At 35.0% G+C, this 60,948-nt stretch overlaps 1 protein-coding gene across 1 annotated transcript; it reads right to left on the bottom strand.

The window, feature by feature from the left end:
* Positions 1–867: 867 nt before the first annotated feature.
* LOC126777450 (titin homolog) lies at positions 868–27,231 on the bottom strand. Its single transcript, XM_050500459.1, has 7 exons — positions 27,174–27,231; positions 22,726–22,812; positions 21,337–21,548; positions 19,149–19,362; positions 10,159–10,336; positions 1,820–1,956; positions 868–950 (listed from the first exon to the last, which is right to left on the bottom strand). The coding sequence occupies exons 1-7, from the start codon at positions 27,229–27,231 to the stop codon at positions 868–870; spliced, it is 969 nt and encodes a 322-aa protein (XP_050356416.1).
* Positions 27,232–60,948: the final 33,717 nt, after the last annotated feature.

The following is a 60,948-nucleotide window of genomic DNA, read 5'->3' as shown; positions in this document are numbered from 1 at the left end:
TCTCACGAAGTTTAATTTCTCTGCACTGGAGTGTACACACTTCCAGATTCCGCGCTGCTACTGATATTTTCGCCAGAAATACCAAATAACTTTTTATTGGCCCGACCTGGGATTTAAGCCCAGAACCTCGGGGTCTGCGGCAGATCCATACAAAATATATAAAATAAAAATATAAATTTAACGATATCTCCGATATTAAATTTTGTTTTTGCGTTTTAAACACATACATAGGCGAAACGTACACTGGCCGCAAAAACATCTGTTTGGCTTTAGCAATTATTTGTCACGAGCACCAACCATACCTTATCACTGAAGACAAATTGAAACGACTATAACGTGAGAATTATATTTTTATTTTTGAATTTCGAATGCAATTATAATTATACAGCAAATCATACAAATTTTACAATTATGTGATAAAAGGTGTTCCATGACGTTACATGTTATTTTAGGAATAGTTATCATGGACAACCGTTACTTCTCGGTGTTTACGTTTGAAAATTTTTTTAGAGGAATTTCCGCTATAAAACCTGCTTACCTAAATTGTAAAAAAATATATAAAAACAGGGTCGATTTGTTGTGCTGCAATAAATACGAATAATTTCTATAAAATTTATAAAATTTTTGCTCTAAATTTCTTTCAAATTAAATATTTAAGATAAAGAGGTGCTTACTTGGATACTCAGAATAATGTTTTATATTCTTAATGTCATTTAAAAATAATTAAAAATTGGGACCAAAAGGTGAGACATTTTAACTTAATTTTAATAGACACAAAATTTCCACAAAAAAATTGTCCTTAAACTATGACTACAAATAGTCTAATTTTTACAAAATGTTGCGCGTAAATAACGCGCAGGCTATATGTCAGCTGATGTAACTGCCCAACAAAATCAGCGATGGATGTAATATGGACGCCTCTCCTCTTTGCATTGCTAGCGGATTTTCACCTGTAACGATTTAAATAATTTCACAATTCTAAAAATCATTTTATGTACATTTTATGTATATATTATATATACAAATAATTTATCAAATCAAAATAGTTTTCGCATTAGTATTAAAATTAAAAAAGTGGATTCATATTTTTTTTGTGACATCAATATTTTATGATTTATGAAATGAAAACTATTCAAAGCTTAAGAACCGTATTTGTATTCAATTACTTAGAATGTTTTTCAATTATATTTCATTGTGTCAGGTAGTAAGTAAAGCTCACAATTTTACTCAAAGGTCAATGACATTACACTTAGATAGCTGAAATAATGTTTCTTGTACTCGTAATTACAAAGGATTACCCACAACCGTCAAACCTGAACACAAAACGTTTCTGTTTGGCTTGGGAATAATTTCTTTTAAAAAGTTATATGAGCATAACACATACATAACGAATATTTGGCGCACGCTTAAATCAATTTACTGCTTTGGAAAGAAATACGAAGTCGTTGATTTGATCCTTGGCCTTGGTTATTATTTTAGGCTATTTCATATTGTCTTCTGGGAATTTTTATATTTTGAAACAAGGTGGGCAAATGCGCCACCTTATGGTAAGTTATTCCTACCGCCCATAGACATTAGGGCCGTAAGAAATATTAACAGCTCCTTAGATCGCCATTGCGCCTCCAGCCTGGGAACTAAGATGTATGCCCCTTGTGCCTGAAGTTTTACTAGCTCACTCACCCTTGCAACCAAAATATAACAATATTAATTACTGCTGTTTGGCATTATAATATATGATGATTGGATGGTACCTACCCAGTGGGGCTTACTCAAACGCTACCACCAAATTTTAAATGAAATACTTACTCTAAATACTTACCCCTGAGCACGTGCACAGATACTGCTGAAGCAGCGACATCCGCTAATGAGCACGTGTAGTTACCGGAGTCATTTCTATTCGCATTTGCTATGTAGAGTCTTGATAAGGCGCCGTTAGATGTGGCTTCTGTCTTGACACTGTTGACATGAGATCCTTTATCATTAATTTTATAAATTCCATTAAAGTTATCGGCATAATTTTTGGTAAATTGACGCCTATTTTTTTATAGAATAGGAAGGCGGACGAGCATATGGGCCATCTGATGGTAAGTTGTCCCCAACGCCCATAGACATTGGCACTGTAAAAAATGTTAAAAATCGCTTACATCACCAATGCGCCACCAACTTTGGGAACTAAGATGTTATCTCTTGTGCCTATAATTACACTGGCTCACTCACCCTTCAAATCAAATGTTTTGCGATAGAATATCTGATGAGTGGGTGGTACCTACCCAGACGAGCTTGCACAAAGCTCTACCACCAGCAATATATATACTTATAATGTATTCTCTATCACTCCCGTAATTCGATGAAATGGGTTAAAGAATGATGGGAAAAAGACAAATATTTTTTTTTTTTAAATTCATATTCCATTAAAAACTTACTATTGTTCCGTTTCTAAAAATAAATTTTATAAAATACTGCTAAAACTAGCTCTGTTACAAGTTCGTGACATTTTTAATAATATATAGAAGTCGGTCCATTTCGAACTGTTGAGATCATAACTTTCCAAACGTGCCAAGTCACATAGAATGACACTTACAATCCGGAATCGTCCAAGAACTTAGAATCAGTGTTTTAATTAAACTTATTCAGTCGTGAAAATTTCCTAACAAAAGGCGAGAGAATTAACAGCACGAAATTTCTTTCAAATAAATCTTGTCCCGAAAATTTCACATACGTTAACAAAGGATCGCAAACAATTTTCTTTGTACAAGTTCCTTGGATGCAAATTGGCGGTAAAATTAATGATTAGATCGGCTATCCTTTTCGTTATGTTTCGTGGAATTTCGTGATAGGGCTCAGTTCAATTACAGATACCATTGTTTCTCTTTATTGGTCCTTCGAGTCGTATAAAGGAAAGTTGATCGCAAAACAATATACTTCTATAAGTCCGTTTGATTGCGTCTGGGATTTCATGTTTCTATTTTTATATGATTGTTTGTTGTTAAAATTAGGTGGATTTAAAACGAAACATTTTCGTGTTAGATATAGGCAACACTTATTTAAGACCAACTTTCCGCCAAAATGGTGATTTTTTTATATCATAGGTAGGCGGACGAGCCAGAAATGGGCCACCTGGTGGTAAGTGGGCACCAACGCCCATTGGCATTGGCAATGGCAACATTGGCAATGTAAGAAATGGTAACCATCGCTTACATCGGCAATGTGCCACCAACTGTACTGTACTGCTATGTGTCTATATGGCTTTTCGATTTATTTAGAAACTCAAATGTCTTATTCAATAAAACACACGTTTGTTTATACGATTGATTTAAGCATCATAATTATACCACTTATAATCCAGTGGTGAGGTGTTGTGTAGCCCGTCTTCATAAATACTCCAAAAAATCATTACCGTATTTTGTTTTGGTTTGAAAGTTGAGTATAAGTAAGCCAGTGTAATTACAGGCACATGGGATATGATATCTTAGGTTCCGTTATTAGAGGCGACTTGGTATAGAAACTGGTTATAACGAAGTCCCAACTAAATTTAACAATATAAAATAAATATACCTCGTAATACATTAATTTTATTACTATTCAGTAAAGGGTAAAGGAAGAAATCTCAAGAGTGACGTTTTTCACAAAAACTAACGACGGTGGCCGAAGGTTCGCCTCGTTTAAGATTTAATAAGATAACAATTTTAACAAAAGAACGAGTAACCTTGCTCTATATAAGCCACGTTTTAGATTTTTATCACAATTTGGCAACAACATTTATTACTATATTTATAAGGTGGTTCTGAATATTGCGGCATTTTATTACAATTCTGTAAAAATATTTGTTTTTGGTAATAACTGGATTTGGTGGATACTGTTTTCTGTTAGTGTAAAAAAACCTAGAACCTTTCCAAAAAAATCTGATCCACCTAATATTAACTTTCAAACCGGGGTCTCATAGACACTATTTATGTAACAAAATTATTCTTTCTAGTGCGTATCTACCTTTTTCTCACCCTGCAATGCTTTCGTTTCTTTTCGTTTTCTCGTCAAAGTTAAAACGTGCTCATTTAAACGTGCTTACGTAGAAATAAAAAAAAATGGTACTAGAGCTGAACTAAAAAACTAACTTAAAAAAAATATCTTAAAAAGTATTCCAAAATTGATAGAAGAGAAGAATCTGTTTTTACAAAATATTTTACGGAAGACAATTATTGGCCTATTAGCAGCCTTACACTACTCAATCTACGTATGATAACAATAGCAATGGTTGATTTACAAAGTCAAATATGCTCCAATTAAATTATTCAACGGGCAAACCCTGGCCATCTGCCATATTGGACATAATAAAAAAAGGAAGTCTAGTAACCTATCACCTATCTCTTTTTTATTTATAATAGGTAGGCGGTCTGGCAATTGGATCTTTTAAGTCACCATCTTTTACGCATCATTGAACTTGTAGTTCAACTTGTATTCCACAGCTATCAGAAATGCTTAAAGTTACACCATTACAGACAAGTACGGACTATTAAAACATACGTTTTGACATTTTCAATGATTTAATGTTTGTTTCTAAGCTGTTATATCATACACGAAGCTCTTGATAAGTTCCTTACATCCTCTTTTGTTTTAATCATGACAATATAGTCATAGACATCATGACACAATTAAAAGATAATAATAATAATGATACTTTATTGTTATGCACTACATACATATTATAAAAAGTAGCCCTGACTCCTGAACTGATGTTACGTGCGACAGAAGTCAGTTCCTTCCCATTAAATTATTACAATGTATTTCAAAGGGTCTTATTACTAATTATTGTAAGTTAATCCGAACCGTGTGTGCATGTTTGTGTAAATGTGTGTGCGTTTGTGTGTATGTAAATGTGTGTATGCTATATTTGAGGGTGTGATGTGAATGTTCATTTATCAGGACGTTAGAAGTTTCCCAACGTCTTCATAATTAAGTTGTTTAAACCATGTTTTAGTTTTGTCTTTTAATTGGTAGTTATTAATGTCCTTTATTCTTGAAAATTTAAATTCTTAGATTATGTGATTAAATTTGAAATTCATCCTTTTGTTCTTATTTATTTAAGTTATGTGAAAATCGCTAAGGATAGCATGGTTCATATTCACTTCCATAAATATTGAGGGTTGTATCGTGTTATGTCTAAGCCTAAAAGACTAATATGAAATATCAACAGCTGAAGCATCTGTGCAACAAATTTTATCAGTATTTCCTATAAGATGCTGCAATTAACAGCAACAGTTACTCGATTCGACTACACAACATTCTGAAATTAGGACATCGCCAGCTGACCAATTAATGTTCTTAACCCGTACAATATTAAGGTTAATATTTATACAAATTATATACCTTTTTTATAAAAATGTATTGCATTTTATTTTATAGAATCGTGCGCAAAAATATTATATTTTTTTTAAATGATTCGTGCACTTTATATAAAATGCTCCTAAAGCGAAAAATGAATTAAAAACATATTTGTAGGACAATATGAGAATACGTTATTTAAAAATAAAAGATATTAATATTCATAACATTAATAAAAATGTTTTCTGTATAATATTCAATATTAAATGGACAACTGTTTTCTGTTTTCTGAGTGTGTGTTAAACATCGATGGATTATTTCTGGTATTAGTAATAGCCTGTTAATTTCCCATTGCTGGGCTAAAGCCTGCTCTCAATTTTGAGGAGAATGTTTGGAGCTTATTCCACCACGCTGCTCCAATACGGGTTGGTAGAATACACGTGCGGCAGAATTTCAATGAAATTAGGCACATGCAGGTTTCCACACGATGTTTTCCTTCACCGTCAAGCACGAGATGAATTATAAACACAAATTAAGCACATGAATATTCAGTGGTGCTTGCCCGGGGTGAACCCACTATCATCGGTTAAGATTCACGCATTCTAACCACTAGGGCATCTCGGCTTTTTTCTGATGTTTAATATACAATATTTAGCTAATGTGAAAATATTATATAATGTGTACGTATGTGTACAAGTAAATCGGATTGCAGACATTATTGGGTTTGTAGTAGGGTAAAACATATAGTGACTATAACCGAAATAAACCAGTTTTCACCACTACCACGCACTTACAGCTACCACATGCCATGTACTCTCACATAAGTAGCGTTAGAAGTGTCAATCCATCTTATTTATATTTTTTTTTTTCTTACAAATCCATTCATTACTGTTATTTGTTTTTAAAATTGTTAATTTGAATTTTACCAACCTGAATTTAATCATATTGAAAATATAGGAGTCACAATAAGGTCACAATTATTAAAATGTGAATGCATTAATGACATTAGTTGAAGAAAAAAATTAATGCCAAAACTGTAAAGGAATGGACAAATGTTAGAGTATATGCTATTGTAGAGGAAAATAAAATTCAGGATAGAGTTGAGGCTTTAGATGTAATATAATTAATGAGGCTGTCTGTGAAATATCTGGGATTTAAAATAATAATACATTATTCTATTATATATATTATTATGTACCTACTTAAAAAGATAAAATAATATATTGACTAAAATTATTTATCTATTTTTCTGCTGATTGTACGCTACTACAGACGCAGAAACGTCTCCAAGCTGATTTGGTTGTATGTATTATATATAAAGTATAATACTATCGCCCTCTTTCCATCCTACGCCATAAAACATTAATACAATTCATTAATACATTTAGTTTTTTTTTTGTGAGGCAATACGTGTGTGTATTATTAAATTATTATTATTATTACTTTTAAAATAATTTATTTTTAAGCTTTTCAACATATATACCTATATACTTAGTATCTTTTTCAATTATAACAGGAAGGCTAATAACAATACAATAAACCTTCAAGTCCAAATGACGTCACTCTAAATACAATAGCACTTTATCTTCAACTACAATTCTCCAAATATATACAAAACACTTTATTTCCCAGCAAATTACCTAAATTAAGGCTGCCCTTATTTATTTAAACAGCCCTAAAGATTTATGGGCGATTGTATTAATTAAGTCTAAATAGAAAACGGAATTATAATTGCGTAGAACTTTAATTACTCTGTACTTTTTATTATTTTTTTTAATTAATTATTCGAAGGCTGACAACCATAATGTCATCTGATGGTTAGTGGTAATCTTAACCTATAGACAATGGCACTGTAAGAAATAATTACCACTTCTTATGACGTCAATAGGATCTGAGATATGATTTCCGTATTGTCTATTAATTGTTTCACCATTATTCAAACAGTAACATATACCCAGTAACGCTGTGTCGTGGTAATATGTCTGGTGCGTGGGTGTTACCTTCGTAATAATTACCACTTCTTATGACGTCAATAGGATCTGAGATATGATTTCCGTATTGTCTATTAATTGTTTCACCATTATTCAAAGAGTAACATAAACCAAGTAACGCTGTGTCGTGGTAATATGTCTGGTGCGTAGGTGTTCAAAAACCTACCACATATTTTTTAATTCACTGAAATTAAATACTTTTGCATCTATCAAATGAAGCATTAGTAAATCTGATTGAAAAGTAATATTTACTTAAGGGCGGGGATTAGGTGTTAGGTACAGGATTTTTTCCTGAAAACGTGTATGCAAAATTTAATCATAATCGGTTGATAAGTTACGACTTTAGATTTCATGCCCGACAGCAAATTTTTGACATAAATAACGTTTATATATCTAAGCACTCAGAATCAAAATAATAATTTATATAAATAGAGCAAACTAAAAGTACTTTTTAACGGGCATTCGACGTAGATTATATTATCTAGAATCGATAAGAAACTCCGGTCATCATCAGCTGACCTACTTGCCCGACACTTTTCTCAATTTCCTACATCGTGAATTGAAATTGGCTTGACCGAATTATGTTATACGGTACATGCCTTCGGGCGTCGCTTAAGGTATTTAAAATAAATACAACGTGTATTTTTCACATTAAATAGTAAAGCGCTACAAACGCGCTTTTTTATTAACATAAAAGGAGCGAGCCGTGAATGCGTGACCGCATTCTATGAATTCTTCCTCGCGGAATCCAAAAGCGAAACTCAAAAAGCGCGTCGAATCGAGGTAGAAAATACCTTACATCGCTTCGGGAGTTATAAAAATAGAATAATAATACCTTCGGAATACACAAATATATTTCGTACAAAAGCCTTTGATGTTGACAAAATGATAAAATTCAATTAAATTCTAAATTAATCTTAATCAAAATGTAAATATATGAGCGTATTAATATATTATGGGAACCGAAACTAAATATTTTCGACAATATATATTTTCTTTTTTTTTTCAAAATTTATTATAATATTGTATCTAGCAACTACAAAAAAGTTTTTATTTTTTTAACGCCTCAAAAAATGTGAGTCAGTAAGATTTAGCATTTTATTTAAATCAACTCAAATTCTCTCAAGTTTTTCCGCTCGTAGATCAAAAGATAATCATTTTGAATTATTAATGAATTCAATGAATAATTAACGATAACAGTAACAGTCGATGCTCGCCGCATAATGTAGAATTCATTTTTTTTGTTTAGAACTTCGAAAAAATCCTTATCAATATTATCTTATACAGCCATTGTAGAGTAGAAAGTATTAATAAGGTTCAGTGGTCCAGGATTTAAATGCCTTGTAGTTTAAAACAACCTTGCACATATAATTTATTATTTGGTCTTCTTATTTTTTATTATTTCCGTAACATCCGTAACAGCCTGTGAATGTCCCACTGCTGGGCTAAAGGCCTCCTCTCCTCTTTTTGAGGAGAAGGTTTATTATTTATTACATATCATATATGTATAACTAAAATTTAAATTCACTGATAAAATCTGTCAGAGCATTTCATTCATATTCATATACGACTTTACTTATAAACGTTGTCAAGCAGGTGTTTAGCTTAACATAGATTTTTCTGTTTCAGCCATCATTGATTTGACATAAAGGCATTCTCTAGAAAATTATGTTGAATATATTATAAATTTAATATAATATTTACTTATACTTTAAACCATTCAATTTATTGTCATGTATATGAACATATTTCTTTTATATGGTTATTATTTCTTACATCACCAATATCTTTGGTCGGTGGTGACCACTTACCATCAGGTGTCTCATTTGATCGTCCGCCTGCTTTACATTTATATAAACAAAAAAAACTAAGACAAACCAAGAATGCAGATTGCATTTACGATTATTGTTCCTATAAAGTAACATTTTGTTTGATCAAAACAATTTTACACCAATTGTTTTTCTACCTAGTTTACTATTACCATAGTAATGAAAAAACATTACTTGAAGTAGTGAAACGAAAATATGACTAAAATATTTATATTGATGTCATATTTAGAATATTAAATAAAAAAAGTAAAAAACACGACTGCCATTGTTTGCCAACATATTGTTTCGTTTTCATAACTACTGAGAATCAGTGTCACTTGGGACGATGGAAGGATTCCAACGATACTCCATACATCTTAATCTGTTCACTCACTTAAAAGTTATGGTGGAATATAGAAACCCACGTTCATACATGAACTCTGAAACACTTACTATTTAAGCATTCGCGTAAAAACAATTCACTTAAAAAATTATCGTCTAAAATATTTATTAAAAACCTTTTAATCATATATTGTATTAAAATTGATACAACTATAATTTTACTAAACTTGAAAATAATTTACTTGAAAATAACAATATTTTAAATTATTATACATGAACTCTGAAACACTTACTATTTAAGCATTCGCGTAAAAACAATTCACTTAAATAATTATCGTCCAAAATATTTATTAAAAACCTTTTAATCATATATTGTATTAAAATTGATACAACTATAATTTTACTAAACTTGAAAATAATTTACTTGAAAATAACAATATTTTAAATTATTATACATGAACTCTGAAACACTTACTATTTAAGCATTCGCGTAAAAACAATTCACTTAAATAATTATCGTCCAAAATATTTATTAAAAACCTTTTAATCATATATTGTATTAAAATTGATACAACTATAATTTTACTAAACTTGAAAATAATTTACTTGAAAATAACAATATTTTAAATTATTATACGTTACTACAAATAATTCATGAAATAAAATAGCAACGTTGAATGCGATAAATGTCTACATACCTGACGCCTCCCCTTTTCGTGTCATAGTTGAGCAATCTCCCTCCGTGTTTCCAACTGACTTGCCGCGCTGGTTGTGGAACTTCGCTGACCACGCATCTCAGCTCTATGATGGACCCTTCTTTATAGAATTTGTCTTGAAGCGGTCGACCACGTTCGTCCACTATTTCGACTTTTGGCACTGCGAGGATAAGTAAATAGAGTTATTTTTCACTCAAAAAATATTGGCACTAATACAAAATCAGTTTACAAAAAATAATTTAGTTTTAAGCACAAAAAAATCTAAATCATTATTAGTTTTACTTTTAGGTGATAAATGAATTAAATCTAAAAAAGTATAATAATTGAGCTAGCATTATTGATAGTAACCTCAACATAAACAAAACATAATACTACAGAATTTTATAAGTAGCTTTCGATTAATAATTTATCTAAGAGACATACACAATTTTATTGATGATAAAAAATTAACAACTAAGTTTCTTGCTGGTTCTTGTTCTTAAATTATGATTTAAAATTGTTTTTAAATTTATTTAGATTTCGAGTGCCAAAATGTGGTATACTCATAACAAAATAAACCTAAAAGTGTTAGTCTATTACCTGACAACATTGAGTCTGGTATGAAACAACAAAATTAATTCATAAAAGCGGTTAAAACTAGTTTATCCCACTTTGTCCTCCCAGTGTAAATAAACTTTGTATATTAATATAGAACTGTCCGTTTTATGACGATTAGGAACGGAGTTACTTGTGAAGAGTTTGTACTATAAATTATTAGTCAAGGCCTAACATTTAGTAATCACTTTTCGTCCTTTTATCCACACGATATATTTAGTAGCTGAGAACCGAGATGGCCTAGTGGCTAGAACACGTGAATCTGAACCGAAAATTGCAGGTTCAAGACTACTGAATTTTTATGTGCTTAATTTTTTTTGTTATAAATCATCTCATGCTCGGCTTTGAACACACATCATGGGAAGACCTGCATGTGTTGGATAAAAACCTACCACATGTGTCCAATCACCAACCCGTATCGGAGAAGCGTGGTGGAATGAACTACAAACCTTCTCCTCAAAATGCTTTTCGCATTAGTCCAAAAGGCTATTTTTTAATCTACAATAGTAAATGTGCAAATATTTCACCTGAGCCTTCACAAGCAATAATCCGATAACTAACAGGTAAAACAATATGATTTACGTAAGCTCCAATAAATTCCAAAATGTGACACTATACCAGAATTAACAAACACGAAAAGCAAATGTACAATATTGTTCTTCTGGCAATTGTATCGCTTTATAAATACAAGTCCATTCAAATTTACACGATTTACCACTCTCATAACCATTTTGTTTTAAATTGTAATCGGATTTATACATTACAAAGCGCCTTATTCAAAAAAACAGTGTTATTTTGTTTAATAAAAGTTGATACAATTTCATTTTACTTATAATTATTTGAGAACAAAACGAACAAACGTTCCAATTCATAATTTTATTTGATGAAATTTTGTGTTGTTTTGTTTTTATTTAAGTTTTTCAAAGCTACAATTTGACGAAAAAGATTTCAAGAATTCAAAGAATAAGCGAAGCGGCCATAAAGGAAGAATATACATCAAATTTATTTCAATCTTTATTAAAATAGAGTTTCATTAAAATTGCTAGATGATGGACAATAAATCTAACGCTAAGGCCTCATTTCATGGTTTTATAAATGATCTCAGAATATTTGACTTACAAAAAAATGGTAATTATTTCGGCTGTTAAAATGTCGATCAATGTTTTTTTTTTACACTTTTACGCTATTTTTACGACAGCATAACAAATTCTCTTATAACAAAAAAAATAATAATGATAATAATACCTTTTTAATGTTTTTTATTTTTAATGGTTTTTAGATAATGGCTGATTTTGGATCAAATGGAATTTATCTTAAACTTGATAACGATTACCTGAACTTCACGCTAATATTACTAAATGTTACCGTGAAGGAAGTATTCACATAAATTATAAATATATACACATAAGTATGACCAAGTATGTTGATTTTCTCCCAGACTAACGATGAATTGTAACAAGAAACTTCATTTGTAAAAAAAACACTAAACTATTTGGAGAGATTTTTCTTAAATCACATTTAATTTCAAGTCAGATAATTGGAAAACACCGAATATTTTTTTCGGCCCTTCCCGTGTGAACACAAAACATTTTTCAAATACCGTCTCATTAAGATATTATATTATATTATATTCATACGTGTAACCCTAAACGTTGTGTTTTATTTTACTTCCCATTCGATTCCATTCATTTTTTATCAGATCATTTACTATTCTGCCTCCCAGTTATAAATGAATAAAAAACCATTCGGTTCGATTTTCAAATTCGTAATTTAGCTAATCACATTTAGTGCACTCAGAATTAAAAGCAAATACAAGCCCGCAGTTAATCACAGTAAATAAATTACAAATACCAATAAAATTATACTTTTGATAACTAACTAAATTTATATATAAAATGTTTATAAACATATGCTTTAAATTTGTATTGAGGATAACAAAATTGAAGCAAAATGTTTTTATGCTCGCAATAAGGTTTTCGTGAAACCTTATATTCCAATTGAAGATGTTGTAATAGAGTTTTTATTGCTCTTAATGTGTGTTTTCTTTCGAAGGTCATGTCAATGGTGACAAAAAAAGACTCATAAATTTTCAACTAAACATCTTTTGAAGAGAGTTTATAAGTCAGGCCATTAATTAGTAAGAACACGCGAATCTTAAGAAATGATTGCTGGGTCAAACCCAGGCAAGCATTACTGAATTTACATGTACTTAGTAAGAATTTAAAATTAATATCAAGTTCAGCGGTGACAAAATTCGTGAGGAAACATTCATATCTCGGATGAAACTCTGTCAGTTATGTATCCAAAACCAAGCAACATTAGAGAATCGTTCTATAATAAACTCCAAACCTCTTTCTAAACCGGAGAGGAAGCCTTAGCCCAGCAGTCAGATATTTACATAATGTAACTAGCATTAATTTATTATAAGCGTGGTTTTATACTAGGGACAATAATTTGTCAAAATTATAGAAAACTTCTTTCCCACAGACTATTTCATCCCCTATTTAACCCTAACAAACTTTACGTAACTAAGCTATTATGTTCGTAGGTAAAGTCAGATAACCACATTTAAAAGCGAATAATTTTACTTGTATTTTTTAGTAGAATTATCATTCAATCGACATTTTTTGTTTATAAAAACATTAGTATCTTTCATATTCATACATGCTACTATCAGTTATAACTGTATAATAAATAATACTAAAATCCTATTTAATCAGCGCAAAGTTTACAATTTCATAAAACTGTAATAATGGGCTAACCATTTGTCAGTCCGCCTAATTATTATAAATATTTAAAAATGATATATAAGCCATAAATGCAATGAGTTAACGTGAAAAATAAAAGAGTGACAATTATTATTGCGTTTATAACATTAGCACGGATTATCGGCTTGTTTATATCTAGATAAAGAATATAGTCGTGTAATTGAAGACTCAGATCGGATTATATTCGGTATAAGAGTGACCATAATTTAAAACTCTAATCCCAGACGCGGGTATTCCCACAAAGTTTAATCTCATTATCTTTTTCAAACTTCGAGCATTTCTTTCTGAACTGTTTACTTAACCTTTTTAAATTACAAGGTGAAAGTAATATTTTATGCCTTATCTATATTACTTATGTGATTTGGTTTTTCGATTTAAAGATTTTCGAATTAATTTTACAAACGGTATAATATAAAATAAGTTGAATATGTATAATATAAAATAAAATGTTTTTGGAACAAGGAAATAACCAAGTCGGAATAGATAACAAAAAAATTAAATGACATTTCCTTTTGGTAAATTTTCGTTCATTTACATATCTCGTACTTTCCAGACGCAAATGGCGTACCTACGTAATCTCAATGCGTAAATTATGCCTTAAAGGTTCAAGTGAGCTACCATAATCGACGACCAATAACAATGTAATAAAAGATCTCCCATCACATACTTAGTCGACTTTACGATCAAGCCATCCAACATCTGAAGATAATAACTATTACCTTTTTGATTAGAGGGTAGTCTTCAAAGGTATTGTTTTTACGACTGTTGAACATCACAAAGTTTTTGAAAGCATCATTAGTAAATTTATTACTAAACTCCATGTCGTTTACGTAATTCGCAGACCCCGAGGTCTTACCGATTATCATACCAAGAGCAATTCTTAATTTGAAATTTATTATTCTATACTAAATAAGAAATTTCATTCCGAATGTGTGAAATTAGGATTCGTATTCAAGCAAATTCATGACTCAATATTTTTTTTTAATGTATGTATGTGCTGTTATCAATATAATATTAAAGCTTGCATATGAAACCATAGCTGATAGTATTCAGTCATGTGAATATAAATTATGTAATTGCGATAATGTATTTTACATATCAGATTTATGAAAATAATATTCGATTTCACACACATGTACTTTGACATAAAATTGAACCGCAAGACGTACCGTCGCTGTCTGGAATGTCGGCATCGTGACCTCTAATATGAATGAAAAAAAAGCGGGAACGTTTGGAATGCATTTATTATGAAAACTCAGAGTCATGAGATGAATACGAAACATTTTTCATTGAACATAATTATATCAGAACATAAAAATCGTAATATATATTTAAATGCTAAATACCTGTTAATAATTTTTTTTTAATTGTTGATGTTATTTGGTTTCGAAATGTTTTCATTCGTAGAAAGAAAAAATTTGTTAGAAATTTTGTCATACGTTCTTAAATATGCGATCTGAAAATTAACACAATATTTATGGGTTTTAATTTTATAACGTACATAATACCACCATATAACCACACGCTCAATCATTATTTTAGTTACACAAGTAAGTGCTTATAAATAGATAGATTAATCAAAATTGAATATAAATATATTTTGTATTTCAAATAGTAGATAGTATTATTTTGTTATATACAGGTTTATACTAATAAATTCACGTTTACATTAAAACCCTTACTACTTTTAGAAACTATTTCAACTTGTTCTCTTTGACCTCACGTCATTCACATGGCCGGTTAACCTTTAATTCACGACCCAAATCAGCTCTTTCATAGCTACCCTACTAAATGTCATTACACATATCACATTACTAGACATATAAGATAATTCGCGACACAACAAAAAAGTCTTTTGTCGCTTTTAGCAAACAAAATCTTTTGAAATATTATATTTACGTAACATTTTCTATTTAAGATATTTTTGTTATTTATTCTCTAGCATTCGACGTGGGATTAACTTTCTGTTATCTAGACGAGAATTGTGCTTGGAATTTTATCGCCCTCATTGTTTGATCTAAGAACAAAGACCACCTTAGAAATGATCTTACATAGCTGGTGTAGAATACTGCATTTCACGAATATAATTAAATTTGTCCTAATATAGAAGAAGAGTAAGAAAATTATAAAATTACCACTTCTTACCTTAACGCATGAGCGTTAAAAAATGAATATAATTATGACTATGAGTATCGTTATTAAAAACACTTAAAATATATTAAAAACAATTAGAAGTATCAAAAATAAATAAGTGAAATTTTAGTAGTTATTAAGATTTTTTTCCGGAAGTATCTATTACAAGATATTTTTTATTGACATAACCTTTATTAATTATTCAATTTCAATCTTCAGCTTATTTTTCCAAATTATGATTCTTAAAATTTTAAATTCGAATCAATGCAGCACGAAACGTTATCCTGAACATATTTGTGATATTTCTCTTCACAAAAGACACATCTTACTTGATGGTACGGCTTTTTGTAAGCCCTAACAACAAGTAAAATGTGTGTGTGGAAATTGGTCCGGCGTCGGATAGGTTGAAAAAAGGGCTTAACATATATTCTAACCACAATATTCAGGATGTTTGAGTCCCTATTTAAAGGGCGACGAGCCAGTAAAACTACAGACACGAGGGAAATAACATCTTAGTTCCCAAGGTGGCGCATTGTTGATCTAAGAAATAGTTAATATTTCTTACAGCGCCAATGTCTATAGGCGGTGGTGATGACTTCCTATCAAATAGCTCATTTGCGAATTTTCCAATATTTTCAGTAGCAGTCTAAAGTATGGAGGAAGCTTATAACTTCTGTGCCTGGCCTCTCTCCTGTACTTTCGAATTGCTGTTCCATCGGAGTATGAGAGGAAATAGTAAGTGCATGTCTTATGTTTGACTCTTGACCACTATAATTGGCTATTCTCTGTGAAGCATGGTTGCTGTGACCATCAATCAGAAAGTTTAATTAAAGTTGTGTTATGTTATATATGTGTTATTATTAATGTACACATAATTTTATTAATACAACAGTTTTATTTATTACTCAATTAATAGCGCCAATTAATAGCAACAAGTCTAATTGCTAATTTACAATTTAAATAAATATTTACAATTTTGTTGAAATTAGTAGTATAAAGTCCTATTTATATTTATTAGCAATTAGCAATATCAAATTGAAATACGATATAATTTGCCATGTTTGCCGGTAAGCCTCATGCCGCTTCTACCTTACTAGCTCCTCTTAAACTACGACCAAGTATCCTTCGCATAGTCTAAAGTCTTTGCATGCTATTTGAATTCATACTTCCATGAATTTATAAGGTTAAACTATTTCAAAGGAATACATTAACACCTAGTCAAAGACGTTATCCTCGAAGATAATATTTACAAAGGAACAAATATAGAAACACCTGGACCATTAAAATGCTAGGTCACATTTCATCCGACCTCGTTTTACTGACAAAGAATATATGCTCTTTCTATATAAAGATTCAACCAATTCAAAAATATAACAAGTAAAATAACACTTCAAGACGTTTTGAAGAAATATCATTGTACACCTCGGTTATAAATGTTGTTCGAGAAATATCATCGTTTCAAACGCTTTAACCGCGAATGCTGACAAAACTATAACGAAAAACTTTGTATGGAATATTTGTACAACTCAGAAATGTCTGCACAAATATTTACAATGAAAAATCTGTTGATATAAAAAACCACCTTAATGCTTAAGGACTGAAAATACAGAAAATTATTTTATTTACACTAACAGCTTGTGAATGTCCCACTGCTGGGCTAAAGCCTCCTCTCCCTTTTTTTGAGGAGAAGGTTTGGAACTTATTCCATCACGCTGCTCCAATGCGGGTTGGTGGAAATTTTATTTAACATATTTAATTAAAAAAATAAAATTGATGACATTAATGTAAATGTTTCTGAATAAATTTTACTATTTAAATTTTAAAAATATGGATCATAAATGCTTTTGAAATAATATAAGAATATATATAAAAGTCTAAGGAGTTCAATTAAAGGTATTAGATAATCTGACAGCGTAAAATTATTGTCACGATACCTTATCTATTAAATGAATATAACTTTTTTATATGTATCAATAGCTCGATGGCTTATGGGCTGGTTCACTGGTTATCGATCCTGACCCATTTTTGTATTATGGTGCACACTCCTAGCACAAATTGTTTACGCTTATATAGGAAAACAGGAATATTAGTAATTACTAGTATTCGAACATTTTCAGTAGCATATGAGAGTTGAGATGGTTCAGTGGTTAGAAAGTGTGAATCTTCAAAAAAAACTGTAGATTTAAAACCGAAAGAATGTATCGTTTAAATATCTGCAAGCCTCTTCAAAAAAAGAGCTAGCTGACTTGAGATATAAAAAAAATCATTATTTATTTGTCTGTCCCGAATGCATTTCTATATATATCATTTATATCATTGCAACACAAACAACTTCAAATAAAATCAACGTACAATTTATAAGAGGCGATTTATGAGAGGCAAGTCGTATCGGAATTCAAATTCAAAATCCTTTATTCATTATAAAAGTTACAGTTAAATATTGGTTGTTAAATTAATAAAATCCCCCTGGATCCGAAAAGGAAATACCCCGACCTGAGAACTTTTTTTAGATAAGTTATACAAAAGTTTTCATATACATCTATGTCTGCACAAACAGAGCACAAGATAGATTATTAATAAAATAGCCATAATATTAATAAAAGGCTCTCTGAAACTTATAAAGCATAACATAATATTATTTCTACCAAAGAGCGCATTAGTCTTCCTTCCAAGCAGAGTTTTCGTCAAATCTCATAATTCAATGCGCTACAACCCTTACGTTAAGAGGTTAATTTCTGTAATTACACAGTAGAGGATTATTCACTCTTCATACAAGAACATAATTGTCTGTGCTTACCGCTTTAGTAAATCAACATATCGCTCAATTTTTGTTATCGAGGGACTTAGAGAATTATTAATACATCAAAGTAAGATCTTCACAAATTTGAATATTTATGGAATAATTATAATTGGAATAATTATTTATATAGTTCTCTTACTTCTCGTTATTATTATTAAGATGATGTCACTATATACATCTCTTGCTTTGTTTTATGATTAAATAAGCGTAATGAAATTATAAAACGAAAAAGTTCAGAGATCGCAACCAAACATTAAAAAAATCTTTAACAATAAATGTTTTACGGATTAAATTACACACGATTAGTTTCTTTATAGCCATAGTCCTTACATTTCAAACTCGAATTATTTATTAATTATAGAAGCATTATATATATTTATTGACACTTCAAACTGTGTATACCTTCGACGTGTAGTGCCTGATACCCATTTATCATCATAATATAGTTGACTTCGTCACATTTATTTGGGATTGACACAGTATATAACCCGTATGGAAAAATATTTAAAGAGTTTTTAAGGTCAGTCACTTGCATCTTAATCCTCCTTGGGAATAATATTTGTTCATTGTATAATATAAGAAAACACCTCCTCAATCGGAACAACCAATCAAGGTACATACATAAACAAATAAGCACTAAATAAGACTAAATAATAATAAAATAAATAAAATCTTACCAACAACAGTGAGATGAACTCTTCTTACGAGAGGAGGATGCGTTGACATCTGACACTCATAATATCCTTCGTCTCTTTCACTCACGTACTGAATGAGCAAGCGCCAATCATTAGGATGTTCGAACGCTAAGGAATATCTTGAGTCCGCTGAATAAGTATGACGTCCAAATGAAAGTAGATGCAGGTCATCTCCTCGCCTTCTCACCCAGGATATCTATGGGATTAAGTCAAATACAAATATTAGTATATATTATATATGCCACTACTATTTATTGTAGTTTTATTATCATCATTTACCCAATAGCAGTCAGCAGTGGGATATAAAACACACGTAAAGTGTATCAAGGTCCGGTTTTACGCCTTGGATCCCGGTTTTAAGTATAAATTTTGGAAAAACTATATTGTCTTCTGAAAATACCTAATAATGTCCTCCAGACCGATTTCGGCCACGGCGGCTAATCTCAAGAGAGATAAGCCAACTACGCAGGAGATATTATAGTGCACAAGTGTGTGCACAAACACAGGTGCACTCACTATTCCCTAACTCTCATAATCCGATGGGACGTCAATCCGACACGACCGGAAAGAGTTCAGGCCAACGGTTTTACGTGCTTATCGAGGCACAGGAGTGTACACACTTCCAACTTCTAGACTCCGGGTTGCTACTGAGAATTTTCTGACAGAAAAACCCAATAACTTTTTATTGACCTGATCTAGGAATTGAATCCAGGACCTCCGCGTCTGCGGCCTTACATCAAGCCACTAGACCAACGAGCCAGTCAAATACCTAATAATAGGTGTGTGTCTGTATGTCACTGTGTTATCTCCATGTTGGTTATTCATATTCGAAGTCTACACGACTATCAACATCAGATTAGCTATAATTTTACTCATTAAAATCCTATTACTTCAAAAAGCTAAAATTAATATGCGATCAACGCGAATTTAATATTGTGACTTAAATCGATTTCAGTGCCAGTCTGTCACACAATTGATAGTTAAGTTTTAGTTAAATAAGAATAATAACATATATAATTTCACCTGTAATGTTTACCTTCTTAAATATGTAAAAACTCAAAATTAGACTAGCTACTAACAATTTATGACTTTATAAAAAGATGGCAAGAATTTCTACTACCGGCATTTCTACTTTGAAGGGCAATCCCGCTGCTCTGGACGAAAAATGAACCCCGCTAAAGGTGAATACAATAAGACAACTATTCTATATTTTAGAAATGTTTTTGAACTATTACTTTTACTCCAAGGTCCAAGTTAATTTGAGTCAATATAAAACTTTAGCTGTGTCTAAAATATTATAAAACTAGTCATAAAAATTAAGTAGTACAAGAAGTACATGGTATTATTCTTCTTTCTAAAAAATAGAATTTTGTGCGAACTAAATCTTGCTTATTTATTAATTATTCTATCGACATATAAACACACAAGTCTTTTTTTTTATATAGAATAGGAAAGCGGACGAGCCACGAGAGTATATGGGCTACCTGATGGTAAGTGGTCACCAACGCCTGTAGAAATTGGTACGTAAGAAATGTTAACCATAGCTTATATCACCAATGCGCCACCAACCTTGGGAACTAAGATGTTATGACCCTTGTGCCTGTAATTACACTGGCTCACTCACCCTTCAAACCGGAACACAACAATACCAAGTACTGCTGTTTTGCGGTAAAATATCTGATGAGTGGATTCCTACCCAGACGAGCTTGCACAAAACTCTACCAGCAGTGTAAGTCTGTATTACTGTTGTTTAATTTTTATATTAAGTAGTAGCTCGCATGAAAAGCACTAACAGTACACATTTATGTAAATGTTGAGTATCATGAAGAGGAAATGCGTAGCGTATTGATGACAGCTCAAGATAATAAGCGGTCCATATTTGTTTATTTAAACTTTATTGACTACAAATCAACGATTCACATAATACAAATTTGTGAATGGTTGCAATAAAATTCAGGTAAAAAATAATTTAATTAATGCCTTAATCAAATATTGTTCTATGCTAGTCAACGTTGAGGCTGATATATTTCTCATATTTACCAAAAAGTACGAATAGTTATGTAATAATAAATAATAGTATATATAAATTTATGCTTGATTTATAAAAGAAATGTCACCTTAAATTTAAGGAGAAGCCTCCAGTTATTTATATATTTGAAAATAAGCTTACGGTTTTTTCGCCTAAGTCATGCACACGACAATGCAAGTGGACTCGGCTTCCCAGCTGTGCAGTCACATTGTTTGTGGATGCGTCATCTTCAAAGAAAGGCAATGGCTCCGATGTGGTAGTGGATATGTCTTCATCCTGGTCTTCGTACACCTCCGTGAAGACCTCGTTCCAAAACGGCACCTTTATCACATTCTTATCACCGGTTTTGAAATCTGAATGAAAAGTAAGACTCATAATTATTAAGTACAATAGAAGACAAAACTACAAATTGCCGTTGGAGCTGCCGGTTATTCAATTTGTACATTACGGAAAATACGAACGACAAAATTATATGTTTATTTATTATTGTAAAGGAAAATATCATAAATTTTTATAATGTAAACGCTCGAAACTAACTCGGTGGAAAATTTTCTAAGCATGACATTATTTTTCAACTTTGCCATTTGAAGACTCCTAGAAAGCAGAAATAAGCGAGAATGCTCGTACAAAATTGCAAAAGGCGAGACAAACGAATATTAAACAGAAATAAAATGGACAATTTAAAATTTGTTAAGAAAAGCGTACGAAATCTAAAGAAAATTTAAAGCTTTAGAGTTTAAGTGAAGATGTTTCATGTACAGAGAAACATTATTTTGTTTTGTATTTGTTTCTAGTCACAATTTCGATAGTAATAGTTTTTCACTAAAATATTAATTAATCCAATTATAATGAATTATACTTTCATGAAATTTCATTTTCATTTGTTTATAATTTAACTATGAAAATGAAATTCATTGTCATAATAAAATTATAAACAAATGAATAATATTAATTTTAGTGCTTCGTAGTTTTTGAAAACATATTATCGAATCCTTAAGTACTAACACTTTCTTAAAATATATAATTCTAATTTTTTTACGTTGTTTGTGCAATATAACTGTAAATAATGTTTGCTAAGTATTCTCATATAATTATTCTCTTTAGTAAATCATCACAAATCTTATCCAACTTGCTTAGAAACATGTTCTACAAGTGGGCACAATAAGGGTTTTATTATATATATAGAGGTCAAGAACGTGAACCACTTAATGTGGAGCTATTTAGGTTCCGTATATGGGTATAAAATTAGACCAATAACTTTCTGTATTAAGCCCGAGTTAAGGATCAATTTTCTCTAAATAGAATATACAGTGTTAATTTATTAACATATTCGGTTTTCATTTTTAAATAATAATTTAAAAAATCAGAATTTCATTAAACTTCTTTATATCTAAATATATGCATACCGTTATCAATGAATTTCTTTACAAAGCAAATTTGGGTATAACGAGCTATTATGTGATTTATTATTCTCTTTTTCCTGATTACTTAAGTATTAACAATTTTTAATTTTGTTATTATCAGTTATACCTGGTATTTGAGGAGCGATCACACATAATGTTCTGGTGAGCAGTGCGCTGAAGACGAGCAGAGCAGCCGGCGTCATCTTGTCAGTCGCTAGCAGACGCCATAGATTTCATCTGGCTAGACGCCTTTGACCCTATTAAATAAATGACGATTATTTTGTATATATCACTAACATATTTCGACCCGGAAACTACTGCTTTATAAGTTAGACACTAAACCAGTCAGAACTAGACTATTTTCAGTCAAGCAAATATTATAATGCAATGAATACAGCGCCAAGTTTTCTCAAGCGCAAGTTATTGCGTTGCGTGTGCTTTTCGTAACATTTATTAAATCTCCAAAGATATTTTTTACAAATATTTTTTTTTATATAAAATAGGTACATGCATGGGCCTCTCGATAGGAACGGATCCATCGCCTTTGACATTGGCGCTGTAAGAAATATTAACCATTTCTTATGTCTTGTGCCTTTAGTTGAATAGTTAAACAGTCTTTTATTTGTTTTAAAATTTAACTATCTAAAATTTCAATGTAGTTATTTTAGAAGTAAGAGACGTAATAAATACTTTGTTACAAATATATATAATTATATTTCTTTCGTCATTTGAATACTGCTGGGCTATTCTGTAAAAACAAACTTGAAACTCACCACAGAAAATGTTCGTGAAATGTCAAAATATGATTTGCGAGAATGAGCCTAACTACTCATAGAGTCATACGACTCATTGTATGTCAACATTTCATGGGTGAGTAATGTAAGTGAGTTCTTACAGAATAGCACTGCTGGTAACTAGCGGTTCCTGTGATTCTATTATAAAAAAGTGCACCTCTTTCATTCTTAAATAACCTACGAAATCTAAGTATAATTCTTATAGTTTTGCCAGCGATCGTCTGAATAGGCGAGGTCTGTTTTTCTAGCAAGGTTTAAAAATTTACAATAAATGATGTATCGACTATATTTCAGATACCCATATGAGGAGAAATAATATTTTATTCATATTATTGAGGTCAACATAATTAGTTACGATTTTACGGAATTACGTCAACAAAATGTTATTATTTTGGCAAATTATTTTCATACTTATTAGTCTATTAAAGGCTCGACGTTCTGAAAATTTTTAAGTATTCCCAAGTTATTAAAATGGAGTGAAGCTTAGTGATAGAACGAATTTATTAATTAATGTTGTTAATAATATTCAGAAATAAAACTTACAGTAAAAAAAATATTCTTACAAATTGTGACTAATTAACCATCCAGTATCAGGGCTATCTTCGAAACGAATAAATAAATATATACAAATGGAATTAAAAGTATTTCTGAAAACAACTTATTGGATTTCTCACTTCCTTCTGGACAAAAGAATGAATAGCGTTGTTTTGCTTCCGTTAATATTGTTAGGATTTTTATTAGGTACTTGAAATTATAATACAAAATCTGTAGGTCATAGCAAGTAAAACATAATAAAAAAAAACAAAAAAAAACGTTCACATATTAGTTTAAGCATACATTGTTTAAGAGTCAGATAATCATATAACATTAACTAACTGCCTACTTAACTTAAGTTATGATGAGACTGAGTGTCGTACACCGCGGCGTGCCTGCTCGCCGGAAGCCCGCCATGGGACCTCGAGGCCGAAGCTAATTCGAGGGTCTATTGGCGGATCAAGGCGGCAGCTAGAGTGGAGGGGGAGAACCGGCCCCACCCACGTGAGGTTCGGACGTGGCGAGAGGAGGCCCGCGAGAGGGTATTCGCCGAGTGGTCGGAGAGGCTGGGTGTCCCGGGTGCTAGCCGGGACCTCGTTGCGGCCATTCGGCCGGTGCTAAGGAAGTGGGTCGAGCGCAAGCATGGCCCACCCACGTATCACCTCACACAGCTTTTGACCGGCCACGGTTGTTTCGGCCGGTACCTGTGTGAGGTGGTTGGTAGGGAGCCGACGGTGGAGTGCCACCATTGTGGCGGAGGAGCCGTGGATACGGCGGAACACACGCGCGTAGAGTGCCCGGCTTGGGCGGAGCCTCGCGCGGTCCTATCCACGGCCGTAGGTGGAGACCTGTCGCTTCCGGCCGTCGTCGAGAAGATGGCCGGAAGCGAAGAGATCTGGGCGGCAGTGTCCCGGTTCAGGGCATGTGTCATGTCGCAAAAGGAGGAGGCAGAGCGGGAGCGGGAGGACGACGTGGACTCGCTCCCGCAACGAAGAAGGAGACCTCTTCGACGGCGACGTGCCTTCGCCTCTTCGACGGCGACGTGCCTTCGCAGGCCGGACGCTGCCGCAGAGTTGAGGTGTGGTTGGCGGCGGAGCAAGTTTGTTTGTTGATCCGCCGCGGGGCTTCAAGCCCTGACGCCCAGCCTCCAGTGGCGGACTCGGGAGAGTCCGTCACGTAACAGGACGGAGGCACAGAGAGGAGGGAGGCGCGCCCTAACATCCTGGCGCGCTCTCGAGATGGGTCGCCTTGTGGCGACGACCGCTGGCGGGGTTGCGGTTGTAAGTCACAACGTTCCCGTGACCCCGCCGCCTTGCGGAGAGGCGGAAATCCGGGGAGGTTTTAGTGGGTAGGACGGTGGCCCTCTGCCCCGTGAGTCCCACATACCCGTCCCGGTCCCCCCGGACCGGGCGGCAGGCGTAAATGCCTTTCCTCCCCGAAAAAAAAAAAAAAAAAAGTTATGATGAGACTGAAGATTTAATTAAAATTTAATCTAATGTTACCTTTCCCTTATCCATTTCCTTCCACAAAACTTCCTTTATTGTTATCTTAATTATTAAATTTGTTTGATTAATATTATTATTAGTAATTTACAATAAATATAATTTATTTCATTAATTATGTAACTTAATAAATAAAGTACCTACACGAACAGTAATATGAGAATTCTTATTCACACAATGTTTTGTCGTATTTTTAAATGTTATCATTCGTTAAATTTGTTTAAAATGTTGTAATTTTGTAATCTTTTAATTTAATTCTATCGTGTTTTTTTATTTTTTTTTGTGCAACTCAAACTAGTGATTTGTCGCTATGTTGGCGGGCGTTAATAACTGCATCACAGTTTTACACTATAGCAGTTATTATCGTTCACATTTTGTTTCTGATCTAATATGTTGGTTTTTAAATAAAAAATAAAATAAAAAATAATAATAATTTTTGAACGTGTGCCAACCCTAGTTGCAGTTTACTTTCATGCACAATATGCGAGGCGATCAACCGAAGGATTTATGCGTGGAGGGTGATGTAATGAGTTTTCTGTCTCTTTCATTCCTTTACAAACTGAAGGGAACATGTGATGTTGAGTGTCCTTTTTACTTAGTGAAAAGGAAAACTAGAAGACTTTTGTTTGTTTTTCTGTTTAAAAGTGTTATTGTGGGCCTTTTACTTTTAACTAATGAAATATTATTTAATGTTGATGTTTATGTTTCCATTTTCAGTCCTTTTGTGATAGTATATTAATTAAGTTTGTTATTTTGTACGATTTCATAATCGTAAATTGTGAGCTGATGATTTTAGGATTTAAGAATTTTTTTTCTTCTTTTTTTAAAACTAAAATAAAACCAAAATACATTTACATATTATAGAAAAAACACGCCGTCTTAAATGGTCTTTTTGTAGCATTGTACTCACGACGCTGGCACTATTACCTCTCTGGACCGCTAGACTCAGCCTCTGGGTTACATAAGCGCTAGCTCTTGAGTCACCAGAAGAGTGGACCAGTATCTTAGTTTTAGAATTATTGATAATTTCACACTTTTAACTCGTCAGAATATCTGATTAGTGCGTGGAACCTACCCAGGCGGGCTTGAAAAAGCCCTACCACCATATAAAATTATTACACTTCTTTATTGAATGTTGATATTCAACTGTATTATTTAAGGGGTGTTATTGGTTTTAGATAAATTGGTCTTTGCAGAAAAACCCTTGACTCAGAATTGGGATATTTACTTTATTTTTATTAACATTCAAAGCTTCCCTAATTTAAACTCACTAATTTTTACTTACGTGGTAGGGCTTTGTCTAAGCCCATCTGGGTAGGTACCACCCACTCATCAGATATTCTACCACTTAACAGCAATACTTAGTATCCAGTTATATACGTTCAGGTTTACAGGATGAGTGAGACAGTTGAACTACAGGTACAAGAGACATAACATCTTCGTTCCCAAGGATGGTGGCGCATTGGCGATGTAAAGAATGATTAATATTTCTTATGTCGCCAATATCTATTGGCGTTGGTGACCACTTAAAAACAGGTGGCCTATTTGCCCGTCATCCTAGCTATAACTTACAAAAAAACACATACATTTAAACTTTGCTATTAAAACTATAGAAATATACCGCAAAAGTAAATTATTACACCATACGTTTTCTTGAATTGTCAACTTAGTTCAAAACTTCGTGGAGCAATGTTATAAAGTGATGAAACGTGTTAAAACAAACTCGAAAAACTTGTTTATAAAACTCCTCAACTTGTGTATAGAACTCATCAACTGAAGTATGTATAAAAGTGCATTTCTCATTTGGTTCATTGTCTTTTATTCACCAAATTACAAGTTCGCACGGCCACTGCGGTCTTGTAATGCGAAACAGTGAAAAGTTTCATTTAAATTAATTAGTTAGTTTTTATTCTAACATTTATTTGGTCTAGACTAGCGCTTTTAGCGTTAAAAACTAACATTTTATACTAAAACAATATTAATCCTACTCGTACTGTTGATATAAATGGACATTTAAGAATTGTTTAGTTACCTCGCTTTTTTGTACGTCCATGTGTGTGGGTTACCGTCATAATTTTTTGTATCATTTAATTGATGTGGTCAGGTTAGAAATTATATATTTATAAAATAAATTTAAAAGTAAATATCATTATTTTCACAATCACTAAAGGAAAATTGCTGTTCGATATTTGTAATATTTACTATTTCCTCAACCTGTAAATGTATCACTACTAGGCTGCTGTCCATTTAAGGAGAAGATTAGAGACTTATTCTATCACGCTGCTTCAATACGGATATAAATTTGGCAGATTTTCATCCAACACATGCTGGTTTTCCAGCGAATTTTCTTCCGTCACCGATGAAGGGTTAAATCAGAAATACAAATTAATCATATGAAAAATTAGTAATGAATGCCTGAGTCTGAACCCACAGTCGTCGATTAATATTATCGTGTACCAATTGATTAGTTCTTATAACTTTTATTATTATTAGGTCTTTGCATTAATACTCATAAGAAATATATCCATAAATATTATAAAAATAAACTTTTTCAATATTTCCATTACACTCAATCTTATTAAGTATAAAGAGACATTTATCCCTTAATGGAATTTGTATGTCAGTGGCAAGAAAAGTACCTAAGGGTTAAACCAGAATCCGATCGTGGTAATGCTATTCCCCGCAGCTATTATTTCATTTACAGACTACTGCTTTGATGTTAAAAGTTTTATTAAATTAAGAATATATTTTATCTACAATATTTAACACAGACTGAAATTGAAAAATGATTATTTGTACTTAGACCTAGATCTACGTTTGAGATGATACTAAATAAACGATTCGTTTTGCTTTTGGATAGTAGAATCTACTGAGGTAGGGTTTTGTCAAGCCCTTGTGTGGAGGTTAGCACCTTATAGTCCATATAGATCTATACTAGACGTTACCTCCCACTAAATATTCTCTCAGTTCCTTCTCAAACATTTTTTTAGAGTAAGAGCCTACTTGGAGAAAAGTTAATTTTTCCGGGATTAAAAATTCGCATAAGTAAAAAACAAGTGAAACACAAAAAATATACAATTTTCATGGTTATAAAACCCTATTAAATAGATTGGATCATGTAGACCCTAAAACAGTAATAGGCCAAATCCGTTTCAGTTATTGGCAAACAACATCGTAGTGTGACCATAAATGTCCCTTACATTTCAAAGGGGAGTTATTTATTTATTTTGAAAACTTTATATTTCGTATTTGGATTGAAATAAGGAATATATAATATATATAACGGTGAGAGTGAGGCACCATCATTGATTTAGACTATAGAATTATAGACAAGAGTTATTGCATACTTTTTGTTGTCATGTCACATCATGTCAAACTTGCATAACGTCAAACGTTGAACACCATCGACGTTTATATTACGTTTGAATTATAACATAAGATGGATTTACTTAATATATCTATCGGTATGCTGATTTATATATAAACAATGTAACCATAAGTCACAAATTTAAATGATTTCCTAGAATCCAATGCAAAGTGGTCACCAAGTAAGTCAGTTTCACTAAATGGAATTTTCACTTCACACTTAGATAGGAATGGCTGCTTGTGTGATATTCTTGGCAAGTAAATTGACTCTTGTAACCATAGTTTCTATATATAATATTGTTGGAGGAAGACTAATATTTTAATTCAGCAACACCACACCTGCCTATATAAGACGAGATGTTGGCGATAAGAGCTCATTATTACGTTAACTTTTGAAGTGTGCGGAAGCTCTGCCAGAATTATTACCGATTTAATTAAATTACTAATTATTTTATGTTTGTTTAAAGTCATAAATTGTGTATGTACTTGAGGCCGAAGGCCAAATAAATCTTTTTTTTAATTTTAATAATTGTTTGATTTATAACATCAGAAGTGGGATTCGAAGGCTGTTATAGCCGCAAACACATTTCTGGTGCTATAGATGAAACTTAATTCTACCCTCCCACGCGGTTTAGTGATTTAAATATTCGGGCAATGCTTCCATCAGTGTAATGTCGAACAACGATAAACGTAACAAACGTAGACGTCGAGGACAAATTCCTCCCAACTCAATGGAATAGATCCTGACCAGACTGCGCGCTTTGGAGGAGCAGTCTCGTGCGTCTGTGGAGACGCAAGCCAGTGCATCAGTCAGTGCTGGCACTAGTCGCGCTGTCGCGCTGCAAAGCGCCACACCAGCAGCCGCATCGACGCCTGGGGCGCCGACTCCGCCACGCGACCACGTGGTTACGCCGCCACCGACTCCGCAAACCAGCCAGACGGGGTTATCGCAATCCGAAGATGTGGTGACGAATGTTGCCGAGCGGCTCTTGACCGCTATCAGCTGTGCTCAGGTCAGATCCAATCGATATTTTGTCTCTGATTTTGATCTGAGTGTTCATGACTTCGATACGTGGTGTGATGAGGTAGAAAGAGCGCGTATTTTGAACCAATGGGGCGACAAAGAATGCCTTGCTCGCATCGGACATTGTCTGAAAGGGGAATCTCGTACCTGGCTTAGCCAATGGACAAGTGATATTCGCACATGGTCCAATTTCAAACTAGAATTAAAAGCCTTATGCCCACGCTCTGTCGATGTCGCGAATATTCTTTATGACGTTATGCGAACAGAGTCCGACAAATACTCCACATACGCCGAATATGCTCGTAGATCGCTTTTAAGGTTACGCATAGTTAAAGGTCTAAGCAACGAGCTACTTACTGCCATTATTATACGTGGAATCGTAGACCCACAAATCCGCGCTATGGCTATTAACGCTAAATTATCGCCCGATTCTATAGTGGAGTTTTTGTCTAGCTTTGTTAAACCTTCTAACAATTCAAATAGAAAAATATCTACTAACTATAGTCGGTTTGATAAATTCTCTAATAATAATAATTTAAATCGCAACCTTTTAAAACGCAAATACAGTTCAAACGATTCAAAATCAATTAAATGTTACCATTGTAAGCAATTTGGCCATAAAAGTGTAGATTGTAGTAAACGATTGAATACAACTACAAATAATAATAACAACGAAAGAGCAATCGCGCTACCGGCAACGTCTCGTGTTGATGTGTTGAAGTGTACATTTTGTAAAAAAGGAGATCATTCCGAGAATATGTGTTTTGCCAAAGAACGGTCGAGTTCACGAAACAATAATGGTGTTAATTTTTGTCGCGAACTTGTGGGTAGTTATAAAAATCGTGACGTAACAACTGCTGTTATCTCGGGAATCCCGTTAGATGTTTTGATCGATAGTGGTTCATGTGTCTCTAATGTCGAAAAATATTGTTAAACATTTTTCATGTCAATTAAGACCTACAAATCAATTATTACGTGGCTTAGGTGATATGGAAGTGAAATCAGAATCATATGTAACGTTGCCCGTTGAATTCAGTGACTTAACAATAGAAATTGATTTTTATATCGTCGATGATAATAATTTAAATGTACCTGTAATTATTGGCACCGACGTGTTAAATAGAAAAGGCATAACTTATGTTAGGACCGGTGATTGTCAGCGTATAATTCGTAGTGAACCTATTGAAAGCAATATTTTGCCAGTAAATTCAATTTGTTTATCCGAACAAGTAAATACGTCTGTGTCTGGAAAAGATAGGGAACGATTATTAGAGATTCTAGCCAAGTATTCAAAATTCTTTTTAAGTGGTACCGCGATCACAACTGTAAAGGATAGTGAAATGCATATTAAACTGACAACTAATGTACCCGTGTATTATAGACCCTATAAATTATCACACGATGAAAAATTAAAAGTTCGCGAAATAGTTAAAGATTTGCTTAATAAAGGTATAATTCGTGAATCTGACTCGGAGTACGCTAGCCCAATTCTATTGGTGAAAAAGAAAGATGGTTCTGATAGAATGGTGGTGGACTACCGTGCACTGAATCGGATTACTTAAAACTAGACATCCCCTACCGTTGATTAATGACTACATAGACCGATTAGGTAAAGCTCTCTGGTTTAGTTCCTTAGATATGTTATCTGGGTTTCACCAACTTAGAGTTGCTGAGGAGTCTATTCATAAGACGGCATTTGTTACCCCGGAAGGCCACTACGAATATTGTAAGGTCCCCTACGGATTAGCAAATGCACCGATTTTTTATCAGAAAACTATTGCTAAGACGCTAAAATCCTTTATTGAGGCAGGACAGGTTGTAGTCTATATCGATGACGTACTTATATTGACACAAAGCATTAACGAAAACCTTATTTTATTAGATTCGGTAATTAAAACTTTGACAGAGGCAGGATTTTCTATCAACTTAAAGAAATGCACTTTTCTAACCAATGAAATCGAATATCTCGGTAGGATTATACGCGATGGTCAGGTTAGGCCGAGCACTTATAAAATTGACGCATATACAAAATATTGTTTACTGTTCGCGTTAACACGCCAAGATAGTAGTGAGCTAAAGCGTGTAATAACTCAAATTATATCGCTGTTCGGTACTTTTAAAAAGCTAGTGTGTGATAGAAGTCGTATGTTTGATAATTACGAATTTATTAACTGGATATCTGGTTACGGTGTCGAAGTGCATTTTATTACTCCCGAAATGCACCAAGAAAACGGCCAAGTTGAACGTCACACAGTACTTAATATGATAAGGGTTGAAGTAAATTATAATAAAAATGATTGGTCAAAAGTATTGTGGAAATTACAACTAGTATTAAATATCACTAAAGATAAGACAACCCAATACCCGGCACTTAATCTTCTCATTGGCACCGATTCGACTACTCCGTTAATAAATAGCTTGATTAAAGACATAACCTACGAAGGTTCAAATCCAAATCGCGACGCGACTCGCGAATTAAAAAGGCAACGAGCTGAAGAGCTTATTCGCGATAATAGAAACAAACAAGATGCTTATGTTAATAAAAATAGAAAACCTCCTAAAAAGTATCAAGTAAATGACTTGGTTTACGTGATCAAGAATTCTCAAAGCACCGGGAAACTTGATAGTGGTATGAGAGGCCCTTATAAAGTAACGAAGGCGCTCCCTAATGATAGATACGAAGTCCAATTGTTGGCTGGTGCCTATGGCAAAACTACTTAGGTAGCTGCAACATACATATATGGTTTTATGGAAGGGTGAATGGACACCTGAAACTTGTGCTGCATTTTTTGAAGGTATTTACTTGTTGTGCATGAGTTGTTATTTGCTTGACTTTATTTATTTATTGTGGAATGTAAATGTGAGACGTGCTAGTGGAAAAGACCCATGTAAAACCTGTGCGCGCGGTATTGGGTTGACCACAATGGTTTCTGGGGTGAGTCAGTTGCGCAGCTGACAACAGACCTGTGTAAATCCATAAATATTTATTTATTTATTAGATATGGCACACAAGTTTGGCACAGTTAAAGGCAAAATACACACACACACACACACAATAATACACACACTGTGTAATTAAAACATACAAACAATTAAAACAATTAATTAGAATTAGTACATAAGCATTATATAACATAGAAACAGGAGGAATACCAGTGATCTAGAAAAGAATTTTTAGATTTTGTACAATTTAATCCAAAGACAATACATATACAAATGTTAATTTAAGCGATTTTAACAAAAAATTTAAATCGGATTTTAGTATATAAATTAGTATGTGCTTTCGATATACAAACAAAATACAGATACAACTATTATTTTTTCTTAAATTTACATTAAAGGTTTTTTATTTCATTCCACAACTGTCTTAAATTTCATATAAAAATGCCACATGACGTAAAAAAGGGATGAAGTAAATTGGCCGCAAAGAACCGAACATATGGTCGCCCTAACACTTTGTTTGAAAATACGTTTCCATTGCAATACTCTGGTTATTTTCGGTTTAAATATAAATTAACAAAATGATTAATTTTTTAATAAAAAAAATTATCCTCTGGTGACTAGAGGTCTGGTTAAATTTTGGCCCAGAGGATCAGAATTGCGATTCAAAGGTGCTGTTAGCATTCTTGTCACCATTCAACATTTTTAATTTTTATTTGTATATTTATTTATGGTCTTAATGTAAATAATTCTTATGTTAATAAAATGTAATTAATAAAACACCCATATTGTGTTTTATTCGTACATTATTTGATAGCTCTCAAAATTAATAAATAATTATTTATTTTCATTGTTCATATTCATATTTCACAGAAATATTTGTTAAAATTATGATTATTGGTATAATGATAGTTATTCTGAAATAAATTAAAGTTTTGATCAAACTGATCATTTTAAGTTCAGTATATATATACATTACACTGTACAATGTAAAATAACGATTAGTAACGTAAATGTACCTCGTACATTATATCATAAAAATATTGTAAAATGGAAACGCTCTTTCAACCCGGGATGTATCCGGGACAGAGCCGAGAGAACTGTGGTACCATAATAAAATAATATTTTCCCGGCAAAAAGTGTCCCTTGGACGCTTTCCAAATATCCTAGTATGAAAGCTAATGAGGCGTATACGTTCGTTAATTGTATTACACGAACAGTGGGTGTATGGCTTTGGCTAACAAGCGCTTTGCTGGTGGATATAATTGTATTCGTTGGATCCTTAAGATATAAAGGCGCTTTAAGCGCTAGCTTATTTCCTTTACGGGTGCGCAGTATTCTGTTAATTTATTCTAGAGTACAGTTGCGTACTATTTTTTTCACTTGTTTACAGACACTACTGAAAACTATTTTTTAAGTCCCTATTTGGCTGAACTAAACTAAACTACTGATTTGTAATATGATTTGAAATTTAGAATAGAAAGGCAGACTCACGAGTGCGAGTAAATAGACATTATTATGTACCTCGTGTCTTTAAATACACTGGTTCACTCACATTTCAGACTGAAACAAAACAATACTTCCCATTCTATAAAAAAAAAAATATATTTTTTTATAGAATGGGAAGGAGGACGAGCATATGGGCCACCTGATGGTAAGTGGTCACCAACGCCCATAGACATTGGCATTCTAATACATGTTAACCATCCCTTACATCACCAATGCGCCACCAACCTCGGTAGAATATCTGATAAGTGGGTAGTACCTACCCAAACGAGCTTACACAAAGCCCTACCACATTTACTTTCTACCGTACTTTAATTTGCTGAAAGAAATATATTCATGTTACCATGTCTATTCGTTAGTTATTTTAGGTGACCTATATATGCCTTACCAATAACAAGCTCTAGACTCGACACGCTTTGTATTAATTGGTAGATTGGCAAAATTAGGCTGATATGAACAAAAAAAGAGACGCTTCACCCATATTTTCTACATTTTATTAACTAAGCCGTATGAGACATTATTAAAGTTAATATCTTAGAGAATATATCTTTGTAAGTACATAGGTCTTTATTTGATTACGAAACTTGAATTGCTTTGTTATAATTAATAAATTCTACCACAATCATTCCCCCCTTCTCCCGTTGTTTACTGTCTTGTTTGTGTAGTGGTTTTAGATATAATTAGATATAATCCTGGGTTCAATCCTAAGTCGAGCCAATAAAAAGTTATAGGGTTTTACTGTGAAACTCTAACTAGCAACCCGGAATCTGGAAGTTGGAAGTGTGTACACTCCCATTTTTCGGAAAGCGCGTAAAACCGTTAGTCAAACGCCTGAATTCTTTCCAGTCGTATTGGGTTACCGTCCCTTTATAAGAGTGAGTGTGCACCTCTGTTTGCACACACACTTGCGCATTATAATATGTCTTGATAATCTCTTTTGTCTTTGGGGCCGTGGCCGAAATTGGTCATTAGGACATGATCATTATCATATATAATAAAGAAGTATACGCGCCGCGCCTTGTTAGTGCAAGGGAGTAAAGAGCGGTAGCAGAGATGAGGGCATAATGGCTAAGAGAGCGGCATGCCATTTGACATTACGATTCGAGTTGATCTTATTAAGGCATGATATTTCACATCATTAAATTTTAAATTATGATTGAAAAAATACAAAAAATGTTTGGTCAATATAAAAATATCCATTGAAAAAGATCAGGTCTCAGTCGATATGAAATAACTTTCATTCATTAATATTCTTCAGATTGAAATCAATGGATTACAGCAATTTCGAACAAGATGATTGGACTCGATCCTAATTGAATTTAATTTGTCAGAGAAACATTATTTTAACCGTCTAACCTTTGTTCTCGATAAATTATATTTCAAAAATGTAACGGCTTTATCTATAATCGTTGTTTAGAAGGTGATTGATTAAACAGTGCTTTTTTTTTCTTTCAAATGTCAAATCAATGATGAAAGAAAGAGAGTAATCAGTATTTAACTAAACAATCGGTAACGTTTAAATGTGTTTTCATAGCGTAACCTGAACGATACATAATTCAATATAAAAATTAATAGAAAACAAGAATATTTTCAAGTATGAGTTCCAGTAGTATAAGACCAAACTCGAACTCAACACAGAACAGGATCGTGTAATGTCAAAAAATGATATGCGATATTGATTATAATAATAATAACATTTTTAATATTTTAGATACAAAGTAAGTTAGCGCAGGATAGCACTACTGATATTAATATGCTATTATTTTTCATAAATTAATTATAGACTTTTTTGGAGATGTCTCAAGAACGGGCGTTTCAATATAATTTTACATCTTCATAACTAACCAGCTTAGTTATTTTTTAAACAAAAAATTAAGAATTGTGTGCACTGCTGATAACTTACCATTTTAAATTTCTTAATGCTGATTTATTCTGGAACAAAACAAAAGAATAGGACTCAATAAAAATATTTAACTTAATCAAATCAGAAAATAATTTATTATTCCTCATTATTATTCACCGAATTCAATGAAATCGGTTCTAAATTCAAAGTACTGGCCATTAAAAGAGTCCAATAATTTAAATGAAAAGTTGAAAAATACTGCCTGCATTCTTCCGCAAAAAAAACCTAAATATCCTCGTAATTCAGAATCCATGAATAGGAAGCTATTCAAATTAAAAATAGAAGAGCAGAACATTTTTTTTATGTATAATAGGTATGTGAAAAAAAATTATACGTACAAAAAATATGCCATACAAGGAGGTGCAGCATCATTATGGTGTGGTTATTATGAATATTATGATACTTACCATAACTTTCAAAAATAAAATGGGTTCTCCGCCAACGTTACTTTATATATAATGTATAATCTTGGATTGCGGAATATTCGTACACATAATAATCTCCATTTTATTCATTAATAATATATTATGCAAAGGTTACAATTATTATAAAATTATCATCACACGCTTTTCTATTGAAATTAAGAGAACAGTAACAGAATATACCTGATATTAATATTGGCATTTAAAAAAAAAACAATTGTATTTATAGAAAGACATTCCAACAGAATACAAAATTAAGAAAAATGTTAACGGTGACCGCTAACTGGGTTTTACGTTCTAAAATTTGTTCAAAGCGTAGACGTAATGTATATGCTTATCAGTTTAATTTTTTATTCACCGTGATATGCCTAAGTTATTGTCATGCTCTATACCAAAGAAATTCGTAATAATTCTGCATTTGGTAACCCTACAAAACAGTTAAAGCGTAAGAGTAAAGGCAATTTCTCTCGCTCTTTTTCCGAATATATGAGATACAAATCGGGCAATCCCATCCATGGCCATGTATGTTCCTTTCTGCATAATGCCGCAATGCGTAGCTCTTTGTTGAACTGTGAAAAGGCAAATATATTATTCGCTATCTGTCCCTCGAGTTACATTCGCTGTTCAATTCTCTTATGACATTATGGTTTCCTGGTACTTCTTTAATACAATCGCTATTTACTATTAAATTTATTTTTAATGATAATAAAGGAAAAAATAAAATTAACAAATAGTTATGTTTTCATGCTTACAATTAACAATAGAAAATTTGTTTGAGGATAATTAACTGAGCTGATGGTGAAATGTATGCGCAAACACAGCTCTCACTCTCATAATCCGATCGGAGTGCAAACCGACACGATGGGAGACAATCGAGGCATAGAACCAACGGCTCTATATTGTCTTCGAGGCACAGGAGTGGCAACTTGTTTGTAGGTTGTTATTAATTTATGTATATGTTCTACAAACCAAAGTCCGACCTGCCGGTCTATGTCGGCAACTTTTTGTCAGCGGGCTAATCTGCAGTTTCACTCATTGCAAGTCAGAAATCTTTTTGGCGGCATGTTGGCGATTCGAGATGAGAACATTTTTGGCAGTTAGTGATTGCTGCGCGTCGAAAGACGTTTTGTGTGTTCTGTGATAAGTAGTGTGCTGTATCTCTAGAATAATTCTAAATAAATATAATTATTAAACATGGACGATGATATTGATCTATTGATATAATATTACATATGTGATACATTATTATGTTTAAGTCAAATTTTATGATCAGTGTGTTTAGGATTCCACAATAATTCATTCTTCTTGTAAGCCTCGATTAATCATAATGCAGTATTTTTTTCTTCGTCCCACTTCATGGCGCAAAAAAGCAGTAGCAGGTGAAAAAGCAGTAACGACAGCTTTAGTGTTGCCAGGCAACTAAACGATTGCGTTCGCAAGCCGCCAGCATGCCGGCAACATGTTTCGCGCCGACATGATTATTATACATTTTCATATAAGCCACCGGGTTGTGTCGGTAAGCTGGTGTCTGCGGGTCTGTCGCTTCGGTTTGTAGAGCATCTTGGCCCGACTGGATTTGAATCTAAGACATCGGTAGCTATATATACTATGGTTAGACTAAGAGAGGACTTAGAGACTAAGAGTTTGAAAAATATGACTATAACCTAGCGGTTACTATTATCTACTACTGTCGAACCTTATACAGGCCCATCTATTCAGTGCCGTATACTGGTTTTAAGGTAGTGTATTTATGGCATGTAAAACTTAAGTTTAAAGATAACATGGGCAGCGATATATTAATTGGTAATAATGGTTTATACTTCTTGTAATGCTAGTGTCTATAGACGAAGGTTGCCACTTAATTTAGGTGGCATTTTTCCCTTGCCTTCAACAAAAATAGTACAATTTATACATTACTTTTTAAATGATTTAAAATACATAATTATTGTTGATCAGAAATAAAGAAGTTATGTTTCGTTAAAAATATCGAATAATATTATATACAAGTAGATAAAACGAGTAAACATCTAAGAATCTTTGAGTATGTTTACGGTGGTGTTCTATTATTTCACCCTCGTAAGGTCGTATAGTCTTGTTTTTCTGTTTTTATAAAACATCGTCACTTATCCTCATATGCAGTAAACAAATCATCAGTCGCGACTTTATCAGTGAGATAAATTGGATAAAGCCACAATTGATATGCTAAATCAGAATTATCTTTTTTTGGGGAAGGGGGGGGACTGAAAATACTCCTGCTGTGTTAAGAACTCTGTGCCCTTTTTTGTAACCTTGACAACATGTATCCAAAACTGCATGATGAATGGTTGACTAGAAAAAACGTTAAAGCATAATAAACAAACTTACTTTCACATTTATAATATTAGTTTTAGGATTTTAGCTAAAAATATATAACATAATACTATTTATTTATTTATTTATTGAGATAATAACACCATCAAATTATCGCTAAATACTTTAAATTAACTAAAACAGATATTCTTACGAAGGTATTAAAAGGTGTAAACAACATTCACCATTATGACAAAAATAATATAAACCAAACTAACCTGGCAGAAAATAGTTAACGTTTTTTCACAAAAATAAGCTTATATTAACCTTATCTACAAGTCTGTATTATTATTTTTTTATTTTTCCTAAGTAATTAAAATTATCTAGTAACGTAAATGAATACATCTACACTCGAATTTTAATTTTTGAATTTGTCCGACTTTCCTTCGGAGTATCCACAGAAGATTGAAACGCAAACAAAGACATCGGTCACTTGTCACACTCTTGCGCGTACGCCGTTACGCGGGTATTGTGGGTACGCGGTTAAGTTATCGCACTTTTTGTTAAAATTATATTATTTATAGCACTATACATTTATGTATCCTTAAAATATAAGTTTCTATAAATTTACCTATCATGGTTTTTACAAAAATATCAAACACAGTAGCGTAGAAGAATCAACAGCTTTTGACAACGCCGAATTTAAAGAATAACTTAGTTTATTCGTACCTCATTGTTAACGTTTTTATTTCTTTTATTCCTATTAGAAGTAGTTTGAAAGTGATAATAATTATTGAGTAATCAAATAGGTGCAAATACTATGATGCAAATACAATGGAATGCACTTACTCTATAAAGTGCCATCATATTAAATTCTCACGGAAAAAAAATTTAATGCTTTTGATTATTACATTAACAATAATAAAATAAATGAAGTAGATCAAATACGCGACCTCGGTGTGGTATGACACAATAATAAATAAAAGTTCTTGCATGTTAGGGGTTGTCTTGTCTCGGATATTTTTCTATTGTTCTAATTAAGTTTTATCTATATTTAGTGTTACATGAATTTCCTGTAGCTACTTTTTTCTTTTATATTAAATTACAAGCGGTGTTCACTTATAATTAGTTGTTACGCTATTCTACGAGTATGTATATATATTTTTTAAATGTATTTAGTGTTATATTCAGCTACAACCAATAAGAGCAATGTATCAATAAAAAATGTTACTGAAACGGGGAAAACGTATTCCTTTTGAGAGCTTCCATTGCGTACACTCCGTAAACGGTTAAAGTTAAGCAACAATCAGGTATGCTAGAATTGTTTTTCTTAAAAAAAATAAAAAAAAACGCCCACGATATCATATGTCTATCATTTAAGAATGACAGTATAACCTTTTTTTATGGTAATCAAATTAATTCTAAAATAATCCATTATTTACTTGGATTTTCTTCTCATTGTTTTCCTAAATTTATAATAACTCACTTTTTTAAGAGTTAGTTAATCATAAGTACTAGTATTATTTAAATACAAATTTACCTTTCAGTTTTAAAAAGATACAATTTCTTATGAAGGTGTCGTTTGCACTCATAATAAATAAAACGCAGAGACAAACATTAAAAATTGTCGGAATAGATTTAAGGGAATTCTGTTTTTCTCATGGCCAATCGTATGTTGCCCTATCTAGATCTAGATGTGGCGAAAACCAATAAATAATAATATCCCTCGAAAATAAAACTAAAAATATTGTTATTACTGAAATACTATAAATCCGCTTTTAGTGATTTCTTTAAGTTATACGCAGGTGGAACCACGGGCACAGCTCGTTACCAATAAAACACTTAACTGTGTGATTAAAATTGTCTTATATTCTGTAAATTTCAAGGCTGATTATACTTTTAAGAAACAGTGATATTCTTTTTTTTATATCAGCATCATACTTTATTTTTGATTTTGACATTGATTTTCTTTGATAGTTAGTATAATTTACTTAAAAATAGTTTTGATTTTTGTCCATAAACAAAAATATACAATTATTATGAATAAATAATAATTAAAACAGTATTATTACATACGCTTTATTATCAAAACTAAGCATTAGCGTGGCTTAGGAAATTAAATGAGTTTAACTGAGAGACGTAGATGAAGCTATTTGAAATGTTATATGCAAAGTAAAAGAAGACAACTACAAAATTTTAGACCAAAAATGTTGAATACTGTTTTTATGTAGCTTAGATTTTTTTAAATATTAAAAAATATAAAAATTTAATTAGAACGAGCACTATTTTGATTACAACGAATGAAAGGATATTAGGCAGATGTCTTATTTTACGTTGAGGCTTTTACAAAGTAAAAAAAATACATATACATTATTTCAGAAAAATAACGACATATAACGGGTTTTATAGGTATAAAATCTGTTATACAATAAATAAAAAATGTTATTTTAAATCATCATGGAAAATTTTCTTTTAATTGGTACATAAATCTCGAAATGGTAACTATTTTTTACTTAATGTGATCTGAAAAATTGCTATTATATATGTCTGTATTTACTTTGCTGCCATCGATATTAGATAACATATAACTATACAAATGTCTCTTCACTAGATTTCCCTGATTTTGATATAAAGTCTATTCGTATGTAATGAAATTAATTTTCAACTAATTCCAGAGAATTATTGTTAGGCGAGCCGAATATTCTAGTCAGACTTAGTTATCCATTTCTTGATAAATGAAACTGTTAAATTCTTACTGTAAATAAAATTTTACAAAGCACATTGTATTCTAAATTGGTATCCAATCATTTCAATTGAACGAAACTATAAATATTATTTCCATCAATTTATTCTACAAGGAAAAAAATATGGCAAAGCAATCAACCGAAATAATCCCAGAATTGGGTCATTTCCTAATAACATTTGACGAGAGTTATTACAGTAATAGAATAGTTGTATTACCATAAATGAAATTAAAAAAAATCCGTTAATTTTTTATCTGTATGTATTAATCTCTTTTTAGGCAAGTTTATTAACCTTTCTCGCTTATTTTATTATCAGTGCAAGATGTAAACAAGTTGGTGAGAGGTAAGCTCTCTTGCTCACTCACTTGTACCCAGCATACCAACCGCTGCGAGTTTTATTAAGCCGTTTAATGAGCGAACAAGTCAACGTACGTAAAAACATAAGCACGTGGTTGATATGCAAAACTAGCTGATCCCGCGGCTTCGTCCGTGTAGAATTAGTGCCGTTTAATTATTATTATTTTCTAATTAATTTTATTTTAAAGTTTATCTACATCCGTTCAGCCGTTTTAATTATAAACATACAAACTTTTCCAATTATTATAACAGTAAACTACATACTAATGTAGAGGCATAGATAGCTCTTAGTTTAAACTTTTTTTCATAAATAATCTTTTTGAATTATCATACGAAAAGGGAAAGGTGGGTGAAAACGTATTTGACCATGGCTGGCTAGGTAAACCGTTTGGATTATATATTTAAGCCCCGAGCCTAGGAAGATCCTATATTTACAAAGCTTAACTGTTTGTTTGCTTAACGCACTAATCGCAGGATCTATTAGCGGGATTGGCAATAATTTGGACCAGATAGGTCATTGATTATAAAAGGATACAGAATAATAACCATCATGTTATGAATTACGGGGGCTGAGTAAAAGTGCTTAAAGTATGTGAATCTATGCGGAGTACCTAGTGATACAAATGGGCTGATGAGCTGGAGCTGGTTCAACGTTATTATATTCTTTCACATCATCAATTTCCGATATAGTGAAAAAATCTTTGCTCAAATCAGCTTAAGGAAGTATGAAAAAATATCAAAAAAAAATATGAAAGGAACTACTTACGAATAATGAAAGGTAAACAAAATATAAAATGTTATTAACTTTTGTAAATGGAATCCGACATGATTTAAAGCATTATGTAATTGAATTCTTGAATAAATCTATACATATAAAATAGTTTGGGCGGACTGTTTAGCTATAATCGCACTGTTAAAATTACTAAGTTTAGAAATTGAAATTTGGACCGTAGGTTTATTTTATAACGTAAGCATCTGCTACTAAAGGATCTCTGTACAATTTTAAAATTAAGACATACGCAGGAGAAAATCGGTAATATAATATCAATTTTAGCTATAAGAATATAACTAGCTGTCCAAGCTGACGAGCAACTAGTCTATACTTTATACTAATATTATAAAGAGGTAAAGTTTGTAAGATTGTAGGGGTTAATCTATATGGAAAGATATAGAATGATGGGAGATGGAAGTAATATATATGGTATGTGGAACTATATGGAAAGCCACATCATTTGTGACTGTCATGGGCTATATGTATATTAACCCGAAAAATGAAGACTTTTTCGTGGTAGTGGGATTTGCAAAGTAAGTCGGAGAAAAACGTTTCTTACGAACGCTGTCTTAACGATGAGAGATATATGATTGGGTTCTAGAGAAAAGTTATAGTGCTTGATAATGCCTACAAAAACTTTTATATTTAAGTCACAAAAAGTTTTTTTTTTATATTAAAAAAAAATTAAAATCGTTAGGTCATGTTTATTGGTCATATTATCAACAATTATGAATTATTATCAAAGTAAATGAACTTATCGTCTCAATCACGTGTGCCGTGGAGTACCGGCTAAGAATAGTACTCCCCCAATCTCATCCCTTGGTTGTCGTAAGAGGCGACTGAGGGACGGAGAAAAGGGGGGATGGGCAGCAGCGTCCCCCCTCCCATAAACATCTTACCCCCCTACTGCGCTCGCCAACACGCCTGCCCAGCGCGGCGAGTATGGGCAAACCCCTCCCTTAATGGCAGATGCGCCCAAAAAAAGGCCCCCAGTTACCGGCAAGCCCGCTAGGCCCGACCAAGGTAGCGGTCGCGGTATCGGCAGGGCAGGGGGTGCTAAGAATCACCGGTTCACGGCAGGCTACCGTATAAAACGACTGCACATGGCAACGTATAATGGACGCTCGATGAGGCTGGACCATCACCTCGCCGAATTAGAAGTAGAGTTAAGTCATATAAACTGGCATATACTGGGGTTATCTGAAGTCCGAAGACAGGGGGAGGACACGATAACTCTAGAGTCCGGTAACTTACTCTACTTCCGCGAAGGTTCTGCTCAAGGCTCCGAAAAGTTCCAAATGGAACTTCAAAATCAATTCACCGCGTTGGAAACCATAAGCAGCATTGATGAGAGAACCGACACGCTGGTCAAAATACTGCAAAACACATCCCGCAAGTGTTTTCCGCCACAGAGAAGAAACAACGCACCAAAACTCTCTGCTGAGACACTCGAGCTCATGAGAAAACGACGAGAACTACCATCGTTTTTGTCAGATAAGGCCTTAAGTCGAACAATAAAAACGCTGACGCGACGCGATCTCCGACGCTCCAATACCCGTGCCATCAAGGCTGCGATTGAGCAAAATCGGGGATCGAAAGTGTTCGCTCGCAAGTTTGGGAGGCCGCGTCTGACAAAACTTAAAACTGAAAATGGTGGGGTCGTTACCTCTAGGCCTGAGATTGTCGGAGAAGTAGAGAGGTTTTATGGGCAGTTGTTCTCTTCAATATCGGATAAACCCGTGGGAATCAGTATTGATGACCAGCGCGCCCCTCTTATGCGCCATTACTCCGAGGAGTTCCCGGTCGTTGACCAAGGAGAGATTAGGGCGGCTCTAGAACAGCTTAAAAACAACAAAGCTCCGGGAGGTGACGGAATCACAACAGAGTTGCTTAAGGCAGGCGGGACTCCGGTCCTGAAAGAGCTAACAAGCCTCTTTAATTGCGTCATCCAACATGGCAAGACCCCGGAAACGTGGAGCGGGAGTGAGGTGGTACTGTTTTTCAAGAAAGGTGATAAAACCCTCTTGAAAAACTACAGACCAATCTCCCTCCTGAGTCACGTGTATAAGCTGTTCTCAAGAGTCGTCACGAACCGTCTCGCCAGACGACTTGACGAGTTCCAGCCCCCAGAGCAAGCCGGCTTTCGATCAGGCTACAGCACCGTGGACCACATCCATACTGTTCGGCAGATTGTGCAGAAGACCGAAGAGTACAATCAGCCGCTGTGTATGGCATTTGTGGACTACGAGAAAGCCTTCGACTCCATCGAAACCTGGGCAGTGCTCGACTCATTGCAGAGATGTCATATCGATTGGAGATATATCGAGGTACTGAGATGTCTGTACAACGCCGCTACAATGACTGTCCACATCCAGGACTGTAAGACGAAGGCGATCCAACTGCGCAGAGGGGTGAGACAGGGGGATGTAATATCCCCGAAACTGTTCACCAACGCGTTGGAAGACGTTTTCAAAACGCTGGATTGGACTAGGTATGGAGTCAATGTAAACGGCGAGTACATCTCACACCTTCGATTTGCCGACGATATCGTCATCATAGCAGAGTCGCTGGAACAACTCACCGAAATGCTGCGTAGCCTAGGCGAGTCTTCCCGGTGTGTCGGTCTCGGTATAAACTTGGACAAGACCAAGGTCATGTTCAATAGGCATGTCGTGCCGGGACCGATATATGTCGAGGGGAAACCTCTCGAAGTTGTTAGTGAATATACCTACCTAGGACAGATAATACAAGTCGGTAGGAACAACTTCGAGAAGGAAGCCGATCGAAGAATTCGCTTGGGATGCGCAGCATTTGGCAACCTTCGTCAAGTCCTCAAGTCGTCTATACCGCAATGTTTGAAGACGAAAGTCTTCAACCAATGCGTCTTACCTGCCATGACATACGGTGCCGAAACGTGGACACTAACTGCGGGACTAGTCCACAAATTCAAAGTCGCTCAGCGTGCTATGGAGCGAGCTATGCTCGGAGTATCTTTGAAGGATAAGATCAGAAATGAGATTATCCGGAAAAGAACCGGAGTCACCGACATAGCTTGCAAAATTAGCAGGCTGAAGTGGCAGTGGGCTGGTCATGTCGTAGGACCGATGGCCGTTGGAGCAGACGAGTCCTAGAGTGGAGACCGCGAATCGGCAAGCGCAGCGTAGGGCGCCCTCCAGCCAGGTGGACCGACGACCTTAAGAAGGTGGCGGGCACCAACTGGATGCGGAAGGCGGAGGACAGGGAGCTTTGGAGGCACCTTGGGAGAGGCCTATATTCAGCAGTGGACAACGATTGGCTGTCGATTTGATTTTATCGTCTCAAGTTTTTAAAACAAAAGACTTTCATTTTACTGCATATAATTTGGACGAATGGTTAAAGATATAATACGACATAGGTATGGAACCGTGACCGTGTCGTAATCTATCGAGTGATATTTCTATTAGACTGTTTTTTCATATACGTCATATATATAGGCCTTTGCATCTTTGACAGATGATTTAAGCGGCATCGCGAAGGCACTTGCGTTCATGACTGAAGAGACCAATGCGAAAGAGGATACTTCGGCCGCACTCCCGACAAGTGTTTGCGCCCCCAGATGTTTAGGGTTTTGAAGCTCGCTCATGACGCCCAGTGCGTTTTTCTTTTAATAATTTAAACCAGTCATTGTCATGCTTTGATTGACCTTCGTGAATAAGGCGTCGCCACTTGGCACGGTCCACTACCAGTTCCTCCCATCGATTGCTAGGGATGTTAAACGCAACCATATTACGCTTAGCGCAATCTTTGTAACGGAGCATAGGCCGCCCATCAGACCTTTTTGCATCCACAACCTCTCCCAGTAGTATTTGCCTTGGAAGAGCAGTCTGCTCCATTCGATGCACGTGTCCCAGCCACCGTAACCGTTTTTTTTTGAGAATGGCTATGATGCTAGGCAGCTGTGCCTCGCCTAGAACAGACTCGTTTGTCACGCGATCCTGTTCCGAAGACAGCGCAAGTGAAATGTGTTAAGTCGGCGTTCTTGTTTTGCCTACGTTGTCCACGTTTCTGCTCCATTCAAGAGTGTGCTTAGGACACATGATTGGTAAACAAGCATTTTCGTTTTTACCGTAAGGAGTCTGTTATCCCAAGCCCTTGCACAGAGCCTCCCGAACGTAGAGGCTGCTTTGCCGATGCGGAAGTCGATCTCTGCATCAAGTGAGAGATTGCTCGACAAATGCGACCCAAGTTAGCGAAATTTGTTAACCACCTGTAAAGGTGCGCCGTTAAGCAAGATGACTGGTTGCTCTAAACATCCATGCGCTAAAATAACGGTCTTCTTGCAGTTTATGGACATTGAAAAGAGGTATACGTCAACTATAAAAATAAAATAGGTTGCTATTGAAAAATAAATTGCTTTATTACTAAAGAAATTTTATTTAACTAAAATTTATTTTTTACACTTTGTTTTTTGGTGGCATAGTTTAAGAGATAATTTAAAAAATCAAATACTTAAGACAATTTTATTAATGTTCGGCCAATCGATCACAAGTAAAAATGTTTACCGCCCAACGAAGTGGGCACGGGTCAGCTAGTTTCTATATATTATAATATACTCGTAGCTTAGAGTAGATCGTTGACATAATACTAACAATTCTATCAACATTACTTTAACTGAATTTTCTTCAGTTGAAATTTAAAGTAAGCGTATAAAATTAACTGTAATTTATTTATTTTATTTATTATGTAAGAAGTAGGCGGCTTGGCAAATGGGCTACCAGATTGTTACCACCGCCCATAGACTGGTAGTGTGATTTATCTGGTGGTAGGATGCTAACATCCGCCTGGCTTGTTACCACCGTATGCATGGTGAAAAACTCGTGAAGTGGCTTGTAGCCGCGTTTCGAGGTCAGCCAGCGTACAGCCAGTGCCCGAGCGAGTATTGCCGCGATGGGTGTTGGTCCAGTGGGGACGGCTGTTGAACCAATGCCGGGGAAAACTGTATTGACCTGCCGGACAGGGAGACCTGAAGAAACGGCTGTTCCGCTGGCCGCCCGTGGCATAGTACAGGGGCCCGAGCGTGCCTAACCAGCTCGCGAGGCTGCCCCACCAGGCCACGCATAATCTCGGGTTGGACCGTCTTGCCGGCTGGTGACCGGAAGGTGGGGTCCCGGCGGCCACTTCCGGGGGGGTTCGGGGGCCCTTCCGTCCGGCGGATCAGTATATTTTCCCTTTTGGCAACCATTTGGGAAAACACGCCTCCATACTTTGCCCATCCCTATCGTGGCAATACGTCGCTCGCTTCACGTCCTCCACGCTAACCTCAACGCTGTTCACCACCATCTCGAGACAGCACGGCCAGCAATGTTGTTTCTCACGGAGACGCAAATATTCCGCCCTGCCGACACCAGCTACCTTAACTATCCCGGCTACATGCTTGAAGAATCTTTCAAAGCGAAAGCCGGAGTATGCTTGTTCGTCAGGGCGGGTGTTTGTTATCACCGATTGCGCTGCTTGGAGGAGCCCTCCTTCTCCACGTTGGTGGTACGTGTGGACCTGGTTCGTCAGAGTCGAGTCTACGTGTACCTCTACAGATCCCACAATGGTGACTTGGAGACAAGCCGATTATTTGACCATCTTAGTCGGGTGGCAGATGCTGCGCAAGAGCAGTTTCCTAACGCGGAATTGGTGTTTTTGGGGGATTTTAATGCTCACCATGAATCATGGTTGACATCTCTCAAAACTGACCATGCTGAAAGAACTGCTCATGCTTTTGCTCTCACACACGACTTGACCCAACTGGTTGATCAGCCCACCAGGATCCCAGACATTGATGGGCGCCTTCTCTACTGGATCTTCTGCTGACTTCTCACCCGGTGGAATATCAGGTTGTGGTTCAAGCTCCACTTGGTTCTTCGGATCACGGCCTTATATCTACCAAAGTGCCACAGGCCAAGCTGCCGCCATCAGCGGTATGCAAACGTCGCGTTTGGCACTATAAGTCGGCAGATTGGGACGGTATGCGCGATTACTATGCGTCAGTCCCTTGGAAGGAACGTTGCTTCAGTGGGAATGACCCGACAGCTAGTGCCGCTGCTGTTGCTGATGAGATCATGTTAGGAATGGAATACTACATTCCTAGCTCAGATCTCATCAATAGGGGTACGCGTAACCGTTGGTTCACTCGTAAATGTGCCGAAGCTGTATCATTTAAGCAGGCGGCATATCGCGCGTGGATCAACGGCTGCATTAGCGGGGCATCTACCATTGACTCACTGAAAGCAAACTACAATAAAAATTCCAAGTCCTGTAGGAAGGCATACACCAGAGCATTGTACAGATTGGTCATGACCTTGTTTCGCATCCTAGGGGCTCCCGTAGCTTCCGGCGTCTGACCAAGTCTGTGCAAAACAATTTCTGCCGACCTTCGCTGCCACCGCTCAGAAATCCGGACGGATCGCTAGCTCACAGTCCGCAGGAGAAAGCCGACCTCCTGGCTAAACTCTTTGCCGACAACTCTGTGATCGATGATTGTAGTGCGCAGCAACCAACAATACCTTCATGTGGCCACACGATGCTTGACATCAAAATCAGGCAACGTGATGTGCGTGCGGAGCTGCAATCACTTGATATACGGAAAGCTAGCGGTCCTGATGGAATACCAGCCATTGTGTTGAAGAAGTGCGCGGCGGAGCTGTCTCCTGTGTTAACGCGCCTTTTTCAACTTTATCTCTCTTCGGGATGTGTGCCGGAGGCTTGGAGAAGAGCTAATGTGCAAGCGGTTCCCAAAAAAGGGGATCGGTCTGACCCGGCAAATTATCGACCAATAGCTATCACCTCAGTACTTTGTAAGGTGATGGAACGGATTCTAAACAACCAACTGATCCATTACCTAGAAGATCACTGTCTAATTAATGATCGTCAGTACGGGTTTCGACCAAAACGGTCCACAGTTGATCTTCTAGCGTACGTAACACACCTCTGGGGAGAAGCTATCGACAAGCATGGAGAATCGTTGGCTGTCAGCCTCGATATCTCCAAGGCTTTTGACAGGGTCTGGCACAGAAATCTTCTCTCCAAGCTACCAGCATATGGTCTGCCTGCTCAGCTATGCACCTGGATTGCCAGCTTCCTACACAAGCGTAGCTTTCGTGTTTTAGTAAATGGTTGCGCTTCACAATTCTATGTAGTGAATGCTGGGGTCCCCCAGAGATCTGTGCTATCTCCCACACTCTTTCTTTTGCATATCAATGATATGCTCTCCCTTGGGAACATACATTGCTATGCAGATGATAGTACAGTGCTTGGTGGATACCACGGACGCGCAGTGGCTGGGCGGGCGGAAACTGAGGAGAGGCGGGAGAATCTTGTCATTGAACTCGATAGGACGTTAGAGCTCATCGCCAAATGGGGTTCTGATAATCTTGTTGAGTTTAATGCCAAGAAAACACAGGTATGCGCTCTCACAGCGAAAAAGTCACCATTTTACCCTCATCCCTCCCTCTGTGGCACACCGCTGATGATACAAAGCAAAATCGCCATGCTGGGGATGGACGTTCGCTGCGACCTTAGTCCAAGGGATTACATCGAGGCTATTATAAAAACAGCTTCACGGAAACTCGGAGTTCTGAACAAGGTGCGGCGTTTTTTCACGCCACAACAACTGTGCCTGTTATACAAAACACAGGTACCGTCTTGCGTTGAATATTGCTCGCTCCTTTGGGATGGCTCCTCTAAGTACCTACTGGAGGCCTTGGACCGGTTGCAGCGACGTGCAGTACGCATTATTGGCGACGTAAAGGTCACAAACACCCTTGAACTTTTACAATTGCGTCGCGAGATAGCAGCACTGAGCGCTTTCTATCGACTGTATCACGGCGAGTGCTCTGAGGAATTATTCTCTCTAATTCCTGCTTCCCCCTTCCTTCTTAAATCCACGCGAGCTGGTTCTCGATGTCACCGCCTAACTGTTACATCAATGCCATCGCGCACAAAGAAATTTGGCAACTCCTTTCTTTGTCGCACTACCAAAAAATGGAATTCCTTACCAGCTCACGTGTTCCTCTTACAACCCGGATTCCTTCAAACGAGGCGTGAAGAGGCATCTTGCGGGCCGGCAAGGCGGTGACGGCTAGTACAGAACATTCTTCCCGACTGTACTGGCCGTCGTCGCGTTTGGACTCTACTATCACTTACCATCAGGTGGAGTAGAGTCATTTGCCATCCCGGACATTTAAAAAAAAACATTATCAATAGTTTAAAGCTGTGGTATTTTGGCTATCAACGAAATGAATATATGTATGAGCGCGTATTATTTACTGAGCCAGTGTAAATATATGAACATATCTTATCTTAGTTCCCAAGATTGGACCAGTTTTGGCAATTTAAGGATTGGTAATATTTCTTACGGTGCCATGTAAGTGAGTGTTGGTGATCACTTACCATCAGGTGGTCTATAGAGGAGTAGAGAGGAGAACTTAGCCCTTAGCCCTAGCCTTAGCAGTGGGACATTCATAGGCTATTACTTTTTTTACTTTTTCAAGTCATATTCTACTTATAATACTTTTCTATAATGTATGATTTTTGAAATCTTATAATATCAATGTAGTTAAACAGAAAATTGTAGGTCTGGTAACTTTCCAAGCGAACGCTGCCAAAACTGTAACAGATACACGAAAACTTAATATATAAGATTTGTAATGAATAGTTCAAAAAGTTTGTTCTAATTCTCGCTAGGTGACATAAGGACAAGTCCAAATAGTCGGTGCCTAGACGATCTTTACCAAATTACATTATTTATTTAATTATTTAATATCCTGGGACATTATTCACACACGGCCGTCTGATCCGAAACTAAGCAGAGCTTGTACTATGGAGACTGTACAACTGATATACTACATATACTACTTTTCTTTTGTAAATACATACTTATATAGATCATTTCACTCAGACTCAGGACAAGCAGATATGTTCACGTACACAAATGTCTGTCCTAGGTGGGAATCGAAACCACAACCTTCGGCGTGAAAGGCAAGTATCTACCAACCACGCCAACCGGCCCGTCGAAATTCATACGTCCAAATCAATAAGGCGATAATTCAGGGTTATTTGATATTGAGCAGAATGGCTTCTATAATTGTATAGTATAAACTTCTGCTATCTGTATTAACCACATTATATAACTGCGATATTATAGTTTTTATAATTTATCTGACTCGTCTACGGAGCTATAGCTGTTGGGATTTTGACTGTCGAAAGAACCTTAAGTTTCTTCGGTGTTGCTATCTATTAGAGTATGTCGTTTTGATTATTAGTATATTTTTAATAGCTGCAATGTGTTTGGTATAGTACTCGTAGTGATAGCTGAAATCAAAGATAATAATAGTAATTAGTACTTGTTCTCATTAGTTTTTTTTTTGTTTAATTATCAGTTTAAGCGGTTCGATATTAGTAGCGTATGTCGACTACACTACATACCCAACAACTTGTATACAAAGTGTTACGATGATTGTCAAGTTAAAACGTGACGTATCAAACAAACAAACCAACAGACTTTCGCATTGATAATATTACTAGTTATGATTTAAAAAAAATTTAATTTTGGATAAAGGACTAACATTTTCCACGCGAAATTGGGTCGTAAAATTGTATATTTATAAAGATCCCATTATAAATTAAATAACGTTTTATTACGGTGAGAATTCAATCGGACGGAACACGTAAAAAGTGGTTTCGAGTAAATCATTTAAAAACGAGATGAATATACAATTATTTGTGGCATTTTCGGCTTCAAGGGACAAAGTAATCCTTGTGAACCCTTGCGTAATCTAATAAATGAGTAACCGTTAATTCACATTAAGTTGATTAATCCAACGAAATGAGGTAGGAGTGCCTACCGAATACATGGCGCCAACTTTGATGCTGTTACGCATAAAGTTAGTGTGAGATGGAGATATTAATAATGTAGCAATTTTAGTTGTCTTTCATACTTGTTAATGTTAAATGTTTTAAGATTTAGATATTCATTACTATTATTTTTTTTTTTTTTTTTCATTTATGTAATATGTTTTTTTCACTAATAATAAAAAAAATTGTTACTATTTATTATGCCATAATTAGGCGGGCAGGGCAAATGGGCCACGTGATGGTAAGTGTTTACCACCCATAGACATTGACGCTGTAAAATATATTAACAATTTCTTACATAGCCAATGCGCCAATAACTTTGGAAACTAAGATGTTATGTCCCTTTTGGCTGTAGTAACACTGGCCCTTTAAAAAAGAACACAACAATTCTAAAAAATGTTGTTTGGCAGTAGAATATCTGATAAGTGGTTGGAGGTATCAACAGACAGACTTGTACAAAGTGCTATATATTTATATTTAGTTAAATATAAACAAATTTTACATAGGTGTTATTTTTTTTAAATTAAATTTATGCAAAAAAGTATTTTAATAAATATAATCAAGAGCAAAAGCCAAGTTAGTTTCATATTCTAATCACCTGTACAAAGGTTTCAGTGAGACATTCATATAAACTGCAGTTTATAATTAGAGCGACCTTTATTCTCATTGTTGTAAAACAAATGTACTTGTTTTATATGAACTTGTGCATAATACAGCCACAGCGCGTATTTTAATGCATGACAAAACGAGAAAAGTGAACGTTTAAAAACAATCAAATTTAATTGCTAGTAATTAGAGAGTTATTTCTTACGTTATACTTAAGAAAAGAGTACACACACATCTACATAAACTCACACGTTCCTAAAGTTGATGGCGTATTGGCGATGTAAGGAATAGTCGAAATTTCTCACAGCGCCAATGTCTATGAGGGTGACCACTTTCCATCAGTTGGCCCATTAACACGTCCGCCTATCATATAAAAAAGTCTTTAACAAAATTTACATATTTTTTATTTCTCATTTTCTTCAATTGTCATAAACCACATCCACCTGATGGTAAGTGGTCATCGGCCATAGACATTGGCATTGTAAGAAATGTTAACCATCGCTTACATCGCCAATGCGCCACCAACCTTGGGAACTAAGATGTTATGTCTTGTGCCTGTAATAACACTGGCCAATCACCCTTCAAACCGAAACACAACAATACCAAGTACTGCTGTTTTGCGTTAAAATATCTGATGAGTGGGTGGTACCTACCCAGATGAGCTTGCACAAACCCCTACCACCAGTAGTTACCACCACTGTTACTGTATTATTATTATTGTTGTATCAACTTTTTTTCTTTATTTACTTTAGATGAGACACCACAAGTGAAGATTTTTGTCAGCCTTTGTCAGTCAGGAAGACTGCATCTTCAAAGCTATGCATTGTGGCGAGTGTCATCGGAAGAACAAACCACACTCTTGAGGAGAAACATTATCCCACAGCATTCACTTAGAGCCAACGTTTCACATGACCAGTCCCGAATCCGAACATTCTAGGATCCCGCATTCATGTGACCAAATTTAACTCTGTCAAGAAAACTAATGTTTCAATGCTTCATAAGTTGTTTGCATGTGTGCAGGTTTTTTATGTCCCACACATATATATAGTAGAAACATGTATACGTTCATATTTATGTGTTGTGTGTTGAAAGATGCCCCGTTGATTAGAACGTTTAAATCGTAACCGATGATCGTAGGTTCACACCCTGGCAAGCATCACTGAGTTTTCATGTGCTTAATTTGTGTTTATAATTAATCTCGTGCTCGGCGGTGAAAGAAAACATCGTGAGGAACCTGCATGTGTCTAATTTCACTAAAATTCTGCCACATGTGTATGTCACTAACCTGCATTGCAGAAGTGTGGTGGAATAAGCTCCAAACCTTCTCCTCAAAAAAGAAGTGAAGGCCTAGTAGTTCAACATTAGCAGACTACTTTTACTTGACTTATATTTCAAGCTGTGCGTTGTTTTCCGTCAGTCAAGCCACACATTTATCGTCTCAACAAATGTGCCCAATATATAGAATCGTATCCATTTGAATACCATTCGTATTAGTAGGATCCATTAAAACTATCGATCACGATACATTCACCTGATTTACTGCCATGATTAAACTGGCCGGTCGGGTATTATTTGCATACAGTTTTGTGTTCCAACGATAAAAGTGTAGGTATCGAAGTATAATGTAAATTGTAAAGGCCCTAAAGAACAGAGACTTCGTTGTTTCCGAGAAGCGGTACTTAATTTAATTCTACTCCACGGTACGTGATCCACGACTATACGAAGACGCAAAATTACTATAATCTATACTAATAAATAAGATAACGTTTCTTTTGTAATGCCTAACTGAAAAAATAACTAAACAAATATATGTACATCAAACTTATATCAAAAGATAAAGCAAGCGTCGGAAAAGGTTTTAGTCATCATCATTATCACCACTATCTCGTCCACTGCTGGACATCTCGTCTATTGCGTATATCGTCACTTGACCTAGCTGGATGACGTACCACGCTACGCTTGTCAAAGCGTGATCTCCACTCCAGAACACGTCTACTCCAACGGTTGTCGGTTTTGAGAATCATGTTACCAGTCGTTTGCCACTGCAGCTAATATTATTTAATTAAGGTTTTGGTATATAACATTATTATATAAGTAGCAGCGCATCGTAGTTTCACCTGCATTAAATGTAGACTATTGACGCGACAAGCGTAAAATTCGTGATCTTGTATACCATGTACATATGAATAATATTTAACGTTATTATATATGTAGATAAAATATTATATAATTTGTAATTAATGAAAATAATATCCGTGCAGTGACGGAGAAAGAATACAATTCACTGCCCCTCTGTCTCCCATGGGTGTCGTAAGAGGCGACTTAGGGATATTTACCATATCCATAGGCACCATAGGCTCATCTGGTGGTAAGATGTCAATCATCCGCCTGGCTTGTTACCACCGTTCGTACGGTGAAAAACTCGTGAAATGGCTGCTTGCTGCCACGTTTCGAGATCAGCCAGCGTACAGCCAGAGCCCGAGGGCACATTGTCGCGACATATGATGGTCCAGTGGAGACAGCTGTTGAACCAATGCCGGGGGAAATTATATTGACCGGACGGGGAGACCCGTAGAAATGGTTATTCGGTCTGTGCAAAATAATTTCTGCCAACCTTCGCTGCCACCGCTCAGATGTCGAGAAGGATCACTTGCTCACAGTCCGCAGGAGAAAGCCGATCTCCTTGCAAAACTCTTTGCGGATAATTCCGTGATCGATGATTGTAGTGCGCTACCACCAACAATACCTCCATGTGGCCACACAATGCCTGACATTAAAATCAGGCAGCGTGACGTACGTGCTGAGCTGTAATCACTTAATGTGCGGAAAGCTAGCGGTCTCGATGAAATACCAGCTATAGTGCTGAAGAAGTGTGCAGTGGAGCTGTCTTCCTTGATAACACGCCTGTTTCAGCTTTCTCTCTCTGCAGTGCCGGAGGCTTGGAGAGAGGCTAATGTACAAGCGTATCCCAAAAAGAGGGATCGGCCTGACCCGGCAAACCATCTGCCAATAGCTATCACCCCAGTACTTTGTAATGTAATGAAACGATTCTAAACAACCAAGTGATCCATTACCTAGAAGATCACTGTGTAATTAATGATCGTCAGTACGGGTTTTGACCTAAACGGTCCACAGGGGATCTTCTAGCGAACGTGTTTCACCTCTGGGGTGAATCTATAAACAAACATGGGGAATTGTTAGCTGTCAGCCTCGATATCTTCAACGCTTTCGACAGAGTCTGGCACAGAAGTCTTCTCTCCAAGCTGCCGACATATGGTCTGCCTGCTCAGCTTTACACCTGGATTGCCAGCTTCCTACACAAGCGTAGCCTTCATGTTTTAGTTTATGGTTGCGCTACATAATTCTAAGTAGTGAATGATTGGGACCCCCAGGGATCAGTGGTATCTCCCACTCTCTTTCTTTTGCATATCAATAATATGCTCTCTCTTGGGAACATTCATTGCTACGTAAACGATAGTACAGTGCATGGGGGATATCATGGACGCGCAGTGGCCGGGCGAGTAGAAGTTGAAGAGAGACGGAGGAATCTTGTTTTAGAGCTCGATGGGACGTTACAACTCATTGCCCAATGGGGTTCTGATAATCTTGTTGAGTTCAACACCAAGAAAACATAGGTGTGCGCTTTCACAGCGAAAAAATCACCATTTTCCCCTGTTCCCCTCTGTGGCACTACGCTGATGATTCAACGCAAAATTGCCATGCTGGGAATCGACGTTCGATGCGACTTTAATCCAAGGGATTATATTGAGGCGGTTATCGAAACAGCTTCACGGAAACTCGGGGTTCTTAACAAAATGCGGCGTTTTTTCACGCGACAACAACTGCTTCTGTTATACAAAATGCAGGTGCGGTCTAACGTTGAATATTTCTCGCACCTTTGGAATGGCTCCGCTAAGTACCTACTGGAGGCCTTGGATCGGTTGCAACGACGTGCAATTCGCATTATTGGCGACGCAAAAGTCACTAACACCCTCAATCCTTTGCATTTGCTTCGAGATATAGCAGCGCTAAGCGCTTTTTATAGATTGTAACATAGCAAGTGTTCTGAGGAATTATTCTCCCTCATTTCCGCTTCCCCTTTCCTTCACAAGTCTACGCATATCGAGAGATCACCGCCTTACTGTGACATCAATTCTATCACGCTCGAAGAAATTTGGCAATTCTTTTCTTTGTCGCACCACTAAAAAATGGAATTCTTTACCAGAACACGTGTTCCCCTCCACTTACAACCCGGGTTCCTTCAAACTAGGCGTGAAGAGGCATCTTGCGGGCCGGCAAGGTGGGGGCGGCTAGTGCGGAACATTCTTCCCGACTGCACTAGCCGTCGTCGCGTTTGGACTCCACTACCACTTACCATCAGGTGGAGTAGAATCATTTGCTTTCCCGATATATATAATAAAATGAAAAGAAAAAAATAAGTGCCTGGAGTTTATTCAGCGACAAAACTGACCTAATATTAACCAGCTCTTAAATGGTATTGCGGCTAAACCGATGTAAACGTGGGGTACAAGTTCGTAAACAGAGCATTAATATTATATTTAATACTTACTCGAGACTGTTAAACTTTGAAATGAGAACAATATAATATTCTATAATTGCTCATCGTGGTTTTAACTACAGGCCAGAACTCATTCCCATATATACTCAAAAGGGGTAATTGATGCACTATTTTGAGGTGTATTTACTTAGTGGTAGGATTTTGTGCAAGCTCGTCTAGGCAGTCATCAAATATTTTCTAACAGACGCATTATACTAATTGTAAGTGGTCACGCAGACAACCAATGGAACTAGGATTTTATGTAGTTTGTGCCTTTCATCCACCAATATAAAGCACAAAGTTTTTTTGATGTTTGAAATAAAAGAAGAATACATATCTTACACAATGTTATATCGTGAATAAAATAATATGTAACAAACATACATAATATTTACTTGATGGTAGGGCTTTGTCCCCGTTTGTGTAGGTACCATCCACTCATCACATATTATATATTATAGGTGAGCCAGTTTAACTACGGGACAAGGGCCATAACATCTTAATTCCTAAGGTTAGTGGCGCGTTGGCTATGTGAGGAATGATTAATATTTTTTACATCCTAACGTCATTGCAAATGCTAGTCAACTTTTTTTATATAAAATGGGTATTCTTTAAATGTTATAATTATTATAGTCCGTACTGTTCCGTTATTTTCGTGAAATTAGACACATGCAGGTTTCCTCACGTTGTTTTCCTTCACCGTAAAGCACGAGATGAATTAGAATCACAAATTAAGCACATGAAAATTCAGTGGTGATTGCCCGGGTTCGAACCCACGATCATCGGTTAATATTTACGCGTTCTTACTACTGGGCCATCTCGGCTCAATTATTATAGTCAATGTGGCATATCGTTTTCTGACATTTCACTATCGAGTACCATAGAGAGATTCAAGTTTTTCCTTAAAAAAAATAGCGCAAAAGATGAGTATAATTAGTACTTAATCGTATATTTAATATGAAACAATATGCCATTTCGAGATTAGTAATAATATAATAATTAATTTTCTGTATAATAACAAATTTAATAGAAATCTTTTTGATAAAAAAAATATATAAAATTGCAAATTATTTTCAAAGATACGCTTAATGAAACGGTACTGAAGAGGTTCATAAAAAAACTTTATAAACTGCTGTTTACAAAGTTTATTGAAACTTTTATTAATATAACGATATAACGTATATAACGTTAATTTAAATAACGAAAGAAGATTAACGTTTTAGAGAACGTAGAAAGTGTTTTAAAATAGTGATCAAATTATTTCTCCTCTCACCTTTCTCAATTTGGTTAAAAAAAATTTATGCCTCAGGACTCTGTCATTTATAACTGTCTTTTTGAAGACCGATTTGAAAAATTCTTTTTGTTGTTTGGATATATCACATACTTCCTGTTTGCTCTTATCAATGGTTTGGTTTGGTCAAATTTATTGAAGAAAAAATAGCCCAACAGTGGGACTCTTTATTTTTCATTTCATTAAATCTATGAAACCAGCATAGTCATTATGAAGTGTGATCACTGATTCCGGAATTCAATCTTTAAGCACTTAAGGCTAGCGTTACTAACATTTAATTTATTAAATAGAATATTTTATTTATTAAATATAAAAGCAAAATACATAATACCAACTTCCATTCAAGTATACAGCTCTCGCTTCCTCTCGCTTAATTGTACAAGCCAGATTGAACAATTAGAAGCGTGCGGTTAAAACGATTGCTCATTAAAACACGAGTATGGTTTCGTTGAATTGCCATTCATTATTTCTGTTAAGTTCTACGGTGTATGCGGTATCCCTGATACGTTAAAGGAAATAGCATAAAATTAATAATGGAGTGGACAATTGTATTCCGCTTTACTAGTAATTTTATTGTGAAAGGTTTAAGCTTATAATATTATATGTATTATTTTTAAAATATCAAGTGGATAGATAATTATTTTATTAGTATTTTGTATCGTTGAAGTGAGTTTCAATAGAATACGTATTATATACAATTATTAATGATAAATAATTAAAATATTTAAGAAAATATAATAAATTGATTAAAAATAGTATTATAGGATTATTGAATACGTGAAATAACACAACGAATGGAAAATTTACCATACAATAATATAATAGAATATTTTTGTAAATTCAAGGAATACATAAGAATAAATAAACATATATATTACATAAACAAAAGTTATCCTTTTTTAAAATTAGAACATAAAAAATATAACACTCAAAATTAAAAATTTATTATAAAAACATGAAAGTAAATCAATGCAAGCAAGAAAAACTCAAATAAATCTTACATATATCATTTATAATATTAAAGCGAAAGCCTGTGATGTTAGATGAATTTTTGTTACTTTATGACGCGAAATTTGGATTTTACGGCATAGTTATAGCTTACACTCTGACTTAACAAATAGGTTACATCTACTGCCTACACAATAGGCAGAGTCGCGAACGAAAGCAGGTATTAAAACTGCAGGAGTTATATGATACCTGGTACCTCTCCGTCCACTCTCATGCCTTAAAACCGCGGGCGAAAATCAATAAAATGTATATTCATATTCAATGTACACGCAAAGAAATCGGCGAAAACATCAGCTCATCACGTCATAACGCAATAAACCTAAATAATAAATGTATTCAAGATAATTTATTTCATTATTCATAAAGACAGAATCGCAGAACCAATAAAAATATTTACTCAACAAACGTAAGAAACGGAAATTTTTATTACAATCATGTTGATTTTAACTAAATTAGGTATAATCACGCACATTTCAGGCATTTTTTATTAAAATACTATATGATATTACTTCAAGAGTTTTTATATTATAATCATGGTTATATGGCATAAATAAGATATTTACCGTGGCTGTGCTTTGTTTTGCCTGGCTAAATATATACCAACCTAGTAGCAGTCACGTTTAAAGCGGATGAAACATTATATGGGAAGCTGACTGGCTTGACCGAAATCATTACTTGCTTATCACTTCAATAGTCTAAACTGTAAGTGGGAGAAACTGCTAAGCATAGCTACTAACATAATAATATTATTTACTAATTCTTTCTCAATATATAGTCTACTGGTGGTAGAGCTTTGTGCAAGCTCGTCTGGGTAGGTACCACCCACTCATCAGATATTCTACCGCAAAACAG

This window comes from Nymphalis io, chromosome 23 (assembly GCF_905147045.1).
Source record: "Nymphalis io chromosome 23, ilAglIoxx1.1, whole genome shotgun sequence".
Lineage (NCBI taxonomy): Eukaryota > Metazoa > Arthropoda > Insecta > Lepidoptera > Nymphalidae > Nymphalis > Nymphalis io.
Note: the sequence above shows the minus strand (reverse complement) of the source record. Positions and strands in the feature narration are given on the sequence as shown.

Excerpts from the sequence above, each read along its gene's own strand:
- LOC126777450 (XM_050500459.1), bottom strand. The coding sequence starts at position 27,231 with ATGAGAAATGCACTTTTATACATACTTCAGTTGATGAGTTCTATACAC. Across the intron at positions 22,813-27,173 it reads TTCTATACACAAGTTGAGGA|CGACTGACAAGATGACGCCG; the intron begins GTTTTATAAACA and ends GGCGTCTGCTAG. Across the intron at positions 21,549-22,725 it reads GATCGCTCCTCAAATACCAG|ATTTCAAAACCGGTGATAAG; the intron begins GTATAACTGATA and ends CTTTTCATTCAG.